The sequence below is a fragment of the Aethalodelphis obliquidens genome, unplaced genomic scaffold (assembly GCF_003676395.1).
Source record: "Aethalodelphis obliquidens isolate GAN/ISIS:26980383/991018 unplaced genomic scaffold, ASM367639v1 scaffold11, whole genome shotgun sequence".
Taxonomy (NCBI): domain Eukaryota; kingdom Metazoa; phylum Chordata; class Mammalia; order Artiodactyla; family Delphinidae; genus Aethalodelphis; species Aethalodelphis obliquidens.
In genome coordinates this window covers 967,511-1,037,888 of record NW_020837955.1, presented here as the reverse complement: position 1 = coordinate 1,037,888, position 70,378 = coordinate 967,511, and the positions used below count along the sequence as shown (strand labels likewise).

The following is a 70,378-nucleotide window of genomic DNA, read 5'->3' as shown; positions in this document are numbered from 1 at the left end:
TGATGGAGAAACCTTCCCAGTCAGCTCTGGTGGACAAATCTGGAATGGTTTTCTGCATTCAAGCTGAGCCTTTATCATGGATCTGATATAAAAACTGCAAGTTAAAAGGGGGAGGGTGAGAGGCACTCCAGGAACGAGGGAAGGAAGAGTCTGGAACATGATCAGGGAATATTTATTAGTTTCTCTGCATATATGAACACCGAATTATGCTAGGTATATGCAAAGATGAGTAAGAAAGGAGTTCCTACTAGGTGGGCGGAGACACTTGGGAGAACAATGGGATGAAGGATGCGATAGACGTGCGGGGAGCCCCACCCGTGGAGATTTAGGGCTGGGGAACCAACGGCTCTGGTCTGCTCAGGACTGTCCCAGTTTTAGCATCCACAGTCTCACGTTGTAGAAAACCCCTCAATCCGCTTCAAACCAGGGCAATTACTTCCCTACTTGGGGCTTGGTGATTTGGGCTGAACTGTGTCCCCCCAAATTCATATGTTGAAGTCCTAACCCCCTATACCTCAGCATGTGGCTGATTTAGAAATAAGGCCTTTAAAGAGGTAAGTTAAAAGGTTACTAGGGTGAGCCCTAATTCAACATGACCAGTGTCCTCATAAGGAACAGAGGCTGGGACAGAGACGTGTACGTACAGAGGAAAGACCTCGTGAAGACCCAGGGAGAAGGTGGTCATCTGCAAGCCAGGGAGAGGGACCTGGAACAAACCTTTCCCTCATGGCCCTCAGAAGGAATCAACCCTGCCCACACCTTGACCTCGGTCTTCCCAGCCTCCAGAACTGTGAGAGAATAAATATCTGTTGTAGCAGCCACCCAGACCATGGTATTTTATTGTGGCAGCCCTGGCAGACAAATACACTGGGTAAGAGGTAGCCTTGAAACAAGATGGGGGTCATTCATTCAAGGGGTCCAGCATGTGAGAAGACACACAAGTGGCAGTGACATTGTGGTTTAGTAAAAACCAAAATAGGTGGTCAGTCCAGAGACACAGCCAGGACTCCAATAGTTAAAGCCACATGTGCCAAACTGAGGAGTCTGGGAATTGTCCTCAAGGACGAGGGGATGCTGGGAGGTGACATGGGGCCTGAGACATCTGATCAGGTTGGAGTTTTAGCCAGTTTCTCTGCTGGGTAGAGTAGGAAGCAAGTGGGCTCGGAGAGACCCAGCGGAGACACCCAGCACAGCTGATGGAGGGGCTCAGAATCCCGCTGTTCACTTTCACCTTCGTCTCTTACTGACACGTGTCTTCAGCACCGTTCCTCCTGGCCTACAGCCCTCAGTTTCCCCAGAAGTAAACCATACCCAAAACGCAGGCCCCCAGGAGAGCTGACGCAATAATTTTCAGGCCAGAACTCTTCCAGGTGGTACCAAATCTCACTCGGGTGTGGAGTCCTGGAGAGCAGGTCCCCCCGCTTTTGCTTCTGTGGCTTCTGCTGAAACATTAGTCAGTGAGCAGGTCTGCGGGCTCAAGTCAGAGCCAGGCGACTGCCAGAGACAAGGCTAATCGCAGTGTGCTGAAGACCAGGCTCGGCCACATGTGCTGAAAGTCCACTCAGAAATGTCTGTCTGGGCCTCAACAAGTCCCTAAAAACCAGTCGACCACACACGGGTGGGTGACTGGACCACTGGGCACTGGAGGGCTAATTTAATGTTTTAAATGTAAAGCTTTTAATGTTTTAATGTTTCAGTATTTCAAATCTGCAAACTTGGCAGATTTACCAAAGTATTTATTAAAGTCTCTAGCGATTTACATCTGATGGATTGGCAGGTCCTAAGAGAGCTGTAGGAGTCTGGGCTGTGAGGCCTCCATATTCTGCTGATACTGCCAGCCCCTCCCTCTCCGAGTCAGGCAGTCCAGGGGGATCCACGTGCTGATTGCCTTTGCCTGTCCTCCATCAGAGAATTCCTTTACGTCCCGGTGCCCTCCAGGATCCCTACAGCAGCACAAGTGAAACATCCCTTAAAACATCAATAAGCTGATAAAATCATCACATCCAGTAAGATTGCCCAAGTCTCAATAAAGAATCAAAAGAAACAAGTTGTTGATAAATCTGTTTATTTATATGGTCACTGAATTAGTCATTTTGCCAATTGATTTGTGACTTAATTGGCTTTCATTGAATTGGAAGCGCAGCTGGGGACAGCCCAGAAAAAGAGACAATGAAATCTGCAACACTCCAGTGGGGAACCGGGCCTTGAGCAAGGAGAGAGAGGGAGGCACCAGGAATGGATGTGGCCTATGGCCACTGAGCCTGCCCGTCCGGAGCCTGTGCTCCGCAACGGGAGAGGCCACAACAGCGAGAGGCCCGCGTATCGCAAAAAAAAAAAAAAGTGAAGAACGGTCTTCCCTTTTTTTTCTCATTTGATCCTCACACAGTCTTGTGAAGCAAGGCAAGTCTTTTAATTCCATTTGCAAAAGACTAAACAAACCTAGAGATGTGGCTTACCAAGATTAAAATTAAGACTTTACAAAACTTAAAGCTCAAACCCAATTTTTTAGAGTCTAAGCTCCATGTTCTTGTCTGTTTCACAGGTGAGCTCTCAGTAAAGGATAGACAGACCCAGAGGATGGACCACTATGTTCTCAGTGCTTTGCACACGGTAGAAATGTATCTTTAATAAATGAATACTGATGATGACAACGAGGATGATAATAATTAAAATAGCTAATATATATTGAGTTTGCAGGAATTATTTAATTTTCAATATGTGATAGTTCGTATTATTAAACCCATTCTGCAACAGCATGATGGAACCAACAGACCTTGTAATGAAGCATGAAGAAGAGAACGCTGGACCAAGCAATGCTTTCCCCCAGGAAAACTGCAGAGAGTAGCTTGATTGTGTAACAGGAAACCGCGTCTGTAATCCAACCCCCGGGTCCTCAGTTTATACTCAGGTTCCTGGGCCACATGGTTCGAATATTTAGAGAAATTCTAAATAGTCCAACTGTGCCTGTTAACTATTCATCCTTAGAGGGGATGCTGTGGGGAAGGGACCACTATCCTCACCAGTTTCCAAGTCCCAGGGCTTTGCCTGTCCCGGTGCCTCGCCCATCACTTCTGCCCCATCCTCCACTCCTCCTGCACTTGTACGATTGTGCAGGACCTCTTTCCTGGAGACAAGTATCTGCTTTCTCATTTCAGCCTGCCCAACACACCACAACCAGGGCAATCTGCTTTAAGAGGATCTCAGGTCACAGTACTCTCTTGCTCAAAACTGCTGCGGGAGCCCCCAGTACCTGGGAGCAGAGGGTCTCAAACAAGAGCCTGCCTCAGAGCTCGCCGGGCCCCCTCCCCAGAGTTTCTCATTGAATAGGTCTGGGGTGGGACTGAGAATTTGTATTTCTTGTAAGTTCCCAGGTGGTGCTCGTGCTGCCCTTGCTGCTGGTCCAGGGATCACATTTTGAGAAGCACAGCTTTAAATACAAGCCAAAGCCTCAACCTGGCATCCCAGCCCGTTTTCATCATCAGGTGGCAGTCCTCGTGTCCTGCATCTACTTCCATGAAATGTCTTAGGCACATTCAGCTGTTAACAGTTAGGGCTGCCACGTGTGTTCCTGCCTCTGCATATCCACTCATCCTGTGTCTCTGACAGAAATGCCTGTGCCTCTCCACCTTCCCCACCATTCCCCCAGCTTCTCTGCACATCTGTATCTTACACAGATCCTTCCCTGCTCTGCTCCAAGCCACCTGCTTCAGGAAGCCTTTCCTTACTTCTCTGAGCAGGACAGGTTCATTCCTTCTTTGCTCTTAGAATAATTTATCAGCTCCTTTCTTCTAGTACTTATCAATTTCAACCTCAATTTCTGGTCCTATACATCTGTGTTTTATGTGTCCTGCTAGAATGTGGGCTCACACAGAGGCAGGGTATAGCTGAGCTCGTTCAGGTCTCCTCTCTGTTGCGTACTAGCTGTGTGAACCACCACTCACCTCAGCCTCTCCAGATCTTAGTTTCCTCATCTGTAAGAGGAGAGGAACAATAACATGTGATGGTTTTTAGCATGTCTGAAAGTGCTTTCATACTCCTTCCCTTAAATATGGCCTGACCTCAGTGATGCTCGCAGCTGATAGAATGCAGTGGGAGTGATGCTACGTGATTCCAAAGTGAGGTCACAAGAAGCTGGCCAGCTTCTGCCTGGTTCTCTTGGGCTGTTCCCTCTCAGCACCCAGTCACTCTCCATGAAGGACCAATGCAGACGTTCCAGCTGACGGTCCCAGTGGAGGTTCCGTGACAGCCTCAGCAGCCAGACCTGTGAGCGAGTGAGCCTCAGGTGACTTCGGCCCTCACTGCCACCTGAGACACGTCCATGGGGTGCTTCCAGCTGAGCTGAGTCCACCCAGAACCACAAGGATGGATAACGAAATGGTTGTTCCTGCCGCACGCCACTAGATCTGAGGGTGATTGGTTCAGCAACAACGATAACTACTCTACATGCCTATTTGAAAAGTTAAATGAGACAGTGAAAGAGTTTGAATACAACCTTATACAGTAAGCACACTGAGAGGAGGCGTCTTGTGGTGCATGCCCTCGGCCATCCCCTCAACCTGACCCACGTTAAAATTTTAGGTTCTGCCTATATGCCCTCTTCCAAGTTGTCTACTCTGTCACACGGATTAGACCCATGGTACACAAGACAGGCTTCTCCCAAAGCTCAGGGCAAGGCAGCAGTTCTCTCGATGGTTGGTCCTACCCAAGACCTAGGACAAATGTGACCTTGACCATCCCCTCTTGTCTCCAGTAAGGAAATGCATTCAGAGGCTGTGTGATGATGCCAGGGCTCTTGGCACAGACACGATCTTCAATCTGTACTTCGTCTGGCTCCTTAGATAATTATTGGGAAACTTTACCCTGTGTCTTATCCTAGTTCCCAAAGGGCCATTGTGGATTTTATAGTGGGCAGGCTGTAAGACATGGACCCACATCCCTCGACACGCTTCCTGTTGAGAGGTGGTCTACACGCCCTCCCCCTGAATCTGGGCTTAACCAACAGAGCATGGAGCAGTGACACTCTGTGCTGGGGCTCAGCCAGGACAGGCCCAGATGCTTCAGCCTTCCAATTAGTTCTCTCGGGATTGTCCCTCTTGAGCCCCTAGGTGGTAGGGTTCTCTAGAGAAACAGAACTAATAGAAACAGAACAAACAAACAGAACTAATCACATGTTTTAAGGAATTATCTCACCTGATTGTGGAGCCTGGCAAATCCAAAATCGGCAGGTAGGTGGATAGGCAGGTTGAAGACCCAGGGAAGGGTTGATGTTACAGTCTTGAGTTCCGGGGAAGTCTGGAGGCAGAATTCCCTCTTTGGGAGAGGTTAGTCTTTTTCTCTGAAGGCCTTCAGCTGATTGGATGAGGCCCACCCACATTACGGAGGATCATCTGCTGTATTCAAAGTCTACTGATTTAAATGTTAATCTCACCTAAGAAAAAACAAAACCAAAACCACAATAAAACAAAACAAAACAAAAAAACGCTTCACAGTGACTTACAGACAGTGTTTAACCAAATATCTAGGTACTATGGCCGTGCCAAGTTGACACATAAAATTAACCATCACAGGCCCTTTCACCTGGAATCCAAGAAAGGCTACATGGAAAGGCAAGGCCTTCGTGCTGTGGTTGGCAAGTCACAGTGGAGCCTAACCTGCCGACTGTCTAGCCCAGGTGCCAGACATTGAGAGAAGGCACCTCCAGAGGACTTCAGTTCAGCCCTCAGCTGTGAGCATCACTCCTGGCCATTCAGTTCTTTCCAGCTGAGGCCCCCAAGTGCATGGAGGGGAGACCAGTCACCCCTTTCTTCCCTGTTCAAACTCATGAGCCACAGACCCCATGAGCACAGTGAAGTGGTGGTGAAGTGTCTTTATGTCACTGTGTTTGGCATGGTTTGGTAGACAGTAATACATAACTGAACTACTCACATCTTTAGGAGAAATATTCCTACATAGTCCTCAAATATTGCTGAGGGAGGATTTTGTTGGCATGGCTGAAAGCCTATAGCTCCCCAAACAGTACTCATTACACCAAATACTAAGACTTCTCACCTCTTCCTGTCTCATCTTTCTTTGTTTTCCTTCCCCAGAAACATAGCCTTCTCTGAACCAGCTCAAGAAATCTCAATTTTAAAGGGTTAACTCCCGAGTTCCCCTCATTTCATCTTCTCGTGTTCCACTGAACCCTCAACAAAAGAAGTCTAGAGGATGGATCCGTTAAAAGCTTTAAAAGGAATCTAGTTATATATAGGCTCTGGAATTTATATTTGATAAATTACTTAGCTGAGGCTACATCGGGGGTTACTCTATTAATAAAAAGAAAAAACCATCATAATTACTGGAGTTAGTGAGTGATTCTTTCCATCTACAGGGGCTCTCTTGTGAATTTCATAGTTTCCCTTGAGCTGGCTGCGAGCCACTTGTGATGAAGGACACTGAGAACATACACAAATAATAAGATTGCTTTGGAGGGAAATGCATTTCTTTAGGGAGGGAAGAGAAAGGAACAGACTATTTGTTTCCCAAACTCCACCACCCAGCCCAGACCGGTGTAAAGAGCCACGCCCACTTTTGTTGAGGGGAGGGAACAAGGGGATGGAAAATCTGGCTCTCCACATCCCGCCTGCAGAAGGACTCTAGGCTCATCCTTTCTCTTTAAACTTTTCTGAGCAAGAATGTTTGGGAAAATGTCATTAGAACCTTGGTGTATCTCTAAGATATGAAAATGGGATTGCAGTGGGCAGCGTGGGGCATCCTTTCCACATGGGGTGTAAATGGGTCACAATCCAGCTGAGAGAGGCAAGGATGACCGTCAAACGGATTAGACGAAGGGAATCCTTGATCCCACCTTTTCCCCTGAGGGAGCGGGGAGCCTCAGAGCCCTGCTTTCTAGTCCAAACTCAGCTCTTGGTGCCATTTCTTAAAAGGCACCTAAAAAACTTGAACAGTACGGAAGAGATCCATGGCAATAGTGAAGGAATTAAAAGAGACATCCCAAAGGAAAGAAGGGGACATAATGCAAGTTAGTCCTCAACAAGACCTGTCGCCCAGGTCTCTCTCATCACCTGCAGACTAGGGGAAGAAGGGTTGAGGTGCCGAAAGGGCATTTGAGACGTTGGTCCACTATAGAAGTTCTGATCAAGACTTCGACCGCGTGTAGATGGGAGGAATTTCAACCGCCTTGGATGAAAGAACCAAGATCCAAAGTTAACCTACCAACCCAGAAATATGTACACAATTTAGCAAGCCCTACTGCAGAGAAAAAGACAGGTGAGAACTTGAAAGCCTTGGACATGCAGCAGTCGTGCATCTTAGGGCTGCCTTGAAGGTTACTGAGATCTTGGGGCGTGTAGGTCAGCTGCAGCCTTCCGAATGCACGCACACTTCTCCTCTGCACTGCTCAGGGACCAGCCCACATTTTGGAGACTGTCGGTCTGAAAAGGCAGAGCCCCAGGGCAGAGGACAGGGCAGCCGTGGGTGCATGGGCAGTTAAGAGTGCCTCCACGGGGTGCCAGCTACATGTGAACCTGGACGTGGCAGCTGCCCAGATCTAGCTTCCCCACCTGACCTGCCACATCTCATTTCTTAGTTAAACTAGTGTAGCTTCAGGGCATAACTTTTCTTGCATTTAACTTTCTGTACTTTCTTCCAAGGTGGGGCTTAGAAGCATCAAGCTAACATAGATTCCTCTGAATTTCCTGTACATTGTTAAGCTGTCCCTGGGACTCTTTGGGGGAAGAATCCCATGACTTTTTTTAGGGGGTGGGGGGGACTCTGGAAGGATAAAAAATTACATGTCCTATACTTTTAAAAATTAATCAATCTGTTCTTACATTCAGATTCATACCAACCACTCATCCCGCCCAAAAAGTGGCTTCTTAATACAGGGTCACCTGGAACTTGACAGAACGCAGGACGTGCTTTCGAATTTCAATAAACTGGGGAAAGAGAGAACTTGGATTTCAGGGACTTGAAGGAAATGACAGGAATCTGCCACAAACTCTTAATTAGTGTATTGCATGTTGAAGCTCACGATTATTTTTAATGACCTCGAGTAATGAATCCAAAGTTTAAAAACACCAAAATTACTTAACTGGCAATAAAGTCAGAGTGCATACTGGAAGAGCAATTATTTATTTCTGCTCTGGAATTCTTTGGAAAGGGTTTGGACATACTGACCTCCCTGGGTGCAAGCTGGTCAGATGGAGTTCCCTGGTGACGATGTCTCTTTAAGGGGTGTTCATAGTGAGCTCTGAGGAATAGCTCCCCTTTTAGTCTGGTTGCTAGGAGGAGGCAGCAGGAGCAGCTGGGAGGTCTCCTGCAGTTTGACCACTAGAGGGTGGATATTCCTTTCTGCCCCAAGGTCCGGGAGGGAGAGACACCATGGTGCTGCCAGGACATACTTCTCCAAGAGGCTACATCAGCACAAGAGGGCTAGGTACTGACTACACAGGAAAGTCACATGGAAGTACCTCCAAAAGGAGATGTCATGTGTTATATGATCTTGGCCCTCCACAATGGGTGGGGTTTGAATATGTTGAGAAATGACCCTTTAGGCAGGGGAAAGAACAAAGGTGAGCATGTGGAGAAGGAGCTCAGAGGAGCCAAACTGGAAGACCTCCAGGGGCATCCTCCTGGAAAGGGGGCGGGGCGCAGACTGGGAAGGTCTGGAACGTCAGAGGGAAGGACTTACTATTATGTTCTCCAGCGTTGGGGAGCGCTAAGTGAGAACCCAAGAGAGCAATGTAGTGATCAGCTGTGGAGTCACCGCAGGCTCCCTGCTTCAACCTGGTGAGCTGTGCCACCTCTAAGCTCAGTTTTCCTCTTATTTATTTATTTATGTATTTATTTATTTATTTTTTAATTGAAATATAGTTGACCTACAAGAATATGTTAGTTTCAGGTGTAATACATGATGATTTGACATTTGCATACATTATGAAATGATCACCAACATAAGGCTAGTTACCATCTATCCCCATACAAAGTTACAATATTTCTTATGCTGTGTATTACATCCCTGTGACTTATTTATTATATAACTGGATGTTTGTACCTCTTAATCCCCTTCACCTATTTTATCCGCTCCCGCATTCCCCTCCCTTCTGGCAAGCACCCCTTTGTTCTCTGTATCTATGAGTCTGTTTTTGTTTTGATTTGTTTGTTTGTTTTGTTTTTTAGAATATAAGTGAAATTCCATGGTATTTGTCTTTCTCTGTCTGATTTATTTCACTTAGCATAATATCCTCTAGGTCCGTCCATATTGCCACAAATTGCAATATTTTATTTCTATGGATGAATAATATTCCAAGGTGTATATATACACATATATATATATATATGTGTGTGTGTGTGTGTATATACACACCACATCTTCTCTATCCATTTGTCTATTGATGGACAGTTAGGTTGCTTCCACATCTTGGCAATTGTAAAGCTACAATGAACACTGGAGTTCATTTCTCTTTTCAGATTAGTGTTTTTGTTTTCTTTGGGTAAATACACAGAAGTGAAATTGTTGGATCATATGGCAGTTCTATTTTCAGGTTTTTGAGGAACCTCCATACGGTTTTCCATAGTGTCTGTACCAATTGACAATCCCACTAATATTGCACGAGGGTTTCAGTTTTCCTCTTGTACAGGGATGGGGGGAGAAATAGGGGTACCTGCATAACGTGGTGACTTTGATGAGCAGGTTGATACCATGTATGTGAGATGCTTAGCACAGGGCCAGGCACACAGTAGGACATATGTGTACGTGTCAAATATTAAACCTTGGCTTGAGAAAGATTTAGCTCGTCAAATGCATTGGAATGGAGGAAAACTGAAGAGGGGGACAAATGAAGATGCTACCGCATAGTGCTGTTTGAAGAAGACGAGTTGGGGCAGCAGAGAGGGGACAGGGAGGGTGGCAGGGGTGGGGCTCACTGGGCTTCACAAGGGAGTGATTTCCATTTAGGTGGATGGTGGTGTCTGTTATCAATTTATTCACTCAGTGAACAGCCATTGATCACCTGCTTCATGCAAAGGACCTAGTAATGTGTGGGGAGGTGGAGGAATACTGCAGAAATACAATTGCTTTCCAAGCAATCCTTCTACTTCTCATTTTTGATGCATTCCTTCTATTTCTGTATATTACTTGATGATCAGAGGCCAGATTTTAGTCAGTTTGAGGGGTCGATGGGGCATCAGGCTGGAGGTGGTAATAGAAAATGTGAGACTGAATTTTGGAAGTGAAATGAGGACAGAGTGGAGATTTGGGAACGATTTACATGGAACAATTGGGCTAGATAAGCTCTGGGTGGGAGACTGCGTAGGAAGCAGGGAGAAGAGGGCTGGAGAGACCCCGCAGGGATGGTGCTAAGCTGCCTTATCTCTCTTCTCCACAAAGAGCACACACTAGAACACGGAATTTCTGGAGAGACCCGTTCCTGGAAAGAGAGTGCTTCTGACTCGGGTGTTTGCAAGCAGGGGCTCCACAGAAGTTCTAACCTATGAAACTTCATATGTTGATCCCTTCAAAGTATCTCTAGCTTTTCAAAGTTCCATTTTGTTTAGTTGGTTTTACTCCAGAGAAATTACGTAATCACTCAGCTCTTCCTTTGCTTCTTCCTCGGTGTCTCACCCTCTCCTTCATTTTCCTCGTTTTATTTTCTTCCGCTTTTCACCCTTTTTCTCATGTATCCCTAGTCCCTCCCTCCCTCCCCTCTCCTCTTCTCCCCTCCCGTCCCTCTCCCATGGAGATTGAGTCAGGAAGGAGGAAAGTGTCCACACTTTCCAGTTTGTTTTCCTGCACTGGAGCTGTGGCTTCAAACCAACAGAGAAACTCTTTGGGAGAAAGAGACCCCCGAGGATTCCGCCCTTATCAAAGGCACATCAGCGTCCGGGCAGTGGACTTCCTGTTTACACAGCTCTCCCCCTCTGGGAAGGCTCAGCTGAGCCTGGCCAGCTGTGGCCTGGGCAAGTCGCCTAGCTCCAAAGCCCAGCATCCCACTCGTTGGTGTCGGGCTCAGGCTTGCTGGAAACCCACAGCATCCACACCTGTCCTCCGCCACACCTGAGTGTGCTCCCCACACCTGAGTGTCTTCGGTTTCTGAATACCCACTTCTCCTGCATCCCCAGTCTCTCTCCATCAGGTGCACTGGGGGCCTGCACTCTTCAGAAGCCAGGCTGGGACACTTCCTACCTCTATTTCCCTGTTGTGTAACTGGTCCACAGGGGGCATGGCTGCCTGGGCTTCTCTGGGCTCTCTGGCCTGGAGCCAGGACCCCCCTGTCTCTAAACTGTAAGGCACTTGGGAAATCATCACCCATCCTCACCTATTTATTAACCCCCTACTATGTTCTCTTCACTGTCCTAGGGGCCTGCTGACACAGGTGGAAATGAACAGGCTCTCTGCCCTTACACGCTTACGTTCACAGACAGACAATGAGGGAGAAAATGTCAAATGATAAATGGGTTGGGGGAAGTTAGGGTGCAGGCAGGACTGAAAAGGAGAGGGTGTCTGCCTGAGGACCAGAAGAGGGCTCCCTGGGGGGGCTTCTTTAAGGTGGGGGTGAAGAGGGGGCAGTGTGGGAAGATGTAGGGGACAGTGCTCTAGGCAAGGGAACCCTAAGTACAAACGTCCTGGTCCTGAGGAGGGAGCAAGTGGGGCTTGGTCAAGGGACAGAGAAATGGTGGGGAGATTGGATCTCAGGAAACAGGTGATGGGGTGTTTTTTGATGAGCACTGGAAGGTAACCAGAGGCAGAGCTTCCTGAGCCTGTGGGTGGGCTCTAGAGAGATGCTTGAATTTTATTATAAAGGCGCAGAAAAAAAGCATTGAAGAATTCTACTCAGGGAGAAGGGTATGAACAAATTTATATTTTAAAGATCAGTCTGGCAGCTGGGAGCTGTTGGATGCCCAGTAGAGGGTCTGGTGCCAGAGAGAACCCCACTGGTGGACACGTGTCCTGCAGCTGGGCCTGGGGTTGCATAGTGTACACCAGGAGCTGAGCCCCGAGCCACGCGGACACTACACCCATGATCTCCGTGATCCTCCCACTAGACCTGGGCCATAGATGTGCAGAGGGAGAGTGGCCAGGGAAGGACAGAAACAAGAGTGTGACACAGTCCATGGAGACCAGCTGTCCTTCGAGTGCCATCCCGAGAGGCTCCCGTGCGAGCCTTTGCTCCCAGCCCATAGGGGTGGGACAAGGAAGTGGCTTCGGTCTTTCAGGCCTGGAGACGTAGAGCTTCAACGTGACCATTCCTACCTTCAGCTCCGATGAACCCCTGATGGACAGGGTCAAACACATAATGCTTTTTCCACTGAGGCCCTCTGACCACGGAGGAGTGGTTGGATGGACAGAGACGACAGGGTGCCTTTATAGGGGAATTGTCCCGTGTCCTGTGGGAGCACTGAGCTTGAATCTCATTCAGGAAAAGACTGTTCCCGAACAGCAAACGTTTAAGATGGCAGCCCCCAAACTACACTGAGCCAGACACAGAGCCCTCGCGTGACCGACAGCAAGATGCTTGTCCCAACTGACCACCAGGCTGGCGGCTGGAGTCCTGGGAAGCTTACTGGAGGGAAGCTTTCTTCCTCAGACGTCAGGTGGTAACACTCTGTGCATGAAGTGACCTTTGAATGACTGTAGATCCTTAGACTGCGGATCTTCTGCCAACTGTGGCAAAGCCCTTGAGAGGAGGGCTTGCCACCCCAAGGCAGAGCAAATTGGGCCTCAGGTATTTAGGGACCCTCAGCTGAGGATGGACAGAATAGGGGCTGAAGACCTTGGAGCAGCCCAGGCCAGACTGGGACCAAAAATGCCTCTTGCCACACATGCCATGTGAAAAACTAGAAGTGTGTATATCATCACCCATCTTACTGTACTCACGATTGCTCAAGGTATGGAATAGCATTTATAATAATTATAGGAGAATTATCTCCGTGTTTTGAGGACTTGCTGGGTGCTCATTTTGCTAAAGATTGAAAATATATTATCTCATTTAATTCTCTCCACAGCTGATATTCTGCCAATGACAAGGTTGGGGTTCAGAGAAGTTAGGTGACTTCTCTGAGGTCCCACAGGCTGGAGCCCAGGTCGGCCTAACTCCAAAGCCTGGCCTTGTAGCCTCTGAGCTTGATGTAGACCTTGAAATGAATGCAGAGTAAAGTTATAACCTTCTCACTCCAGAGGGTGAATTGAGTCGTTCTTGGCAAATCCTTTCGCATCATCATAATTCGCTGAGTTAAAATCTTCCCCTGGGTATTTTATGCACAGATGCAGGAACCTGGGTCAGTTCTGTGTCCCCTTGGGGGTTGAAACCTAGGCCCAGAGTGGGCCAGGTCAGGGAGCAGCTCTCCGCCCCGTGCAGCATACTGACTGCTGCCTTTCCTCGCTTCTCCTCTTTGCTGTTTACTTCTTCTACTGTAAAGGTAACATGGGCTTGTTATAAGAAATGCAAACATCATGGAAAAACATAATCTGAAAATGTGAAAGTAAATGTAGCAATCAGGGTCCCAGCAGAGATGAGACGGCACACTCCAGTTAACATCATTTCAGGAGAGTTTAATAAAGGAATTCCTTACAAAAGTGCAGGCAGGACACAGAGTCACCTCCCCTGGAGAGGGGGGAGGGGAGGGAGAAGTCACCAGATACAAAGTCAGGGAGCAGGCCTGGACAGAGGGACAGAGTTCCCACCTTCCATCAGCAGAAGCGGGCCGGTGGGGTGGGGGAGGTGGGATGACTTGGCTCAAGGTTCCAGGGAATAAACATCCCGTCGTCCTCAGCTCCTGCTGGTGATGCCGGCAGTGGTGTTGGCCAGGTTGGTTCCCAGGGCAGAGGTCAGGCCCAAGAGTGTGGGACTGGGTCTGGAAGGTGACAGAAGATATTCCACACAGTGCCCCAGAATCCCATCCTATAAAGTAACCTCTGTTGGCAGCTATGTCTCTAAATACCATCTTAGGAACTGAGTGCTTGACACACTCACTAAACCTGGACCGTTCCTCCCAACCAAAGCCCCCGCAGCCCACTGCCCTCAAGTTCTGCAGGGCACTGAGTGAGTAGCATGAGGTCTGCCATATAACTCAGAGAATCCCACTAATCAAACGAGAGGGAAAGAAATTAATGCAGAGGAAGAGGGAGCAGCAACACAGAGGCTGAGTCCTCAGTGACAAACTGAGAAGAGGAAGAGGAGGGTTGCCCATGGCTGAAGGCAGCAGATGGGCAGGACACCTGCCCCAACACGGCTGCAGGGCTGGCCCTGCCTCTGCCTCTGGACACCCCTCCCACTTCCACGTGCTACTCTCTCCCCGAAAGCCCTGAAAGCTTCCTGTGCAGCCCGGTGAGGTATAGGCAAAAGCAGGTATAATGAGGCATGGGGGCCCAGAGGCTGTGTGAAGCTATTAGAGTGTTTGATTTAGTTCTCAAACAATCCCTGGGGCTTTGTCTTTTCCCCAAGGCAAAGCATCCCAGGTCCAGAGCACAGGCTCGCTGTCATCCTGTGGTCCTGGACCTGCAACGTCACATCCCCTGGGACCTATTAGAAATGCACCTGTTTAGGGGCCACCCAGGCCTGCCAAGTCAGAAGCTCTGGGGTGCTGCCAAGAAATGTGTCCTAAGAAGCCCTCTGATCACCTCTCAAACGTGAGCACCTGTGGTCTACAGCAGTGATTTCCCACCATGAGTTTCCCTAAGAGCAAAGAAAGTACTGCCACCTGGTTCCCAGCCCCAGACTCTGATTTTGTTGCTCACAGTCTGGGAATTGTGGTCCTAACGTGCAGCTCGGGCTGAGCCCCTGGACTGGGCCTTCCTCCAGGAGGACTCTGTGGCCTCTGGACTTTCTCTTCCTATCTCTTTGCTTTCCCGTATTTCATATTACTAAATCCTCTTCTTGGACTTGCCTTCTCTTTTTTTCATCTACTCACTGAAAACAAGTTAGGGTGATAATCGTCTCTCCAAACATGCACTGCCAAAAAAAAGTGCCTGAACAAGATAGATCCTTGTGAGCAAATCCTCTGGGGGTTTTGCACAGTATGTTAAAAATAATATATTCGATTTTTCCTAATGCTTCAGCCTGTAGTCTTGGGGACTTACAGTGTTCCATATGAAACTTGCCAAATGATTTTTTTTAAATAAAATGAATACTACAGTTTATATTAATGTATTAACATACATTACAAATGTAACCACATGAAAGTTTTTAGAGAAATATTAACTTACCCCATTATTCAAATTATGTCAATTTGACCAATGCAAAACCCTCAGGGCATGTAAGCAACAGCAACAAAAAAGGTACTGCTTTGTAAATAGTTAACAGGAGACAGTTTTGCTGCCTTTCTTCTTGGGATAGTAGATCAGGCTTTGGCTAAAGACAAGGTAAACAAACTTGGACTTGGCTGTGTGACAGGAGAAAACTTCCAGAGACAAGACCGAGGAATGCCAGCTGCCCGCAGAGGCTGTCCTACCAGGGACAGCTGGGGTGCGGTGTGGAAGAGAGTGCCTGGTGGGGCTGGCAACCAGGGGGAGGACAGACCACAGACACAGACACGTGAACAAGGGAGTGAAGATGATGTGGAGATCTGTGCGTTGTGAGGGAAACAGGGTGGAGCAGAAATGCTTATCGCGGAGGCATCTTGGTGGAGGGGAGGGTCCAGATGAAGGATCAATAGAGCCATGGGGTGGAAGGTCTGGGAAGAGGCTTGGGCAAAGGAAAGATGCATTTGAGGACCCTGGTGAGATGGTGTGATTGAGGATGGGGAAGGGAAGTGGGGCTGCAGAGGGGAGCTGTGGGAATTTCTTGGAGGGTTTCAAATAAAGGATGTTAAGATCCACGCAGAGCATTTTAATTTAGTGCCTACAATGAAGTCACACTTTCTTGAGCACACAGGGAACCCCAAAGCAAGGTGAGGCTGATCTTTCTTCTCCAGAATCTAACACGTTGCTACCTTTGAGATACTTTTCATTCTTCCGTGAGGAAAGACACTGAATCCAAAATCCTAAAAGGCTCAAGACCATTCCAAAGGCTCTCCTCACATTGTTTAAAATTAAATGTTTAATATTATTTTGTAAATTATGTTTTCCTTCCATCCATTTCCATTTTTGCTTGGTTTTTCCCTCCAGGCTCTTCTTAAATCACTGCATCTCTTTTCTCACCATGGATGACACCCACCGGCCATGTCCAGCGAATCAGGTAACCTCTTTTGTTTCTCTTTCTGGATGCTGGGAAGTGCAAAGGTCCGAAAACATGTCTTCCCTTGTCCTAAGCATTGGGGGCACACCCAAAGAGTCACATATCAGGCTGGAGTTACTCCCAAAGGTTGGCAGCAGCTCCCTGACTCATTCATTTCAGGTTTGGCTGGGTCCCCGAGACGGGATTTCTCATGTGTCTTTAATTCCAGTCACAATTCCAAGCCCTAACCCGCCAAAGATGCCTTCTTCTGTCTTTTGTTTCACTGTGATAGTGAGTCGTGCGAGCATGTGAGCAAAAACAATGGGGAAGTTGCATTTGGTTGCTGGAAACTTCACAAGTTTGTTCCACTTTGATCTGATTCCTGTAAAACAGCCCACGGTGTGTGTTGGGAGAAGAGATGCAAGTCATTTCCAAGCTGCCTTGGACGTTCTGTACGTGTTTCTAAGCAACCTCTGGGTGGAGACCAGTTTGAGCGGTGAGTGGCTTACGTTGAGGGGACGAGGTGGAAGACTCTGTCTGCCTGTCTTATTTTACTTGGAAACCATTTTTTTTGTTGTTTGTTTGTTTGTTTTTTTTTGCGGTACGCGGGCCTCTCACCGCTGTGGCCTCTCCCCTTGCGGAGCACAGGCTCCAGACGCGCAGGCTCAGCAGCCATGGCTCACGGGCCCAGCCGCTCCGCGGCACGTGGGATGTTCCCGGACCGGGGCACGAACCCGTGTCCCCTGCATCGGCAGGCGGACTCTCAACCACTGCGCCACCAGGGAAGCCCCGCTTGGAAACCATTTTTAATTTTAAAAAATTTTTGCATAAGAGGCCATCTGGCTGCTCTGACAAAGGATCTGTAACACTGGCATGAGGTGGTGCTGGGGTCCCCTGGCAGGACAGCTGGTGAAATGAAATTGCTGAAGCTGGAACAGTTGGGAGTGAAGGATGAAAGTTGGGAATTTGAACTCCCAAGAATACATATGTTCAACACTGTAAAGATCTGTGGTTTGTGAACCCTCAGCAAAATTAAGCAACGGTAAAATCCAGATAAAAGAATTTCAGTTCAAGATAAAGGAGCAAAAATGATTTTCAAACCACATCCTCATTAGCAGACTTATAATCAGATGCGCCATGTGTGTTGAAGTGTCACAGGGATGGGCAACTCTTTCTGGGTCCAGCCCAGAGCACAGTTGTCCCAACGCTTCCAGAGCTGCGGGTCAGGGAGCTGCAGCCGGTGGCAATTACATAACCTCAGTTGTTTGTTTAAATATTTTCTTCAGCGAGTAATTAAAATTTCTTGCAATGAGCGAGTGGTGGACCCAAGAGGGAGCCTTAGGAGCTGGAAATTTCCATGAAATTGGGCAGAGCTGGTGACTCTTGATGATGGGCCCAGGGGAACAGGGCCCAAAGCCCTGGGTGAGTGGGAAATCTTGGAGAAGGGCTGAGCTAGGAGCTGGGGTCCCTGTGGATGGGGTGAGACTACAGACAGAGAGCAGCATGGGGATGAGGAAGGGAAAGGAAGCAACAGGCTGAGCCCAGGGTGGGTGGACTGTGGGCCTGTGTACCCTAAGGCCGAGGACAGAGCCTAACCACATGAATCTGAAAAAATTCCTGAATCCTGGCTTCATGAGAACATCCTGCCCTGGGTACTTCAAACAGCCCAGGCCACCCCAGGAGAAGCCCACTGGGAGACAGCCCTAGGGAAAAAGCTGAAGGGGGGGTGGGGTGGGCTTTAACCCTTTATCCCAGTCTGGTCTCCAGCAAAGGAACACCCTCAACACAGACAGCTGAGGGGATGAACGTCACCAAGAGTCCCTGGCGCTTCATAAAGATATGGGTTTGATTACAAATGGAGGACGTGGGAGGCAGCCCTGAAAAATGAAAGAGTCTCATGCTGGCAGCTTTGAGGGGCAAAGACAGGGAGGGGAACCCCAGCCCAGCACCGCACTCCCTGGAACCCAACATATCAAGCTGCAGAGCCCCCATTGCTAGCCTTCAAGCCCACACCATGCAGAGATGGGGTGGCTCTGGGCCGCGTCTGCCACTGATCCTGCGTGGCCCTGAGCAGCTCACTTCCTTTGTCCCAGCTTGAATGATGAGGTCACAGACCTAGAGCAGCCAGCCCTGTGTGGCACGTAATCAGCATGTGGGGAACGTTTGCGGGCATCATTTTCGTCCTTGTTATTCCTGTTATTCTTTATCAGCCTCTACCTTGGCTCCCTCCATGCCGCCTGCTCAGGGCAAGGTCTAACCCCCACCCCTTCTCCAACCCAAGAATGCATTTCTTCCACCCACACTCCTGAGTCCATGGCTGCGCGTGGCTGGGGGTATGTCAGTCAACAGGGTCACGTCCAGGAGACACTTCTGCATACGTTGCATGTGCAGACCCCCTGAGAGTCGCAATCATGTCACCCCTCTATCCCTGGGCAGCCCCCAGCTAAGTGGATGGTGAAAGAGTGTCCACTGCCTTTTAGGCTCCAAGTGACTCCCTCCTGTCATCATAACCCCTCCCCACCCCAGCACCTCCCTTTCATCCCTTCACGGCTGATGGTTACTTCTGAGACACACAGGAAGGAGGACTAACTGGTGATACAGATGGTGCAATAAAACATGTGGAGACTCAAAGTTCTGTTACTTTTACACACATGGCTTGGGAAAATGCTTAACTTGACTTTTCTGATGTGCAAAGTAGGAACACCATCTCCCTTGCAGTGAGCACCCATTAGTGTGTGTTGTGTGCCGGGCACAAGGAAGATGCAATGAATGCAACGTTGGTACCTTCCCTGCACTCAGGCGCCTGCCCTGCCCACCTCCAGGGCAATCCAGGGTTGTCCCTTCTCCCCTGTCTGTGAGCTCCAGATGAGGAACCACAGACAAGGAGACCAGGGCTCAGGGAGGTACAGAGGCTTCCCTGGGTCCCCAGTGTGGTCTGGGACAGGTGGGCATTGACTGTGGGTCCAGTGACTCTTCAAAAGCTCTGGGGATTGTGATGTCTCCTCTTCCTGGGCCAGCTGCCCTATCTTGTACCTGGCCTCTGGGGAGAATGAGGGGCCCAAGGCTGGGCCAGGGATTCAGATAGCCCAGAAAGCAGCTCTGGTTTGGGTGAGCAGAGGAGATGAGGGCCAGGGGAGGAAGTGGGACAGGGACCTGAGGCTTGTTCAGGCTTTCCTGAAGGGAAGGGAGGAGAAAGAGGGGAACGAGGGCTGGGAGAAGCAGGCATGAGCTTAGCGGAGTCCACAAACTCATTCATCCTTTGATAAGGCGGCCATATAATTTGTCATTCAAACTAGGACATTCTGAGAGAGAAAGGGCACTATTAGTGATTTTGTTGGGACAATAGGCAGACACTGGGACTGTTTGGGCACATCGGGGGCCAGGATCACTCCAGTTTTAAGGACCCTGAAAGGGAGTTTTAACAGCATCACCGATACTCTTTATTGCCCAGGGGACTACTCCCTCTGGCTTCGCTCTTTGGGAACCTTGAGGTTCAGGCCCTACCCTCTCTGGAACCCAGGCTCCAGGCCCTTGCTCCTTGGGCTTCCTGAGTACAGACCAGGCTTGGGGAGGTCAGTTGGGGTCCCCTTTGGAACTGGACTCCCTGGAAAGGCATAATGGTGGGGATCTGGCTCCTGCTCCCCTGCCACTTGAGAACATGGGCCAGAAAAGTACACGGTGGGTTAGATCTGATTTTGCTATTCTAGAGAAGCCTACAGCTCTTTAGGAAAGAAAAGAAAAAGTAAGTAGCCATTTGATGCATACTGTTATTATTACTGCATCCTCATTTTAGAAACATAAGAATTTTTTTAACTCATTAAATCAAGGAAATCTAGTGCTATCCTCTAACTTCTTTCCTTCTACTCAGGGAGGGTGAGACACACTCATCACTGGGTTGTATGTACACAAGACCAGTACACTTTTGACCACTGTCTACAATAAAAATTGCATTTGACGTTATGAAACATACACACACACACATACCCACACGAGTGTGAATTGTTCTTCCCTTTAGTAAGTGTGACATATTCCCATATTTTCCAATTTATTCTCTTCTTTTCTATTCAGTGCTATTTCATTTTTAAAAACTGCTGCTTCTGACAGGCTATACTGACATCACAGCCAGAGTCTGCCTAGCATTTCTTCTACATGGATTCTCATTTGCGGTCTGGAAATACGCTTGGGCCATATAGGGCAGAAGGGATCCGAAACCCGGCAGCCCTTGTGCACCACCTCTGCCTGGGGCCCCTCTTTGCAAACAGCAAGGACGGGTTGTCTGGTGCACTGGAGCCAAAATGCCCTCTCCACGTCCCAGGTCTGAGGCATGAAGGCTCCATGGCCGCCCCAGACCTGTGTCCATCACACGGGAGAGGGCTGGTCTCTCGTGGGATTGTTGGGAGGACAAGAAGACCATGCCTAGCAGCAAGTACTGCTATGGGCCTGGCAGGTAGAGGCGGCACCAGAAATGTCAGCAGGATGGAAAGCACCTGACCAAGGGGTTGTTTTTCCCCGCTGGGAACTCTGTCCTGCCCACATAGGAAACGCGCGGTGAATGCATTAGCCTCTGGTTCCCCTTGGCCTCCTGAGCAGGGGGCAGGCCTTGGCTGGGCAGGTGATCTACCAGGGGAGGAACTGGAAAGAGCTGGTCCCTCACAGGCCTCGTGCCTAGGTGCCAAGGACCTGGCTTGGTGCTGGGGGCTCCCACAGTGGCCGGAAGGACAGTCCCCTCCCCCACAGCTCAGGAATGCTCAGAATGGTTGTTTCCTCACGGCCTAGGAGCCTGTGTGACCTGGGCTGATGTTCCCATGTTCAGGAAAATGCCCGGGAAGAGGCCAGGACAAGGTGAGAGCCTGTGGCCTGGGGCCTTCTCGGCTGACAGGTCACCCCTTCCCCTGAGCAACTTCTCCAGCTGCAGTGCAGTGCTTTGTTGCTGCTTAGGAAAGCTGAGCACAGCCCCTGCTGCCGCCCACCTTCCTGAGCTCTCAGCCCCTGGCCTTACCTCCTCCTGGGTCTGGCTGCCAGCATCCGCCTTCGGGCCAAGCCAGAAGCATCCAGGTACCTGGAGCCCTCCACTTGGGAAGGGCAGTGGGAAAGACATGGGCACCCCTAGAAATGAGGCAGGGAATCCTGATGGTTATGGAGGTTGGAACCCCTCCAGCCTGTCACTTCCCACTCGTGTCCATTTGTGGTCACACAGCCTCAGTTTCCTGTAGCTGACCCCTGTAGATTGTTCTTCTGCTCAGTATTTCGGGAATCGTGCTCCTCTAGGGTTCTTGCTGGGTCCTAAGGTCTGGCCAGCCATCCACTGCCTGTGATGAAGCGCCAGCAGCAGAGATCTCGTCCCTGGGGACCTGTACTGGCTGTGGCCATCCTCCCCCTGAGCCCCCGGCCAACTGGACCCCAGCCCAGAACTCACCGCCCCTGTGGTCTGCACAGGGAGTGTGTGCAGATCCTCACAGGGGGGAGGAACGCTCAGAAGGAGGGGCCTCTGGGGAAAGGGATGATTCTTTAATCTGGACTCACGGGAAATGAACCACTATAGTTCTTCATGTGATGGGGACTTCAGGGGGAAGGGTCAGGCACAGGGGATTCTAGAGAAGGGTCATGTGTGTGACCACTGACATACGGACAGTAGAGTAAGATGAATTGGATGCAAGTAATGACTTACCAGTGTGACCTTGGGTGCATGAATGAACGCACAACCTTGCGAGCATTGCTATCTTTATTTTACAGATAAGCAAAGAAAACATCCAATATGTTAGCATCCTGTTGATTTATCAGGCAGTCATTCAAAAAATATTTCTTTAGTACCTTCTACGTACCAGCCGCAAAGAAGAATAATTAGTGAGTGAAACAGACCAAGCCCCTCTCTTCCTGCGTGATATTAAACCTCTCCTGTGGGGAAGCAGTCCACAAGCAAGTAAACAGGGCAGGTGGTGCTGTGGACAGGAAAAAGCAGGATAAGGTGCCAGGGTACATGCAGGTGAGGAGCTGCTGTACAGGATCGGGGGTCTGCAAAGCCTTTTCTGACAAGGGGATGGCGATCAGAGATGGAAGGAAGGGAGGAGGTAAACCATGTGGTTTCTAAGCAGAGACCACCAAGTGCAAAGGTCCTCTGCCAGGGGCAGTCCTGGCCTGTTCAAGGGAGAGGAGGCCAGCATGGCCAGAGTAGAGAGAGGTGACATCAGAGAGGTGACAGGGGCCCACAGGTGTAAGCCTCTGTGGGCCACTGGAGGGTCTGAGTAGGAGTGACATCACCATGCCCGGCCACCCTTGCTGCTGTTGAGAGGACACTGCAGGACATGACGGTGGGCCAGGTTAGGGGCTAGCATAAGGATTCAAAGAGGAGATGACTATGGCTTGGATCAGATGGTAGCATGGTGATTGGGGTCTGGATATATTTTGAAGGCAACTAATTGGGTTTGGTAATGGTTTAGCTGAGGGCTGTAAGATAATACAGTAAATCAAAGATAACTAAAAGGTTTTGGCCTGAGCAACTGGAAGAAATAGAGCTGTTATTTGCAGAAATCGGGATGAGCAGGTTGGGGGAAAATTGGGAATTAGCAGTTTCATTTTGCATATGGTAAATTTCAGAGGAGGTGCTGAGTTTACAAGGTGAGAGTCCAGGACAGAGATCACTTGTTTCCTTAACCTTCACATGGAGTTCAAGGCCAAGAGAGTGAGTGAGTTCACCTGGTGCTTAACAAGAGCATCTGAGGACTGAGTCCCGGGGTGTTCCTGTCTGGATGACGTCTGAAGGATGAGAAGGAAGCAGCAAAGAGACACGAGAAGGCGTGAAGCCAAAGAAACAGTCAGGAGTGGTCTCCTGTGAGCCAAGCAGAAAACGTGTTTCCAGGAGGGTGTTCCACGATGTCCAATGATGCCAAGAGACTGAAGAAGCTGAGGACTGATAACTGACCATTCGATTTCCCAACAGGGCCCAATGACGCCCTCGACAAAGAGCAGCCCTAGTGGAGTGAGTGGTAAGGTGGGTTCAGGAAGGATAAGAGAGAGGGAGGGAGAGGAGGTGGACATAGGAAATACAGGCAACTTTTCTGAGGACTTTTGTGTGATAAGAAACAGAAATACTGTAGAAGTTGTAGGGGGACCTAGGGGTAGAAGATACAGTATAGAGGCTGTTTTTATTTTTGCTTTGTTTTGCTTTCCAAGGGCGCTATCATAGCATGTTGGCATGATGGAGACAGTGAAAGATTGATGGTGTAGGAGACGGGGGAAGTTAGGAGAAATGTTCTTTTGCAGGTGAGAAGCACTTGGCACCACTCCCAGGTGACAGCAGTGACAGTGGGTACAGGATGGACAGACAGTGGACGAGAGGGGAAGCTCACGGAAATTCCCTTCTTACCTCTTCCTTTCATTCTGACATAGAAGCCAGACCATCAGCTGGGAGTGTGGAGGGAGAGGGGGATGAAGACTTAAAGAGAGAGGAAAGTGTGGAATCAGCACCCAGGAGAAGTAGGAGAAATGGAACCGGGAAGTGTGGTAGCATCCGGGCGGCACTAAGGACCCACTTGTGGTGAGTGTCAGGAATTTAAACAGACCGGATGGCAGGGATGTACTTTTTTCTCTGAGCTCCAGTCAGCTACAGAGGTGCAGGCAGCCGGCCTGTGGACTGAGTTAGATTGAACTGGGGATGGGTCATACAGCAATCCGCAGCTACTTGCTTTCACTAGGAATCCAAGGCTCCTCCCACCCACAAGCACCCCTTGCCACTCTACTCTCCCCCCTCCATCTAGGGCTTCACTCTGCTATGTTTCTGTTTGGTTTCAGGGGCCGAGAGGTAGCTGCAATTCATTTGCTCTAAAATGAGTGTTAACTTCTGGAAACTTAGCAGAACAACCTCCTTGGAATTTGAGATTAGCTCCAGTGCCAGGTAGGAACACCAGGGCTTGGTTGTGGCTTGCCCGAGAAGCTGCTGCTAGGGTCTGTGGATGCCTCACAACTCGAGGACATCAGCTCACATATCAAATGTTTGTTAAACACCCACTATGACAAGCACTCTTCACCGCAGAGCTCCCCCATCCCCAACAGGACATTACAGAGCCTGCAGCCCGGCAGGGGATGCCCTGGGGATGGATGCACTTGAGAATCCATTGTCCCAGTTTGTTCTCATTGGCCACATAGGCTGTGGGTGGACTGCAGCCTCCCCTCCACACATCTGGGGTTGGGCTAGAGCTCTCCCCAGGCTGACGGCTCAGCCATCTCACCACAATTTATGCTGGGCAGGTTGGGTTGGTGCTTTTCAGGGAAGGAAGAGCATCTTGGTCCTAAACAGAATCTGTACTTTTTTATGTGGTGAGGGGCTTAGGGGATGCTTCTGGGTCATTTATCAGACTTAACAAGGTAGCAAGCACAGGCCTGAGGGGTCTTTCCCTGGATTTCAAGTTGAAGCCAGGGTAGAACCCCAGAAAAGACCCCTGGGGAGGCTGGGGAGGAGGGAGGGAGGTCTCCAAAATGATTCCTTGTGCAAGTGCGAGCCCATGTCCATAGCCATTGCTCCCCACCTGCCTCGCCCCCATGCCTGTCTACTTGCCTCCAATGATGGTTATTTGGGTGTAATTAGGAGAAATCCTCATCCTAGCTCTTGACAGGGATTCATCTGGAACACACAGAAGCCGAGGACAGGGGGTGTGGCTGGACCTCCCTGTCTACTTCTCACCTGCCTCTAGGGCCTCCAGCTCTCTCACCCCCCTTCTCTCCCTGAATCTGTTTCATCCAGTTGTACCTCCCTCTACGTCTCTCTCTCTCCAGCTACCCACACTCCCGAGAACGAGGCTCTCAGTTGTAGGCCCAGAGAAACCCGGAGAACCCGACGAAGTGTGAATCACAACTCTGCACTCCTGGGGCAGAAAACTGGACCGGGCAGCCAGGGCCAGGTGTCTAAACCATGCAGTCAGCTGTACCGAGGGCACCCCTTTATCACGTTTCCCAGCTGTCAGGACCCCATCCGCGTGGGGGGCCCAGCCCTTCTCAGCCGCCGTGTGCAGTTTGTGCCTTACGCAAGGGTGCAGCAGGGGAGTGAGGGGCTGAAATCCAGCTCTCTCTGCCGTCACGCTGGGCTTCCCGTGGGAGCCGCGCCCCTGGCAGAATAAGCTCCCATTTCTAACGCACAGCAGGACACCATGTGGGCTCACAAGGGCAGGCCTCATGGGTCAGTGGATACTCCCCTCCCTGGAAATAATCTACTTCTCTCAGGTCTCAGCTTCAGCAGCACTTCTCTTAAGGAGCCCTCGATGGTGCTGTAAGCGTCCCTGACCCCTGGATGCACCTTGACCTACATTACCAAGCTTTACGAAAATGCTCACTTAATTGCAAGACAGTCCCCCAGACTACAGGCTCCCTGAAATCGGGGGCACGCCAGCTTGCTCACCACGGTATCCACACTGCCCACCTAGTACCGGGCCTGGCGTGGCGGGTATTGTCGGCTGGCTAAAGGGGGGCCATCCGCTGTGTAAAGCATGGTAGGACATGGGTCCAGTTATTCATTATTTTTTAATGCAACATCATTCTGAAGAGTCAACATCATTCCGTGGAATTAATCCAGAGGTTAGGTTGTGAGTTCCCGCTGCCAGGATAGTGGTGGGACATGCTGGGACCAGCACCGCACAGGCACCGGGACACCTACAAGACCCAACCAACAGACTTCCCCCATCTGTTGGCTAAGCGGGTGAAGCTCAACTCCTAAGATCACTTTGAGCTCCAGGTGGTATCAGAGCTTTGCTGAAGGTCTAAGCAGAGGCAGGCAGGATCTTATCCCAACACTGTAGACCCCGGGGAGCAGTGGGGTGAGAGAGAAGGATCCCAGTCTAATCCTCACAGCTCTTGGTGATTCTAAGCTCCAGCGTTACATGGGGAGACTGAGAGTCAGGCAAGGGCCTCAAGTCACACAGTGAGCAGAGAGAAGACCAGGGTTCAAGCACTGGCCTGCTAATCCTCACTCCCACGCCTGTCCCAGGATGCCACGCTGCCTCTTGACGTGGTCTCTCTAATCCTTCCTTCTTCCTCCAGTTCATCTGCAATTTGGTAACCACATTGCAGTCACCCTAGAAACACCTGGGATGTACTGAGCACAGGGGTGATGTGGTCACATCTGGGCATGTGGGCAAGAGGGTCTGGAGGACAGAACAATCTGGATTTGGGGGCTTTGTGCTGGCCTCTTCTTTCCAGCATGGTTGACTGGATCAGAGAGGATGTGGTGGAAAGTGGGAAAGGCTGACTGACCTCTGTGAGGACAGAACCCTGTCTGTTGGGCTCAGCCCCTGTCCCCAGTATTCAGGACACTGCTGGCTGAATCAGCAACTGGCTTCCAGCAGAGGCCCCGGTGCAGGACAGAAAATACAAAAGATGCTGGGTGTCTGGCCATGCCTTCGGGGACGGGGCCTCTGTTGCCTTCTACTAAGCCTGAGAAGTACAGAGTGGAAGTTTCCTTCCCCACGGCTGACAGGAAAACACCCAGGCCCTTGCACAAAACTATCCCTTCTGGAGGGAGTAGCGGGCTGGAGTAGCAGGCTGGAGTAGCGGGCTGGCTCGCTTTTAAGAAGGGATTCCCGCAAAACCAGGGACATTCAGAGCAAAGGGAGAGCCTTCCCCCCTGCTAAGTACACAGACTAGGAGACGCAAGTCTGCCCCCAGAATTCTTGCCTATGATGAGTATGATTACAATGGCCTGTTTTTCACTGACTATTGCAGCTAGAACTACATAACCCCTCCGTGTTGGGTTTGAGGAAGAAAAACCAAGTCTGGAGAGTTCCAAATGGTAACACTAATTTCAAACCGTTGGCTGCTACATTTGAGTACATGTCTTTATTAGGAAAATTATAAGTGCATATACATCTTTTCATTGATATGACTTCAAAGTAGAAATTGTTGTTTCTCAAAAGGAGTTGTTACTTGTTAAAAAAAAAAAGCACACTGCATATAGAAAGCTGCCTTCTCCTGGACCATTTTCACATTATGTGGGAGATGCAGTTTAAACAATACAAAATACAGTATTTATCGCATTTAACACTGAACCCATCACCGCTCAGAGACTGAGAGTCCAGCGAGGTTGCAGAGTAACAGTCTATGGGATTTTTCAACTTGACAATGTCAGTGGTCTCCTTAGGGGACTTGAAGGTTTCCAGGGAACATTTCCCAGGGATGGGAAATTTCCCAGGGAATATGTGTAGAGAGATCAGGACCCCACAATTCTCATCCAGCTACAAAAGGATGCACCACCTGGGAAAGGTGATGAACTCCCAGTGAGAGATCCCATAGTGATAACACCAGGGGGCAGTCAGAAAAGGAAGGTCAAATCGGATCAAGTGAAAAGGCTTAGAAGTTCTCTGGACTTCACACAGTGGGGACTGCAACCTTTTGCTACTCAGGCCCTCTGCTCAAAGCTGGCCCTCCTTTCTCTGGAGGACAGGCAGATAAGCAGAGGGTCCTTCGTGTGTCTCGCTGGGGTCTCAGCACCTGGCCGGAGTGGGACAAAGAACGGTGCAAAACAACACAAGGCACAAATTCAGATTCCAACACACAGCACGTCTGTGAGTTCAGTGCCCCCACGTCTTCTCTGCCTGGGTCCTGATGCAAAGGCTGGCAGTGGAGGACCACCCTGGAGGTTACACGGAGCCCAAGGGAAGGTCAGGTAGAGGCAGCACTGGACCAGGAAGAACAGCTAGGTGACCCCTAATCAAAGTGATCCACTTGTATTTTGAAAGCAAAAGGGGATCAGGAGAGCCTTTTCCTTTGCAAATGGACTATTTAAATGCATATTTGCTTTAGCTGGGCAGTCTCCACTCAGGAGCAGATTGCAAGTAGAGGGATTGTCACACAAATCATTTCTCCTGCAGTTTCTCCTCTTATCTATTTTTTCCCCCTATAGGGGAGAAACAAAAATTATTCTTAACTGTAGTCAAGATTTATTTAGGGCCATGTTAATTTTCTTGGAGAAAGAGATTTAATGGTTCTGGTTCATGGGTTCCAGGGGATGGTAATTCCAAAATTTCCATGAGATTTTAAAATGTCTTGAATTACTTGGAAAATGACTCTCCCACTGAAAATTAGATCATTTCATGTATAATTCAGAAGGCCTGTAGTGACAGGTTAACTTCAGAAGAGGGTTTTGAAACCAGCTCTGTATCCCTTATAACTAATAAAGGCCCCTCCATACTCTATTGTTTTCAATATAACAAAGCTGGTTTGAGGATGTGAATTTTTGTTTGGTTGATGGATTTGCGTCTATTTGCATGAAGATCTAATTTAAAGGCATATTTATGGAAATGCCTAACACATGGTACTGATAACCCAAAGGTTATTAAATCTGAGAACACCTACAATTCAAGATTATTTTACAAGAATATCCTTTCTGCATGTTGTTTACATCATCCTGTCAATTGATACATTTCCTTGTTTTGCCCTTCTTTTTTTTCTGCTTTCTTAATTAAAAAAAAAACTTAACCAGAGGGGAAAAGTATTAGTGAGACCAAATGAAAAACAAAACAAGCCAAAAGCCCTCAAGTGCCTCCTTTTCAGAAAGTGAGATTTTTAAACTGTTTAATGCAGCTCTACAAACTGCTCTCAATAAAGGGAAACACCCTAAACGTCAGGATTGTTAAGCTACTTTCCCAACCAGCCCATTCTTTTCTAAGAGGAATGCCCTGCTGGACATCCTGTAAGCACAAGATGACAGCGGCAGCAGAGAAGGTCCAGGGGCCACTGTGCCAAGTTAAGAGATGATGGGATCATCAAATGGTGAAAAAAATGAGGTTAGATTTTAATCGGGAAGGAATCTTCATGTCCAGGATTGATTATTTTAGGGATTGGGCTTTCAAAACCAAAAAAAAGTTGAAAATTCTTTTCTTGTTATTCCCCAAACAGTGCTGACACCGCGAAGACAAAACTCTCTGTAGTTCTGAGGTACCAACAGTTACAGACGCCTTGAGGGTCTGCATCCTCGAAGGTCATACTGCTGCAAACCGAATTCCCTTGGGCTCTGTTGATCCAACATGGGTTTGTGATCATGGGGAAAACAAGGTTCCATCCAAAAGGATCACAGCCCTAATCAAAAATCTGGTCAAAGGCCCCAAGGGGCATCCCCTCACTCTCAGGCTTTGCATTTAAGGAACTGACAGTGCATGCACCGAGGACATTGGCTTTGAACAAAAACACAGGATTGGACAATGGACAATATTCCAAACAAGGCACAGACGTGCACAGTGCTTCCAGGACCAGGTAACACGAGACATTTTGATTTACTTCTTGGTGCCCAGTTTAAAGTAAAGCTTTGCTCTTGAGAGAGTCCTTTTCCTGGGTCATGGAGACAGTCTTGGATACACATGATGATGGATGAGAGAGAGAATGATGAGAAGGACGTGATGGGATGTAGAGGAGAGCTTGGGATGAGGGGTGAATCTCACCCTGCCCTGGCCTCACACTCCTGCCTGCCTCAGCTCAGGGAAGCCCTGCGGTACTCGCCAAAGAGGCAGAACCCTGCTCTCACCCTGAGGAAGGGTGAGGCTCCTGCCTGGCTCCCCAGAACCTCTCCCCCACCCGCCTCCACCCCTGCACAGGGCAGCCTTCACTAAGGTCTGCCCACGCTCACTGGTGCTGACACCTCCTGGTGGCTCTCCACCCTGGACACGGTGATGTGGGCAAGGCTCCCTCCGTCTGGGGTTCCAGCCTGCACAGCTCAGAAACCTCTGGCTAGATAAGGGGTTCCGGGAAGGATATTACAACAAAGCAGGTAAAAGAATGGCCTTAATCTAAGTTCCTATCTGTCGCCAGTGACACTGGATAATCAGACTAAATGAGAAATAAACGCCATATATTTTGCTACATAATCAAATGGTGAAGTAAGGCAAACTGTGCAAGACAAGGCTCTTGGAAATGCATTCAGGCCTGCCTGGGTGCAGGGGGGTGGCTAGCTACAGACCCTTCCTAACTCTGATTTCAGACCTGGGCTCCTACTGTAAGGTTTCCTCAGGCGTCTGACCCAACCTGCGCCTCTCACATCTTGAACCTCCTGTTAACAAGAACAGAGGGAGACACCATTAAGGCGGGTTCCTGCAGTGGTCGGGCCGCACACCTGAGACGCTGAGCCCCGCTCCAGCCGGGGACACACCCCTGATTTCCAAATCTCTGTGGTGCTTCTGCCTTCCGAGACCCTGAGCAGGGGGACTGAAATGAGAGAGACAGCATGGCAGAAGCGAAGGACGGATGGAAGGCGGGAAGCAGAGAGGGCAGGTGGGCACAGCAAGCACAGGGCGGATGGACGAACAAGGGCACGGAGATGGCATGGCACAGTGGTCACAAGGCAGGACGAAGTGCGATGCCTTAGCCCAGCATAGACATTAAGCCCCAGGACCTCTGGGCTGGCGCGGCGGAGCGGCCCCGGAGCTAGGCGCCCAGGCAGCCGGCACTGGGACCGCGCATGCGCACCTGGTGGCAGACGCGCGAGCGCTGCCTAGTCAGTTTCAACCCACAACGGAATGGAGGTCCAGCTCTTCGGCTCTTCCACGGCGACCCTGCCTTCAGCGGGGCTGAGGCCCGCTGGTCAGATACAGTGAGGCCCCAGGGCCAAAGGAGTCATATAAGGACAGACAGGGGCTTGCCTATGTTTTCTAATGTGGGTCCAACCCTCTGAGTCCCCGCAGCCCCGGCTCCCCCAGGAGAGGTGGCCCGTGCTGTCTCCCTGGGCACTGCAGAAAGCAGTCTGTAAGCTATTGCTTACCTCAGGGAAGCAATAGCTTGACCCACAGCTGCTACAGGGCAAACAGCTCTCCCAGAACAGACCTGTCACCCTCTCTGGCACAGAAATGTACTGCTCCTGCGGTGTGAAAAAGGGAGCGTGGAGTCACAGGTCTGACCCTCTGCAGGTGCTTTTGTAAGAGTAGCGCTACCCTGGCCAAGGTCCTGCAGACAAGAACTGCTGCTGGCTTCCACGGAAAGGACTGCAGCCCTGGGTAGCCCAGCAGCCATGCAGAGGCCTTCGGAGGCACCACAGGCAGGATGAGGTAAGTGGGCAACCCACACGCCCGGGAGCAGGCCTGCCATCCCTGTTGCTGGCAAGAGGGCCACAGGCTGGGGGAGTTAGCCAGGTACAAGGGATGGCAGTGGGAAGTAAAAGTCTTTGGCTACAGTGCCCTAGGGGGACACTTCTCCAGTGAGGAAAAGTAATGGCTGTAATTCCTTATGCTGCAATTAAAAGGAGCGCACTAAAGCGTGAGGGGGACACAGCGCTCTGTGACCCAGGTGACAGGCAAGACCTTGGGTTTCTTCTCCTGAAATCCATGTGCCCCATCCTTCAACCATGTCGTCTCTCTGGATCCATGTACTGAAATTATGACCAGGGGTCTGGGGTACAGGGTGAGTGTGTGTCCATGTGTGACAGGGGGATGGGGAGAAGAGTAGATATTCAAGGTTTCCCTTTTCAAAGCACTACTGAAATCAGGGCCTTGCTCTCCCCTGTGATCCCCCTCCTTCCAGTCCAAATTAGAGAGACTTGGCAAGAAAGCTCAGCCCTGAATCTGCCTGTGTATGTGTGTTGAGGTCGGGATGGTGAGTGAGGACCGAGGCAGCTGCGTCCCAGAACCTAATCACTTGGGGGTACGCAGAAGGGGGAAGGGGATAGACTAGGGGTCCCCAGAGCTACAGGCCCTTCACACAACTCCTCTGCATCAGGGACCCGTTTAAAGAATCTACAGAGTGAATTGCCCTGCAAAGAGGCTCCCTGAGAAGCATTTCCACAACTGCTCTCTGGAAATGCAGAGCCGTCAGCCATTCTCCCCACACGGTCTGAAGAAACCCACCCAAGCTTGGCGGTAAAGCCGCTCATACAGCCCCAGGCCCAGGGAGGGAGAGGCCAGAAAAGTCCTACCCCAGGTGGCAGAGTGGTGGAGAGCCAGGCAGCAGGCATTTGGGGAAAGGAGTCAGTTACCGCCTGCAAATGGCATGGCCACAGCCAGCTCTGCCCCGCAAAGGCAGTGATGCCACCGGCAGTGGCAGATGAGAGGGTATCAGGCACATGGCCCTTGCTGGGTGAGATGCCGGCTGCTGGGCCAGCGGGCCGCTCTGTGCACAGGCCAGGTGGCCACACGCTGGCCCCAGACGGGAACGCAGATTGTAAGGGTGTGGAGCTGTGTGAGCTCTGAGCGCTCGTGATCATGGGCCTTGCGAGAGAGGGAGCGGAGGGCAGGGTGGAGGCTCCTCAGCCCAGGGTGATGCTGGAGAGAGACCCTGGGCCATTCTAGATGGAGCACTGGGCCATTCCGGAGTCCCAGGCTGTTCTAGATAGAGTCCTGAGCACACAGGCTCTGTGTCATAGACTCCAGCCCCGGTCTTTGTACAACTACTTTCTTCTTAACTTAGCAGACCAGGAAAGGCCCTAAAAAGCACATAAATACAGGACCTGGGGTGGCCACAGTGGTGGCAAAATGCTGCTCCCCCATGGAAGTCTGAGCAACCGCCCGGGAAGCAGGGGCTCTGCCCTGGAGGAGGGTTGGGGCAGATTTACAAAGCGCCGGGAGACACAAGAGCAGAGTGCACTGTGGTCCTTCTCGAGGTGGCAGATAACTAGTTTTTCCTTTTCTGAGCAGCCTTTCTCTTCTTCTGTCGCTTCTTTTTTCCTATCTTTTCTCTTTTCCCCACTTTTTCTTCTCTGCGCCCCCTTAGATAAAATTAGTAGAACCATTAATAACGTTGAAATAAACAGGAATCTTTCTCAGTCTGCACAATATTTAAAAGTGGCCCGTGTATTTGTTTAACCCTGTCTTTAGTCTCAGGTCTGGAGGCGCCCAGGCAAAGCACTGTCTGTCAGTACTTCATTAAAATAAATTAGACATTTTCCCCAATTCAAAAAAATGTTAGACGGGCTTCCAGAACACAGATACCCGTGAACTGATCCGAAAGGGTGGGAAGGCACGCCCAGGGCCAGGCTGGACTGGTCTTCCGTCTCACCCCAACCTGCTCTCCTAGGGCTTCTTTACATCTCAATGCAGAGCTGAACTCTCTGCTTTATCTTTAAAATCTCTGCATTTCAAATCGAATAAGCTTTGGAGGTTGGAGGCCCAAGGTTCAGATGGCCTTCCAGGAGGAGAGAAAGAAAGCAGCCTGACCCCACCTTCTCCTTTCTGGACGCCTGTGCACACACCCCCTGGGAATGACTGGGATTGTTCTGGAGGGCAAGGGAGAGAGCTGGTTAGCAGAATTTTATTAGAGCAACTTTATTAGAGCAATTGGCTCTTGACTGTCACATTAAAATGATTCAAGCTGAATGGTATTTAATGATTTATGGGGTAAGGCCACCTGTTCCTGAGAAAGCTTGATATTAGCCATGGGCTGGAATGATGGGATTTTTACATGGGAAAATGTGAAAGCTGGATATGATGAGGATTGAGTCTCTGGAGATTACGTGGGGATGTTAGGAGGACCAAGGAGCAGTAAGAAGGGGAGGAGGAATTAGTGAGTCAAATATGATTCTTCAGAAAACTAGCCCCACTGCTTCTACTGGGTTTAAAAAAAAAAAAAAAAAGACATAAAAACTTGAGCTGCAGATCTAATCTGCTCCTGAGCAAGGCCCATGTGCTGTCACTTGCATGTGAACTCGGCAGGAGGGATGCAAGGCACCTGACCAGCAGGCCAGCTTATCCGAATAAATTCCAGAAATGTGTGTGAGCCCCATGTCTGACAACTAACGGACTTCACCTCAGGTAAATAAATTCCCACATACAGTAGGAGGTTTATACCATGAAACAATGCGCATTTTATTGCTAGTGCATATAAGGTCACATTTGATACAATTTTAGTACAAGTGGAAAAATACACTGTGGGTAACATTAAAAAGCTGCAGTCACACTTATATATCATATATATTTCTTTACAAATCGCCAGTAGTTTACGGTAATAGAGAAATGTAACCCACTGACATTCATATGGTTCCACTTCAAATATAGGAATTGTTCGACTATAAATATATTCTGAAATACATTTGTTTACTAAAGTAACGTTTAAAAAATTGTGCACGAAAATATATATAAAAAAATGCCTTGCAAAAAAGTTACAAATACCACCAGGCCCATCTGTGGATCACATTTATGCAGGGGATTCCATCTCGCCAACAGTTCTGATTGGAACCCGAAACCATCTTGTGGCTTCAGGAGGAGGGGTTAGTGGCAAGAGGCTCATTGACTCATCTATTTTTTCACTCCTGATTTCAGAAACCTCAGAGTTTGTAGAGCCTCCGTGGCATACGTAGGTTTCAGAGGCAATTACAGAAACCAAATTCCTCAAAGCAAGCTCTCAGATTGAAAACTGCATTTGATTCTGCAAAGACCGTCTTTCACGGGAAGGAGGAGACATGATCTCATACCCCCAGCAGAGGGCCAGCCCCGTTCTGGAGGAGGCCAGAGAAGGATCTCACAGAGGGCCTGCAGAGGAGGGGCGGGCAAAGGGAGGAGGGGGCCACAGGGTGGGAGCCCTGCGGTCACCCTCCTCCAGCTGGGTGCGTAGAGAAATGAGAAGCAGAAGCGAGATGAAAGCATATTCTGGGAGGCAGGAAGAGGCCGGGAGTGACCCGGAGAGGGTCTCTGAGCACAGTCCCCAGTGATGGCGGTTCTGCATGGAGCCCACCCGTCCAATCACTGAGCTTGAAAGAGGAGGCGAAGGTAGTGGCCGCTGCCCAGCACTGGTCAGCACGTGGGTTGTCATTTCAGGAGAGGCACCCCCTGCTGGAGTCGCCCACAGTCTTCCTCCGAGCCTCAGCGTCTGGAGGAAGGATGCTTATCTGAGCTCCCTGCTTGGCCATCACCTGACTGTGCTCAGACTCCCCCGGGGAGAAAAGGAGAATCTCCAAAACAAACCAAATACAAAGCTTGAAGTAATCATCGATTTAAAAGAGGGTAATGAGAATGATGATGACTGTGATGATTATGAGGGAACGGACTGGTGGGAAATGCTATTGGGATGATACAATGTCTTAGAAAAACCCCAGTTATAAAACAGCCAATGTGAAAGGTACGGGGCACAGATGAACACACGCTGCGATATTGTACCGTAGGCTATAAATGCAGTTGTCTACATGCTGGGCAAACCTCTCGCCCGTGCCCAGGTCAATGCGCTGCCCCCCAGGCACACCTGGTCCTCACCGTTCAGGCCTTCCTCCCCCACACCTTTGCCCTTTCATCTCACATGGGTTTAGCTTTCCTCAAGTGGATCTAGTGGAAAGTCCTTTTTGGTGGTTGTGCTTACTTGTTTAAAGCTTTCTCCAGGTATTCCTGAATCCACTTCAATTTCGGGTCGATGCACACTTGTCTATTGTTGTTCTTCAGCCTTGCCCTGGCAAAACAGAAGAGGCGACAGTGTGCAGCTGCTCGGAGGGGAACGTGGCTGTGACCTGGACATCTGCTCATCCGACACCCAGGTTAGGACCCAACTGGAGCGGGGTGCCCCGCCTGGCAGGCTCAGGCTCGGGAGGAACCCCAGGTGTGCTGGGGAGACAGTGCTAGCCGTGCTGCAAGTTTTACCCCAGAGACACTGGGGAGTGAAGAAAAGTCTTTAAGGAGTCCAGGGAGAATTCACACAGGGAACATCTGAGTTGCCTTTTGAAGGATAAGTACGAGCTGGGCAAGTGAAGTAAAGGGGGGAGGAAAAGCAAGAGCAAATAGCCCAAAGGGGTAACAGTGCAGGGACGATGTGAGGAATTTGGGAGACAGGACATTCAAGAAGCCCGCGGCCAGACGTAAGGGGCAAAGCAGTGGGGCTTCATCTGCAATTTTATGACGGGAACTTGTGGGGTGGCAGAAGCAGATTTTTCTTTTGATGGACCATCTTGATAGTACATGGAAGACAGACTTAAGAGTAAGCCTAGAGGCAGGAGCCCTACAAAGGGGTACTGCATAGTCTGGGGGATGGGGAGAGGTGAGAGTACAGTGCGGGGAGGGGCGGGGGGGGAGGGGGAGGGGAGAGGTAGTCTAGGTAGTTTGCCAGAAAATGGTTTCCAGAGAGATTTTACAAGTTCACTGAATGTTCATGGTCTCATTTGTTCTCTGAAAGTTCGTACTGCACCTTCCTCCCAATTCTCACCTTTACTCAGAGCCTCCCTCTCTGAAGACTCCTGGAAGAGGACCTGGACTTGTCTCTGGATCCCTCTCCATAAAGCCCCTGGGTACCAGGTAATCTCAAGCAGCCCGAGGACACCACCGCCCAGCCGCTCGGGGTCTAGGAGGACCCGTGCGGCCAGCACAGAGGCTCATGGACACCAGGAGTCTTCACACAGCCTGCCTATTGAGTCAACGAGCTGTGCAGAGGGCCTGGCTCAGAGCAAGGCGTATCCAGGTCCAATTCTGGGCATTGCTGTTTATTAATGTGTTTGCCCGGAAAGACATGAGGATTCTATCTGGCTCCTTCAACCTCGAGGCAAGGGAACCCACAGAGTCTGCACTGCAAAGTGGGCCCATCCTCGCTGAATTCATTATCTGATTAAATACTTCTCAAAAGAGAGTATTTTATTACAAGCAAAGAAAATGAAAACAAAAAAATTCGTCTTCTAGTGCCCTAAAGCATATTGTAAATGACAAACACATTCAAGGCAGCAAAGGCTAGAGAAAAAGAAAAGTCAAACCTAAAACCAGTTGGTGTTGGGTGGAGAGTCGTCAGATGGGTGTAGCTTTTGCTCCAACTGCTGTGTTCCCGTCTTGCTTTTAGTGCTGGGACTTTTCAGGAGGTGAGCTCTGCCCAGGAGACCCCGAGCCTCCACTCCTCGACATCTAGACACATGGTCAAGTTCGCTGTGAGCGAGCACGGGGACACATGGGCACCGGAGGGCCAAGCAATGGACGGCCACGTGTGGCTTCTTTCCGGACTTGGTTCAGCCTCCTGCTCTCCAGGAGAGATCTTAGTGTCTCATGTATGTGTGATTTTGGTATGTCTCGTTTCCCACATGAATAAAATCAAATGTTAGCAGCTGCCATCAACACCAGCAAAACTGAAACCTTGTGTGTTGGCTTTTCAGAAAATGCAGTTAAGTGCGCTGGTAATTTTGAGTTTCACCAAACAGTTTAACGATGACTTCAACTGAATTTGAGTCTTGTGAGTTTGTGCTATGTGATAAAGGATTAAATTAGGGCACCAAAGCCCTGAAATTGGCAGAACTGTTACTAGCAAGGGGCTGGCTAATTTACTGTTCTTCAGCAGAAAGAAACTTTGGTGAATCCCATGTTTCTCCAGTCTAAGGGTGCATCTGAATGTGCTCCCATCTCTTGCACTAAAGGGAGGAAGCTTGCAAAGAAGAGGCAAGGACCCTCTGTGAGTGAGCACGGCACCAAGGGTAAGAGAAGCTTTTAAAACTCCTGCCTGGTGGTACTATCAGCTGCCTCTAATTATGCCAGGTTCGAGCCTGGACACTCGGCATGTGTCATTTCTCTAGCTTTAACAAGTCTGTGAATTAGGTGTTACTATGGCCATCAAATGGAACATCCCTGGAGGAGGATGTTCAGACTTACACGATCTGAAGGGCACAATTCGGAGTGTTGAGGATTTTGAGATGCTTGACATTGGCTCTGGCGACGTGGCTCTCAAAGAATCGGCAAGGGCATCTGTAGCTCAGGCTGACCGGTTTCCCTAGAGAGGTAACGAGAACAAAGCAGCTTGTTATTATCCTGCCAGGCCTTGGGGATACAAGTGTGTCTGAGTCTGCAGCCGAGTGATCAGACGGTGGAATGAGGGTAGGATGGGGAACGATGGGAGGAGTCATGGGTGCATCCTGGCAGAGACCTTTTCCTTGGGCAGCGCAGGGAGCTCTGAGTGGGCTGAGGCTCAGCTTCTACAGGGCAAGAGGCCAGAAGGACCTGAGGAGAGCTGGACCTTAGGAGGGTAGGGAAGCTAAAATCGGAAGGCCCCTGCTTGGGTGTCTCAAGATGAAGGACATTAATCACAGGAGAGAACTGTTTCAGTCCAAGGTACTGAGGTTCCTAGTTATTCTTTGCAAAATAAACTCCTCCATGGCCAACTGAGAAAGACTTCCCGATTCAGGGACCAGGGAGGGGGAAGAAGGAGGCTCCAGGCTCACTCTCTCCCAGGAGCCACTGCAGCTCCCCTGGGAATGCTCCCCTCCCCCACCTGCAGTCTTCTCTGTCCTCACATTTACCTTAAGCCCAGGCAACCACGAAAGAATCCCACCGGCTTCCTACCTGGGCGTCCCCAGAGGGCAGGCAAGGGCCCATCTTCTCCCTGCACTTCCAGGGCTGGAGGGAAACGTGGCTTTCATTGCCTGTGCAGGGATGCTCCAGCCTCCTGGGTTGTATTACATCTTTGTTTGCCAATTCACCAATTTGCAAAATACCATAATTGACACTCATTAGTGTAAATTAGCAAAGGGCTCCTGCAGAACCCACAGCTCACCCTGGAAGTCTAGAATTGCAAGCTCCGGGGGGTGGGTGGGTGGGTACTGACTTTTGTGTGTGTGTGTGTGCGCCCGCGCGCGTGTATGTGTGCGCGCGTGTGTGTGCGCGTGTATGTGTGTGCGCGCGTGGATGTGTGCGCGTGTGTGCGTGTGCGCGCGTGTATGTGTGTGCGCGTGTATGTGTGTGTGCGTGTATGTGTGTGCGCGCGTGTGTGTGCGCGTGTATGTGTGCGCGCGTGTATGTGTGTGCGCGTGTGTGTGCGCGCGTGGATGTGTGCGCGCGTGGATGTGTGTGCGCGTGTGTGTGTGTGCGCGTGTATGTGTGCATGTTTTCTGCAGATTTTATCCAAGCCCTACTTAATACCCCAAATTATTTGAATTTGTGGATCCTTTCATCAGGGATTAAATGTAGGTCTGAGAATATTTAGTCCAGAGATTAAAAAAAAAAAAAAAAGTTTGCCTGTTTACAGAGCTCCCAGAGGGCTCCTGGTGGTTCTGAAGCTCCATATGTGGGGCAAGAGAGCTGGGGAGGCCTGTGAGTGAGGGACTTAATTTTTTTTCCTCAAGGCTGAACTCCGTCAAGAGATGGCATGGCCAACAAGTCAGGCAGAAAGCAGACCACCTGGCCCCCCAAGACCAAACTCGACTCCCTGAAAACCAGGAAGAAGAAAGCCTGGCTTCAAGGCTCTCAGTGACTCGTGGCACTGGAGAGCCTGGAGCAGGCTTCAGGTTTACACCTGGGCTAAGTCCAGAAAGTCGCTGCTGGGGCCTGGCTTTTAGCAAGTGTACCGGGTCCCTGCAGAAGTCTGTATGGCCCTGTAACCAGATCACCTGGGAAAGTGGCCTGCAGCTGGGGGCTGGGTGGCCAGGGTAAAGGAAGAGCCAAAGTCTCCCCTCCGAGTGTCCTGCCTCCAGGTTCCCCTGAAATTCTCAGGGGTCCTTCAGAGCTGAGCAGAACCGGCATGTGGGGCCCACTGGTGAGGCAGGACTGGTCCCAACCCCAGAGCAGCAAACTGCAAGGTGCACAGTAGGACAGCTGCTGGGGGCAGCGCTGTGCAAGATGGGGGCTGCTCCTCCCCCGTGTCCCTGAGATGCTGTTCTGAGTCCATTAGCGAAGCAGTGGCGATCAGGCCAGAAATCAGAGCCCATTCTGAGCTCAGAACACAAGCTTTCTCTTTCTCTCTTCTCCCCTCTCCACCTCCTGGGATTATCCATTTCCTTCAAAGGCAATTTTTATTCCTGCTCCCAGGACCCAGTTGCCTGCCTGTCAAGTGGAGAATTTCAACAGGTTTTTTAAAGTGACAGAGCCCCAAGTGTTCTTACCAAGAGAGCTAGGTGCTGTGTCCAGCTGGTGACCTTCCTGCCAGCTTTTTGTCAATATTACTAACTTTTCCAACTGTTTTGCATGTGGTCCGTGTACAGGCAAGAGGCCTGACTGGTCCAGATGTTACCCAGGGCTCGGGGGAACTTGGCTTCTGGTGAACTTGGCTCCGCTCCGGAGCAGTCCTTCCACTCTAATGCAGAGACAAGAGCGCCCAAGCCAGCCCCTCCAGCCAGGCCTAGGAATGGGGCCCACCCTGACTTTAACCCCTAGAAGCCCAGGGCATCCGGGGACCCAGCTGCTTGGCTGAGGTTAGCCAATGGAGGGAGGGCAGGAGCCCGAGTCAGAGCCTGAACAAGGGGACCCAGCATGGGTACACAGGCTCCAGGTGGTCAAAAAGTTCATTCTGGCCTATGCGTGCAAGGAGAGCCCGACTAAGCGGGAGCCCAGGACCCTGACTTGGCCACTTGGCTGCCAAGAGGGCAACTCAGATGGGCAAGCAACCAACCCTTCCCAGAGTCAGGAGGAGTCTGTGGATGAGGCCCCCACTCCTCTGTGCTCCCCCCAGGTCAGCCATGCCCAGGACTCAAGGACCTGGGTCCTTGCATTCTAGTCACTTCTGCAGTTCCCCAGGGGAGGGGGCAGCTAGAAGAAGCACCATTTCCTCCCACAGCTGGATGATGACACGTCTACTCTCACCAAACCACTCAATTGTTAATACCCAAACCAGAGTGTGCCCCATGACCTGGGTTGGGGGTGTCAGTGTCAGTGTAAAGACACAGGCTAGGATACTTTTTCAGCTTACAGAAAAATTCTGAATTCCCTTTGGTGCCAGTCTCTCTGCAGCTCTGACCAGCAACTTGCTACACTTTTAAAGAACACTTCCCAGGTGGTCAGCCACCAGCCAGTGAGAATGCAGCAGAGGTCTTCAGCTGGCACCTAGCAGACTGCTCCAGGGCCTGGGGCCCTGCACAGACCTCAGCTGCACCAAGCACAGTGTCCTTCAACCCTTTGCAGGATTCGTTGGAAACTTCGCAGCCAAGAAAGCTCAGCATGGCCTGACCGTGCTGACATGGTTTTGTTTTGTGCGTTCAGAGGCAACAGTTTATTTTGGTTTGCAGCAGTGGTGTCCTGTAACAGGACAGTGAGATTTCGCTTAAGCCTCAAAAGGAAAAAAGCTCTCTCCCTCTCACAGTGAAACGGTGCACCACCTTTCCCCATGGCCTGAAGCCTTGGCGACTGAACTTTGCTGCAGCGCTCACTCCGAGATAGAGCAGTGCTCGCCTGTCTGGCGACAAAGGCGCCAGCCTGCAGGTGTGTTTTGGGGGCTGGGCAGGCGCATGCATGACCCAGATCGCCCCTGGGCCTCTCCTGGGTGACCCCAGAAAGAGGCAGGGAAGGCACTGTCTGGACGCGCTTCCAGCTTCGCCGCGTCGCTGCGGACCGCGTTGCGGTACAGAAGCGCAGCCAGGCGTTCGCTGCAAACCCGACAGCTGCTCGGAACGATAAGACTGCGAGGGACGCCTCGCAGCTGCACCCGATCGCATTGCCACCACAAGCAAGTCGCGATGCCAGACAGGCTTTGCAAAGCGCTCTCTCCAACAGGAACCGCAGAACGCATCTCCAGCGCGGTGCTCAGCGGGGCCTTGGCGCGGGCCGGGGCAGAGGAGCCGTGGCCCCGCACGGAGCCAGGAGCCCATTCTACTCTGGAAACCGAGCTGGGCCGCGGGAAGGCACTAGCTGGGAGGTGGATGGTCAAGGGCCAGGGACCCGCGGCTCCCGACTCGGCTCCACACCTCCGCGCCCTCCCGCTCCGGCTCCGAAAGCGCCCTGGGCGCGCTCGCATCCAGTTATCCTGCCCGACCTCGCTCTGCAGCCCGCCCGAGGTCTGGCGGCCGCTCCCGCGTCCCGGAACCCGAGCTCAGCAGCGGAGTGCGAGCCTCAGCGCGGGGAGCGCTACGCTGGGGACCTCAAACGCCGCACGCCGAGGGAGCGCGCCCCGCGAGGTGGGCTGCCTCGACCTCCCGGGTGCAAAGCGGCTCGGATTAGGTTCGCTCGGGACGGCGCGGGCCGGGGCAGAGGAGCCGTGGCCCCGCACGGAGTCAAGAGCCTGGCGCCTGCCCACGCCTCCGTCGCCGGGCGCACTCACCGTCGCTGAGGCACAGCGCAGCCAGCACAAGGGCCAGCACAGCGACGATCTTGGCATCCATGGCAAGAGCGGGCGGCGGGTGGACGGAGGCAGGACGTGGAGGGGATGCGACTGCGGAGAGTGAAAGTGCGGCAGCAGGAGGCGCGCGCCCAGCACTTTAGAGGCGAAAGCGGGGCGGGGTGGGGCGGGGCGGGCGCGCGGCAAGGGGCGGGCCTGGAGCCGAATTCTGCCTGCGGCCCGGGGCTCTGACCAGAGTCCCCTCCCACGCGGCCGCTCCCCCTGTCCCCTCCCTCCCACCCCTGCTCCGCGCCCGGGATGCTCCTGGGCCTGCGGTGCGCCCCAGCCTTTGACCTCTCGGTTACGCTGGGCCCTGCTTTGTAGGCCTAACCTGCACCGAGGAAGTCAGCCGCTCAGTGAGGGTCGGGGATGGGACTGGTTACTGTTCCCATTATGCAGATGGAAAGATTGAGTCCCAGAGGCGGGAACAGAATGAGAACCAAAGAAAAACAAACAGGTCGGTCCTAGAGGTGAGGGCCAGCTAGGCCAGCTGCGTCCCGGGTAGCTAAGAGGGTCCTTTTGGGGGAGTGTAGGACCTGGAGGTGACCACCGGCTTCAGCTCGCTGCTCCGCGGCCGGGAAAGCTGGGACTAAGGGAAACAGACTAGTCTTTGCAGTCAGAGCGACTCCGATTCGATTCCAAGCCAGAGCTATAACTTATTAGCCGAGCCTCAGTTTCCTCAACTGTGAAATTGAAGCTCTAAAATAGAGTGCTCTGCCACCGAAAGGAAATAACGGCAGTTCGCCCTGGAGGCTCTTAGTAAACGTGAATTTACTTAGCCCTTTGCACCCCTGCTCTTTCCACTGTGAAATGGAATAAACCCAGTTCCCACCCCGCGGAGGGGAGCTGTGGGATTTGACTTGAGACTCCCCTCCCGACCACCACGAAGTGCTCAGCACTGCGTCTGGCACATAGTCTGTACTCAAGAAATGGAAGCTAGAAATAATTGTTTACACTTCAGTTATTTTCTCCCTCTCCCCAAAGGATGCCCGATGTGATGAAACAACTCCCCTCTCCCCCCACATCCAGGAGGGAGAAAGACTCCACGTCTTTCTGGTGCAGAGAACTACACCCACGGGGTCGTTTCTCGGCGGTGTCCAGCCCTCCTGGTAGGTTGCCGCACCCTAACCTGGACACCCGAGATGGCCCCAGCAGAGCACAGGGTTGCAAGCAGGCGGCGGTCTGGGAGGCGCAGGAGCGAGAAGAGCGCCCTTCTGAGCCTCACCAGTGGTCACAAGCCTTTCCCGTCACCTCCCTCTGCTCTTTCCCTCATAACCTGACAATGGAGTGGATTCTGTCCCCGCGTCCATTCAAGGGGTGTTTGGTGGGAACAAGTCTCTGGAGTCCCGGATCTCTGGCTTTGGGGGAGTGGGCGGAGGCGTCCGGCCTGGGCTCAGTTGCTCCAACTGGGGGCCAAGGGAAGGGACAATCAGCAGGAAGCTGCGAGAGCCCCGGGTTTCCGGCCGTGGGGATGGGTGTCTTTTGCATTTTTCGTTTTTTTTCCCAAACTACTTTCGCGCCCAATTAGGTACTCTGTGAACCTGTATTCATTCATTCATTCATTCATTCATTCACTCCGGGCCGAGCCCGCTTCTGGGTGCTGGGTGTAGAGCAAGGAATCCCACTGACTTGGTCCCTGCCCTTAAAGAACTAACAATCCAAAAAAAAAAAAAAAAGAACTAACAATCCAATGGATAAGACGGTCCTCCGGCATTCCCCGGTCTCCGCATCCTCTAGGGAGACCTGGGGCGGGTAATCTCCCAGTTGGAGCCCTAGCCCGCTGCTGACAAGCTGGCGCGCGGCGGCTGAGCTCGGACGCCCTCTGGTGGCGAAGTCTCTCATTTCCCCCCTTTCCCCCCCCCACCCCGCGCTCCTGCGGTCCGAGTGGATCAAGACTCAGGCCTGCCCCAGATCACTGCACAGACGGGTGAAGCTGCAAGGTTCAGTCATATATCGGGTGGCCGGGACTTAGGGCCACACCACAGAGGCCAGAGCCCGGCGACAGCCGCGCTTGTGGAGCCTTACCTGCAAGTCCGGCCAAAGCCAATGTCAAAGTATCTCGCTTGTTTGCTTTTGGTCACAAATCGGTTGTTGCTCCCACAGCCTGAGGGAGCCACTGGCAGGGACCCGCGTGGGCTGAAGGGAAACCAGGGCTTTCTGTCTGGCCGCGCCCCGCAGCCCCAGGACAGACATTAGTGTGGGACCCATCAGTGCCATCACTTCCTCCATTCATTCATTAAAATTCTTATTGAGCACCTGTTATGTTCCAGACATGGGATAAGTGTTTGAAATACTTCAGTAAAGGAAGCACAAACAGACGAAACAACCCAAACCCCCTTCCTCCTGGAGTGTACATTCTGGGGGATGGGGGAAAAGAAAATGGCACTATACATAAGTAATTAAGCACGTAAACTATGGAAGGTCATTAAGTGCTTCGAGAAAATGGACCGGTTGGCAAGCTACTTAAATTTAAAACTCTGCACAAGTCAACACTCTGGGGACCAGACTGTGCCTTTTTAACCTGGGCTCTGGGCTCTGTCACAGGGGTGCCTCCCAAATTCAGGGTAGCAGGGCCCACTACCCTTTCTCCTCTGTCTCTTGCTTATGGCACTATCTCTGCTTAAAAGGCTCCACCTTTCTTTCTCTGCCAGGAAACTCAGTTCCCTGTCAAGGCCCAAAGCAATGCCACCTTCCCTATGAGATTTTGCAGATTTCTCCCACACTCCGCACTCAGAGCTGCAGCTCCTCAGAGACACCTCAGTCATGAGGCGTTCAAGATGAGAGGGAGGCAGGGGTCTGGCTGTTGGGTTAACAGACAGGTGCATCTCCAGGGCTCGATTTTGTACTATGGTCTCTAGACCCCTAGTGACAGTCCAGGTGCCTGCCCACAGCCCTCTGCCCAGCAATAGGCTGTTCACACCTTCAGAGTTCAGTGACTGGATTTTGGAGAAGGACCTTAATACAGGGTTGAAAGTTTGCACCCAATCATTGTTTCCCAGTGTGAAACCAGTAAGATGACTTCAGGTGGTACTCTGAAAACATTACTTTAAACAACATAGATTTATAAACTTATTTTTTAAAGTAATAAAAAAATAACTAGCACATTAAAACAGACATTTCAGATATTGCTCAAGACTGATTTCATGATTTAAGTTTTAAAAAATAAGTAGATTTAAACTACCAAAGCATGCAATAGTATAGGTGGTTGGGGAGATAGCAAAAAGTCAGACAGGGGTACAAAAAGATCTGAAGTTTGAAAATAAATAAAGAACATTTTTAAATTGCTTGACATTCCCCCTTTTATAAACAAACCATTTGGTCTCAAAGTAGTAAAACGAAATAATACAAAGGAGATATGGCATCTTCACTCTTGCCATCCAGATAAGGCCAGAGAATGCTCACCCAGGAGTGTTCAGGTCCTAGGAAGGGTGTGGGGATCCATGAGATCCCAACCCCCTGCCCTGGATACCCATGACCCTCCCACCCCAATCATGAGTCTTCTTTCATACAGCCTTGAGTGCGGGCCTGGAGGGGCTACACCCCACCCACCCCTGCTCTCCCACCTTTGACATCTCGCATCGGGGTTCACTGGTATATGTCCTACCCTGGGAACCAGGAGGCCCGTGAGAAAGACAAAGCCTCGATGCTATAATCTGTGGAATGGGTATATTATCTCTCAGGGTTGGCCTTTGGATTTACTAAGTGTGAAAGCACTTGGCACAGAGAAGGCCTTCAGGAAGATATTTACACAGGACTTCAGTTTGCTTTCTCTGAATTCGTCACATTTGGTTCTGACAAAGATCACACCAGCAGGATAAGCCCTAATATCTCAGCTCTGAAGACAGGAGCCTGACGTTCAGAGCGGTTCGAGGCCTTGGCCAACATGGCAGAGCTGGCCAAGGACAAAGGCGCAACTCTCTGGACCAGCGTCTCTGGATTCTGGAACACCAGTGTGTGCGGGGATGGAGGTCACTTCCGTGGCAGGTGTCTAGGGAACCTCTTGGAGTCCTGTTCCCAGGGCCTGGGCTTAGCATCTGTCAGGCTGACTATGTTTTCATTGACTGGATCCAAAATTGACCTCAGGAGCCAGTTCCAAGAGCCTCAGTTCATCCTGGAGGGAAGGACCCAGGGAAGCTGAGGCAGGGCTCCTGCATGGGGCTCGCTCTGTGCTGGGTCCTGGCTGGCTCTGGGACACAGCTGCAGGCAGCGCTCACCCTAGGTGAAGGTGCACGTCCAACAAGCCAGATCTTCTGTGTAAGGTGGCTGTACCCAAACACTCTCCCTTGATGGACACTTGGAAAGCAGGGGTGGTATTTTCTGGGACATCCTCGCGCCCTCAGCCTGCACACCAGCTCCCACAGACCAACGCAACTCTGCCTGCACCCCATCGCCAAAATCAGTGGAGGCAGGTCCAGATTTGCTCTGTCAATCCTAATCCTAACCCTCTCTCTTAGTACCTTTGCCTTTGGGCAGCCTGGCCTCAGCATCTGGAGCTCCATCAAAGTTTCTGGAGCTGGAGTATACACCAGCCCCTACCATAAACCCCTGGGTGATAGGAAGTGTGTGCCCTGGGGGATAAATAACATTTACACAGGAGTTACTCCGTGCTGTATACCTTTTGCCTCCTTTATCCCCACATCTACCTGCGAGGCGGGTTCAGTGTTAACCCCATTGCCCGGATTTGGGAACTAAGATCACACGGCTACTCTTTGGCAGAGCGGGGATTTAAACCCGCTTAGCCTGCCTCTGCAGTAGAGCTGTTCCTGGTGAAGGACAGAGGAGTAGATTTGCCACGTAAACTAGAGGACACCCAGTTAAATTTGAATTTCAGATAAATGTGTCTCTTTTTTTTAGCATAAATATGTTCCACATATTGCATGGTACATAGTTACACTAGAAGGAATTATACGTGGTTCATCTGAAATTCAAGTTTAACTAGGTGTGCAGGATTTTTATTTGTTGAGTCTGGTAACCCGACCCCAGGGTCTGACACTCAATGGAGCCCCTCTCTGTGGGCTCCCTGCCTGCAACTTCAGGACCTGTGGGCAGAGGGTGGGAAGGGCATTGGGAAGGTAAGTTGTGAAATCACCCACTTTCTCAGTGAGAGAATTTCTTGAATTTTACTGCGACAGTCTTATTATGCTGGCAAGTGGCACATTAAAGCAGTATGGGAGTGATCGTTTTTTATTCTCCTTTTTGCTATGAACAGTTTAATGACACACTAGCCCCAATCCTGACCTTCCAGAAATAGTCCTGGTCATGCCTGAGGCAAGGAGATCCAGGCTTCTTCTCTCCAGCATCACCAGCCCTCCTCTTCCTCTGGTCTGGGCAGGTGAATGTGAAGTCCAGCTACTGACACCCTTTCTGTCTGTTTAGGAGGCCTGGGCTGTGTACGGGGGAGGAGGAGAAGCCGTCATGCCAGGAATGAGCATCACATGAGCAGTATCCTATCTGGAGGGATTCTCAGATGTTGAAAGAGGTCAAGCACTGTTGTGGGTCATGGAGGAGGGGCTGGGCCTACTGCCTGCACAGCTGGGCCCCTAGTCGGAGAAGTAAGGATCCCAGCCCCACTGGCCCTCCCTGTTCAGAGGAGGGACTTGTACATTTCCTCCACCTTACATCCCTGTGGCCAGAGTCTGAAGTCTTTCTTCACAGATGTGCTGGACAAGACTGCACACGGAGGCTGCCCGGAGAGACTTTCAAAGCCAAGTGCAAAGGCGGGTCCCCCTGGCAGCCTGGCCCAGGGGATGTAAGTGGGAGATGGACTCGGGTGAGGATTGCCAGCACCTCCAAGGTACGCATCCTCCCACCCCACCGCTCAGAAGCAGACTGAAGAGGTTAAACAAGTTGATCATTAAAAGATATTTTTGTTTGGGAATAAATTATCGATAAAACTTTGTAAATTAGCGGTGGTGTTGTTGTTTTTAAGCAATGCAAATCCAGGATGCTGACTGGGAGTTTGAGTCTCACCCATGAAATCTCACTGGCTTCCAGCTTCCAGCAACCTTTCTCTTCTTAGGTTCCCAGAATGAAGTTTTTACGTTTGTAATCAGACTGATGGATCACTGATGCTCCCTTTGTCTCTGTAAAGTACCCAAGTTTTGCCTCACAGCCCTAGGCTTGCCACCAAGAGATGCTATACTTCTTTCATAAGTCTGCAATCCAACTTTCCATCCATTCGTCCACACATCCATTCACCCTTCCACCACCCATCCATACATCTATCCATTCCTCTATACACCCACTCATCCTTTCATCCAACCATCCCCCATCTGTTCATTATCCACCCAACAATACATCCATCCATTTGTCCACTTATCCATCCATCCACCCACCCCTCCATCTGTTTACTCACCCATCCATCCATCCATCCATCCAACCACCCATCTACCTGGCTCTCCCTTTCAACCACTCCACACCAATTCTCTCCAGGTACTGCTCTAGCCCTGAGAAGCCTTTTCCACCAGGAACAGAAAGATGTACCTCCTGATTTCTGGGCCACAGGGGAAGAAGAATCAAGCATAAAGGGCCCAAAACTCAGAGATCACCCGCAAGCCCTCACCTTGAAACAGATCAAAACCTTCGCTCTCTCCTTGCTGAAGGAATGGGCTCCCAGAAAGGCAGGGAAGGTTTCCTGGCTTCCCATCCAGGCAAGGCGCTAAGGAGGGACGACATCTGAGTACCCTTTACCTCTTATTGCCCATCCCATGATTTTCTTCCATAAATAACAAAAAAAAAAAAAAAAGAAAGAAAGAAAAAAACAGCAAAGAAACAAACCTTTATTTCACTGTTTACTCCTTTGCATTTAATGAGCAGTTGTTAACATGAGTAAAGCCATCTGATGATTTTTGCCAAATGGAAAAATCTCCCTACAGGGGCAATAAAACAATATTCAGGGTAGAGAGAGGCAGTCATAAAAGGCATTACCCGGTTGTAAACAGAGACGGGTGGTGGTGATGTATTACCCCTGCCTTGGCAGGTTTCAACAAAGTTCTGAGATTCCAGGAGGGGCTCTGACCCGAGGCAATATTTACTTCTGCGGCTTCTTCCGCAGGTCAGTGTGGGTATAATTCTGTCTACCAGTTGACTGGAGCTGAGATTTTGAGCAGGAAGCTCCAGCCCTGAGCACTCATAACTCAGGAGGGGTCAGGAACCCCTGCCCAAAGTGGGCCAAGAAAAGCACATTGTCCTGTCCTGGCTGGGCGGGGTGAGAGTCGCTGCACACCAGGCCATTATCAACAGAGATGGGTGACTTCAGTTTGTACCTGGTCCAACAGCACCACTGGTTTGTGAAGTTGTAGGCTGTATTTCGTCCCAGTGCCCTCAGGAGGCCCATGCTTTTCTGATATTCCACCATGCAGAGATAGCAGTCTTAGCTGTATAAGAATCTCATGCCTCAGTAGAAAGAGCCCATTAGACCTCACACAGATCTTGAAGTCTGAAGGAAAAGCAAAGCTTAAACTTATGCGGACGGCCGTCCTTCCTTAGGGACCAAGCGCGAAGCCGCCTTTCGAGGCTGCATTTAGCCTGAGGTCCTGTGTGTGAAGAGAACCACGGCCGAATGTCAGACCCTGACGATTCCAGAGCTGGGTCACACTGCCAGCTCAGCTGAGCTTCCCAGCAGCGCTGTAGGGTGAGCGTGCTCGACCCACTCTTCAGATGCTGACACCCAGGCCCAGACAGTGAATGGACTTCCCATCACCTGCTGAGCTGGCAGTGCAGACCAGACTCTGCCCAGAACTCATGCTATGGCCCGTGTGTTCCCAGCTTGCTCCAGTTTGGGTGTGGAGGTGCCTGTCTTTTGGTTGCTTTGGACGTGGAAGGGAAGACTCCCCCCTGACCCAAGGCCCACTTTGCAGGGCACTGGCTGGTATGTAGTAGGGATCTGAAACTTCACAGTTAGGTTCTACCCTAGAGCTGAGAGGAGGCAGCTAATAACCCTACAGATAGCTGACCGCAAAGACCAGAATGAGGCCCCCAGTCCTTCGGTCTGTGTCTGAGGCCTGCTCTGGGGTCTGCAGAGCCTCGGAGGCCCAGGCCAACTGGGAGCCCCAGCGTGGGCCATGGGCCTCCTGTCTCATACCCATTGGCGTCTTCCTGGAGGATTCCAGGCATGGCTCTCTGGGCTCCTGACGAGGGCTCCCCTCATCCCTGCCCTAGCAGATCTGGACTCCTCACAGCTACTTAGAATGGAACATTGTTTATAGGAGCTAGAAGAGGTGGTGGGATCTGCTCTTCCCTTTTGGTGGAGCCAGAAGCTTGGAGGACGGCACGCTTCCATTCTGTGTAAGTGCAGGAAATGCCAGCACTTATTAATTATTTACGTCTTCCCAATTTACAACTCTTCTTGGCTTATGAAGCAGTTCTTGCATGCATTTCTCTCTCCCGCTGAACCAGGGGCTCTCATCCCCATTTTGATGACAAGGAATGAATCCAGGACTCAAAGACTTGAGGGAGGTCGCTCAGGTGGCGGGTAGAGAGGCAGGGTCCTGGGGGGTTTCACGCCCTCAGCTGCAGGACCTCTAAAGGCTGGTGTACACATTGAGAGGGTTGGGAGTGCCATCAGGATAAGCAGCTCGTGCAGGGGTGAAGGTGCAGCTGCTTCAGCAGATTTGACCTTAGCAAGACGCCAGGAAAACTATTCATTGCCTGTAGTCACTGTTGGCCACCTCAATCTAAACACAGAGGCTTCTCAGGCAGGTGTCTGCATGCAAATGGTCCCTGCGTCAGACCTGACAGCAAGAAAAACAGGTTTTGAGCACCCACTGCTCACCGCACCCCCTTGCTGCTTTCAGCCTGGCACCTTAACAGGCTCTTAAATGGGAGCTTATTTTCTGTAAGCACCTGCCCCTGGAATTCGGGCAATCATGGTTTCAGTGAGAACCAGCCTCTCTGCAGGCCTAGGAACTGATAGGAGATGGGAGTGAAGATAAATTGATCTCTTTACCCAGGGCAGCTCCCCATCAGCACTGGGGAAGGGGAAAGGGGAGGTGGAAGGAGACAGGAGGGCAGGACAGGAGAGCTGTACTGAGGTCCGGGGAGGGAGGGCATTTCCCAGGAGCTGCATCTTGGTAGGAGGAAGAGGGTGCTTGTTTGTAAAAGTCAGTCACCCTCCCTGGAGCAAGCCTCCAGTTCCAGGACCCCAGGGAGAGCAGTGAGGGCAGGGCCAGGCTGGGGTTGGCTGCCACCTGTCTGCCCTCCACCCCAAACAAGGGCAGGCCTCTCCTGCCCCGGCCACAGTAGTGAGACCTGCCTTTCCCCTCCTCTCACTTAGCCAGCCCAGGGGTGTCCTTACCCCAGAGTACTTCTGGGGCCAGGAGGTGGCCCAGGCTGTGAACAGCTGGATCGATTCTGAGAACGACCAGGAACCAAGAGGGGAAAAAAAAAAATAAAAACCAACGAACAAAAAACTCGTTTATTCAGGCAGAAATTCTTCATGTGTGCAAAATTTGACCTCCATCTCCCCAGGTTGCCAGATGGTAGATGTGTTTAGTTTGCAGATAAGATAAAGGAAGAAACTGGACTGGATGGAGAGCTACCTGTCAGACCTCACAATGGCCCGCTGCCCACTTCAGGCTCCCCTTAGGGTCTGTGCCCAGTGAGGAGGGGCACCAGTAGGTGGTAGCACCCAGCGTGCCCCTAAAAAGAGCCTTAAGCTCCCTAGCCTGGCCCCCTCCACCTTCCCAGCCCCTCCTGCAGTGTCCACGCTAGGACCCTGGGCACTGCTCAGCCAGCGCTAAGTTCAGCTCAGATCACAGCCGTGCAGGGAAGAGGGGCATTCAGCACTGCAGCCAGCGGGAGTCTCCGCCCACCAGCCAGGCACCTTGGACAGAACCAGAGAGGCTTATGGCTTACATAGCTGCAGATTTGGGACGCTTTGGAGCCCAGCATGAGTGTGAGCCCCACACATTCCGCCTCTGGCAGGTCAGCTCAGGGAGGGTGAGTTAATGGTGAGACAGGCCAGCCAGCAGCCACGAAGGCTCTGTGTTCCTGCCCAGTAAGCCCCCCACCTCCTGGGATCTATTTGGGGCAAGAATCTGGAAAGGCACCTCTACTCCTGTCCTCGGGCACTCAACGGCCTCCCTGGCCCCTCGCCCCACACCCTGTGTATTTGCTTTCCCCGAGGGACCAACAAACCGAGTCATCTCAGCGATGCCACATCTCCAGCCCCAGCAGTCACACCTGAGCACCAGGACTGGCCCTCCTGGGCACCCAGCGCCGCCCTCGGGTGCTCCTTGCTTCCAGTCTGCCCTGCAGTGGCAAGGGCACACTCCTCCCTTGTGGTCCCCTGGGCTCTTCCTCCCTCCCTTTCAGGGGGTAACTGGAGGTCCTGGCAGAGGCTGACCTGTAAGAGTATGGCTTTCAGGCAGAAGCCAGAGTGGACAACCCGAACTGCCCAGAAGCTCTTCTGCTCCCTGGAAGGAGAGTCCTCGGAGCTCACCTGGTGCCTACACGTGGTTACCCACCCCTCTGTCGCAGATGAGGAAACTGAGGGTCGGGGAGTTTGTCACCAATAAATGGAAAAGATGGGATCTGAACTCACACTCAACCACAAATCCCAGCTTCTCCCCTCCTTCATGCGGCACACACCCTCTCAGGGCAGGAGGAAGGGGGTGTCTCATCAGGATGGGCCTGAGGTCTTGAGCTACAAAAAGGAGGGGGGAGGGCAGAGGAGAGGCACATCGTGGGGGAGATTTGAAAGGTTGGATCAAGGAGGGGGTTTCCTAAATGCTTAAGACGGAAAAGATCTAAAAAGTAAAGATGAGGCAGGTGGAGGGAGAGGGTTAGGGGAGCAAAAGAGAGGACAACGACGCTGTCCTCGGGGCATGTTGGGGGCACCTAGGAGCAGGATTTGGTGGAGTATCAGATGCTAAACAGTGAGGGCAGGTTGTGACCAGGTCACAGAGACCTCGAGTGTCTGACCAAGGAGTAGGGTGGTATTACTCACTGTCCCCACCTTTCCCAGCCCATGGGCACAAATGGGCTTCATCTGCAGGAGATGGTCACTCTGCCCCCTTTCACTGGAGACCCCCTTCACAAAGGCATCTGGCTGTGGCCGGCTATTTCATGTCCGGCCCACACAGCTATTTGAGGACACGCTGACGCCGGCCCTCCTGCTGGGACTCACCCTAAAGCCACGGTGCGTGCCATGGGCCGAGTGGGGCCACGCTGCTCCAGCTGCCAAGGCAGAGGCCGTGCTCCTCTCAGTGCTGGCTGGAGCAGCCCCTGTTTGTTCCCTGCACCAGGCTCCAGGCCTCAGAGCTTCCATCTTGGAAGCTGTCCACCTTTGGCCATCTCAGACCCACTCAGGGGGCTTGGCCAGGGGCCAGAATGCCCCCCGCAGCCCTCCTGTCCCGCCACCTACAGCTTCATGTCTCTGCTTTTCTCTCTAGACACTGTCTTGGCCATCTGAGTCCAGCCAGTCCATCCCTGGCAGGACATGCCCAGGATGACCTGAACCCCCATGCTTGGCCTCATTGGACCATGGTGGGGAGTGCAGCAGAGTTCTGGGGGATAAAGGGGGCCCTCTGAAAATGTTTGAGCCCAGGACTACTGGGATTGCAGTTGATGTCTTCATTTACCTGTGTACTTTGTTAATATGCAGCAAATTTATTCTGGAGTACTCCCGAGGCTGATACCTGTGGAAGGGGAGGGAAGGAAGCAGGACCGAGCAGAGGGGGATGCCTTAAAAAGGTGCCAGTTAAGAGCCCAGACTCTGAGGGAAAGGGGCCCTCACGCTCCCACCCTGCTGGGCTGGTGGTGATGCCGCCCTGGGAAGAGCACGACCGTGGGTGAGGCTGCTCTCTCCAGCAGAGGGCAGCTTCAGATGGGGCAGCCGCAGGGTGGCCTTCAGCCGGTGACACTCCCAGCACTTGGAAGAAACAAGTCCTTCGGGCCGGAAAGGGAACCTGGTGACCCATCACAGCGTCTACTACAGGCCGCCCCTTGCCTGGCCAAGCCCTGTCTCTCAGGAAGTGTTTTCTGTTAGAAGGGGACCTGGCCTGCTAAGGCTCTGGCCTTGGACTGTGATAAGGACCCACGCACATGCACGCAGGAGGCTCCTGGGTGTGGGTGGTCTGTTTGGACAAGCCGGCTGGACAAGGCCTCTGAAATCTCAGGGTGCCCAGTGGAGTTTCATGGCACACCTTTCAGAGTAGCGGTTTGGCTTGGTTTAAGATGAAATGTAATTCTAAGAAGCTTTTATAATGGAAACAGCAGGGATATAAAAATTCCACCGGCTTGTTAGAAGAGAACATCTACAAACCTTCTGCAAGGGTTTTTTACAGTCACAGGTGACTAAAACCCAACAGAACAAACCCAGGCCAAGGTTGGGGGGGCACGACGTTGGGATTGACTGTTTCTCCTAAACAGACTGAGGAAGGGAAGGGCTGGCGGACTTGCCTCAGGGAAGATTAGATCTCTGGTTCCCTCCCCCTTTGCATATTTAAAGTATAGAAGGAGCGGTTGCTCCAGAGAAGAGGATGTGGACCCCTCCTGTATTTCACGCCTGGGCTTGGTCCTAAGGCAGGTCGGGGGGCCTCAGTGGGGCCCCTGACCAGGGAGAGGGGAGGAGCAGAGCGAAGGATGCCTGGGAGTGCCCGCTGGAGAGTGGGGCAGCCCGGCCCCAGCGGTTCAGCCAGGGGTGCATAGATCTGGGTCTTGTGGCTGCAGTCCCGATCCTGGTGGAGGATCCTTGCATTCTAATGCCCTTCCGCTCCCTTTCTTCCCCAGCTGCTGGATATTCCCCAGAGTGGGGAGCTGGCAAGAGCAGAAGCGGGGGGCTGGCAGGGTTCAGAATCCAATGTAGGCTCTCACAGCTGGCTTTTTTCTGCCTTATTTCTTAGTGCTGGATTTTTTTCAGAACGTAGTAGGATACTCAGGATGTCTGGTCAGAGACAATAGTACCCTCCCTCTGGGTCATATGGCCTGGCGAGGCCCCTTGAGGGTGAAGAGTGGCATTGCGGGGGGCTCACATGGGTGCTTTGAGGGACTTGGTCCTCATGGGCCCCTTAATCCTGAGCTCACAGTAGACAGTGCCAGACAAGGAGAGCGTGGAGGATACCAGCTGCCAGGTGACCCGAGAGCCAGGTCTGGGCATCACCAGCCTTCAAACAGATGTGCCAGCAAGTGCACAAATTGAACACTTTCTCTTCTGGTTACGACTGTTCGTTAATATGTGTGCAATACCTACAGTGCAGGAAACACAGTGAAAGAAGCGAGGAGGTGAACTTAGCTCTACCGAGCATATACTGTGTTGACATGCTCCTGGGAAATAGACATACGTTAGATTTTTAGTTGACACAGGAACTCTACAAAGCAGGCAATCTTATTGCCATTTGTTAACTTAAGAAAGAAACAGGCATAGGAGACATAAATAACTTGCCCAACCGTAGAGCTGATGAGTGGCCAGGACTAAAATGTGGGCTGTCTGATTGAATCCTGGGAGGACCACACTGCCTGTCTCTATCAGGCAGCACTCCTGCTGTGTTCCAGGGAAAGTCATTTAACAGTGCTGAGCCCCCATGCTCGCAAACAAGGCTGACCAAAGCCTTTGGTTACAAAGAATAAGTAGGTGAAAGTGCTTTGGAAACTGTGAAGGGCGCACTGCGCCTCAAGGTGCCACAATTCTTACCATCTCAGCTGGTCACAACACGGCTCCATCAAGGTTACAAGGGCACCGCTGTTTGCTTGCGTTCTGTTGATTTACAAAAGCCTCTGAGGGTAATGGGAACACTGACGTCTCATTCCATTAACGCAGCACCTGGCCCGTTGTCATCTGCTGGCAGGTGGTTTTGCAGAGGAGGCTCTGAATGCGAAGCTTGGAAGGTGCATTCACTGTCACTGGAATGATCAGCTTCTGCTTCCCTGACCTTGGTACCCTGATGCCCAGTGGATGCAAAGCACAGAGGACCCCTCCTTCCTGGAGGCCACTCCGGGAAGTGCTCTGAGGGATTGATGTGGAGAGAGTTAGGTGACCTGTCCGAAGTCGGTAAGCCTGGGGATCTGACCCCAAGTCTCCTGATGTCCAGTGTGGGCAGATTTGACCAGGAGAGCTGTTAAACTAGAGGGAGTTGCACCCCAAACCACGTGTCTTTTTTAAAATTAACCCTGGTGGGCCCAGCGGTGGAAGGACCTGAGTTCCTTTTTACAAAGACCTCAGGAAGCCCACTTCTCCCCACTGATCTGCAAACACCAAGAGCTCAGAGACCGTGCAGGTGCCAGACTCTTCTCCACCCCAGCTGGGCCTGGGAAGTGCAAATTGATTTACTTCTCTTTTGAGGAAGGCAGAGCGCAGACGGTTCAAGGTAGAGATTTCTGTTTGTTTCTTCCCCCAAGAAAAGCACAACTAAAGGCGCCAACCCATTCCACACCCTCTTTTCAAAGCCTATTAATAAGGAGCCTGGGGCCAAATCATAAACATGGCGAACTCTGTAACCACCGAGGCCAGCAGAGCGAGGGCTGCATTAAGGGGGAATTTCAGCAAAATGCCGCACGGTTCCTAAATTCATACCAGATGAGCTCCAGAAGATTAAAGTTATTACAATAAAGCCCCAGGGAATCAATCATGCTCTGCCATATAACCTTCTCGCTTTACCTCATCATTTACACAAATCACTTTCTCCAGGGCCTTGCGGAGGATGTGGAATCAATGGAGTTAAATGTGGCAAAGGGTAGAGGGACAGCTTCATGGGTTCAGAAGACGCTGGGGCGTTCCAAGCTGGGTTGGACTTCAATCTGGAAAGCCCCAACAGTGGGGAGAACGAGGCCTGGATGGGTGGCTGGACCTGGCATGTGACTTATTTTGTGACTCATCATAGTTGGAGGGGGAGCACAGCAGGGGAGGGGTGTGCTCCCTAACTTCCCAGCCTCCCTGGGCGTGGTCATTGTCCAAACCTTGACAAGAAACAGGCTAAAAGCTGTAAAGAAGCTTGGTAAGTTGTAAAGCATGGCATATTTCTCTTTGTCTTTTGTTGCTACTTTGATGTTTTCACTCTTTACACTTTTATTTATACCATCTAAGAGAAATCTCCTCTGTGCTCAGGAACTGTGAAGCCCCTGGATCTGGGCTTCAGGCTCCTGTCTTGCAGACCACTCTGTTCCTGCTTAGAGGAGAGTTCTCTCTCCCAGAGGCCACTGTGGTCACCCCACGCCCCTGTACCTCTGTCCTGGAGGTAGAGCCCAGCCCTCATTGCTCACCACACCTCTGAGGCCAATGCTCACCGCTACTTTCCAGCAGAGTCCCAGAACAATTCACAGAGGCGTTTCAACCTCTCAGACTCAGACCCGCCTAGAGTCTTTGCCTGGTACCTGCATTTTGCTCCAGACCCGTCCTCTACAAACACCCCTAGCTCAGCCGCACTTGATCAAGCCCCGGAGGCCCTTGGTCCAAGCACTCAATTGCATTCCATTTCCTCCAGCCAGGACCCTGCTTTCAGTCTCAGAAATGTAGTTGGACCCAATGACCAAGAAGGATACTCACAAATTGGCTGCCATTGGCACATTGCCCCATTTCTCATTTATGCATCCTTACTTAAGCTAATGTTTAATTTAGGATTTATGCATCAATATCTGTGAGAGTTTTCTATACTTTTTCTGTGCTATCTCTTTTAGTTTCATGTCAGAGATGTACTACTAGCTTTCCAAAAAATAATTGAGAGGCTTTTTTCCCCCTTAACTTTACAATCTGGATCAGTTTAAATTCAGTGTTTGCAAAAAGCTCAGCTAGAAAAAAGTTTGGATCAGGTGTTTTAAAGGGCGTAGTTCTTTGACAACTGTTTGGATTTGCTGTTTAGGCTTTCCTATCTCTTCTGGAGTCCATTTTGATAATTTGTATTTTCCTAGAAAAGAGGGCATCTTATTCAGGTTTTCAGAGTCACTAACATGTATGTATAATTCTGTTTCTTCTTTTTTAATACCTAAGTTTGTATATTTGTGCTTTCTCTTACTCTATTTTTTCCCATCTTCCTTTCTTCCTTTCTTTTTCTTTTATTAGTTTATTTTTGTTTTCCTTGACTAGGCAAATAAATATTCTATTGTATTCTATTCTATTCTCCTTCCTCCCCCCAAAGAAATACCTTTTGTATCATGATGAATTGTATGCTGCTTTTCTGTGTTAACTTCTTAATTTGCTTATATTCTGTTTAATGTCCTTTTTAGCAAATTTAATTTTTTAAATGTATTGAATGGAATTCTCAATTCACTTGTTTTTGTTTTTTCATATTTATTACTAAAAATATTAATGGCTGTACATTTTTCCATGATTATAAACAGAATCCCACATTTTTTGATAAGGAGTTTTAAGAAAGTTCCATGAGCTATCTTCAGCTTTTCTTGACCAAAGTATTGTTTGGGGAAGAGTTTTTAAAATTCCAGAATTGTTCCTTGTTATTATTGGCAGTGACTAACCTTTATTATGTATTTCTAGTTTGACTCTATTGATTTTATAGAAAGTAGTTTCTGCTATTTTTCATCTTATTTTCTTTTTTAATTTGAGATCTTCTTCATGAAGTAATATAAGAAAACAGACAGTAGAAAAGAATGTAAACTTTCTGTTTGCAATGCATGGAGACCTATTCATATAAATAAACGTGTTTATATAAATATATGTATGTGTTTTATATATATGATCAGTCTAATTAATTGTATTATTTAGATTCTCTGCATTTTAATCATCCTTAATTTCTTGACTTATTGGTTTGAATGAGAGAGCTACATTAAAATCTTCTAATGATTTTGTGATTTGCCAAATTTATACTTTTACTTACTTTGGCTATTGCTTTGTTTATTAGTGCTATGCTATTTAATAAATAAAACTGACTCTAAATCATTGAACAAAAAATCATACAGTATTTTATATTTTTATATTGAATATTTATGTTGAGCACAATATTTTTATATTGAATAGAGTTCAATATTATTATGACACAATGCTCTTTTTTGGCCCTGAATGTAACTGTGTATGATATTAACACCCAGATTTCTATTTAGGTACAATGAACTGGGGTATTTTTGTTATTCTCTTTATTTTCAACCTTCCTAAGTTCCTTTATTTTAATTGCATATTTCTGTAGAATGCCTGAGATTTGTTTTGTTTTGGTCCTGACTGAGATAAGCTTTTCTTCTGTGAGTTGGGTTTATACATTTATATTTACTGCATAAAATAGATGCTGTAAGACACAGCTTTTGTGTTCTATTTTAATGCTTCTTTGGTGTTTTAAAATTTTTTCTATCTTTTGAACTATGGTCTGTTTTCTTCCGTCTCAAAAACCATCTTCAGGAATTTGGAAGGGATAGAGTTGATTTTTAGTTTTATTGTATAACTTAAAATTTAAAATAAATAGATATACTACCGTGTTATAAGACTTGATATGTTAGTACAAAGTCAGATTAGAAAAATGCCTTGTGGCTCAAAAACTTTTCATGATTCGACTTCAGCGTATTTTTTCCTCTATCGAGTCACTTATGATCTATTGTTATAAAGTCAGATGTCTCCTCACCTCACCCCTCCTGTCTGTGAAACCTGGTCACAGAAAATAGAAACCTTATTTGGTAACACGTTTCTCTAGTCCTTTTGCCCAGACAGACCAGCACTGGGTGGGAGAAGCGAATTGGGGTTTACCCTCGAGTCTCAGGGGAGTGCCAGCCGCTGGCCCTCACCCTCCTTGCTGGAGGGCAGTGGGGACACGCCCTCAGCCAGACAGCGTTGTCCTGGGGTGGCTAGTTTTGTGATGTGACGACCTCTGTCCCTGAGCTCATTCCCAACTGTGGTGCGTCTGAGGCTAGTCTACAGAGATTCTGGAATGAGGCGGGACTTCCCTGGTTTTGTGTAGAAGAATATTTTTCATTTTTCCTAGATTAAGTTATTTTGGTTCATTTGAGAAATTACTGAGCAGGAGGCTTGGCTACATTTACTTGAAATGCCATTTTTAATTAATTCTAAGTCTGTCTGTCTTCTCCAGGATGTGACTCTTTGAGGAGGAGGAGTGTCCTTTTCATGTTTGGGCCTCTAGTGCCCCGTCTAGATGCCAGCAGGCAAGCAGGGCTCAGGGCATGTTTGTGGAGCCCGTACCTTGATGGTGTGCAGGCTGGAAGCCTCTAGTCTCCAGCACAGACAACTGATGGTCAGGTTCAGATTCCCGTCACAGTTGCTACCAGCGAGGCCATATGCCCTTTCTATGTTATAAATACCCAATTTGGACAATGTGACCCTTTGTCTTCCATCTTTAGTGTAGCTAATAGTATTGTTTTGAGATAAGAACCTTATTTTAAGTGAAATTAGTCAGACACAGAAAGACAAATACTGCATGATCTCACTTATACGTGGAATCTTTTTAAAAAGTCGAATTCATAGAAGTAGAGGGCAGAATGGTGGTTGCCGGGAGATGGGGAGGTGGGGGGAATGGGGAGATGTTAGTCAAAGAGTACAAAGTACAAAGTTCATCTCTAGATGAATAAATTCTAGAGATGTAATGCACACCATGGTGACTATAGTTAATAATATGGTAATGGATACTTGAAGTTTACTAAGACCATAGATCTCAGATATTCTTACCACACACAAAAAATGGTAACTATATGAGGAAGCCAACTATGTTAATTAGCTTGACTATAGCATTTCACTATGTATAGGTATATCAAAATATCATGTTGTAAACATTAAATGTATACAATTTTTATTTTAGAATAACTAAAAATTTACAAATACCTCACCAGAAAAAAGAAAGCTTTATTTTCAAAAAGGAAAGATTTACTCTTTAAAACAAGCATTAAAAAAAATTTGGAGTGCATTTTCTCATGATCTTGATTTTTATTATGAAAAAATCCAGAAATTCCTTGGGAAAAATTATTAATGGCCTAAGTTCTGAATGGAAAGTTTAACTTTCATTGAAGAAGAACCATTTTCAAGTTCATATAGGCAGTAAATTAGCCTCTGGAGCAATGATGCTGTCCTCAAGAGCCTCAACCATCTGGAGAAGTGGTTTCCATGTGAAAATTTACAGTTGCTTGGTTGCATTTTAGTGCTTTTAGTTTGGTTTCTCATGAGAAATTTGCTTTTGGTGAAGTTATTTAAATTTCGATATGGCTTGTGTGGTGACCACAGTTCCAAATTCTCATTATAGGAGAGTCAGTGCCTCGGCTATATGTAGATGGTCCCTCTTTTTGATAGAATTTAATCTGAAAATGGATGTCTATTTTTTCTAAAATAAATTGCTGTTCTCAATTTGAAAGACTACTTCTAGATTCTATGTCAATAACCCTGACAAATGCTGGTATAGAAATCACTTTTTTTTTCTTTTTTCTCCTCTCCTCTCCTCTCTTCTCCTCACCTCTCATCTTCTCTTCTCTCTTTTTGTAGTCATGAATGATCAATGGATTGGTAAATTTAAAGGATTTAATGTTGCGTCAGTAAGAAGATAATTGTGTACATGCCTATCTCCCAATTTGGTATTTTTCATTGTTTAGAAGCAAAAGTTGGATAAAAAGATAAAAGTCAACAGGCTAACATACAATATTAAGAACAGTGTAGCTCGTTATTGATAAATATGCTGCATTACGTAGGCCTTGTTTTGGTCAACAAAGTTTTTACAAGTATGTCCAGTATTTTTGTTGTAATCCCTTGGTAAACTTGAAGGACTAGATACAGAACTGAAAGGTAAAGGAAATTATTCAGTAAAATCATTTTATGAGTGGACAAGTTGTCTAGTAACAAAAGGAAGTACTGATTTTTGCATAAGCTAAGGAAAAAAGGCAGTTGTGGACACTGGTCCCAAGCAGTACTCTTGATTTTAACCAAGTGATCACAACACCCACCCCACCCACCCACCCCCAACCCTGCCTCCTCCCAGCTCTGATTCCCTTCGCACCTGTTTAGACTCCATTGAAAGAAATCCTTACCTAGTCTATTTCTATTTTACGTTTTCAATTTAAGTATGTCTATATCTATACACTTAAAAAAAATCTTTTAGTTGCTGTGTTAGGGTTTACAAGATACATTTTAAAATAATCTTGGGCTTCCCTGGTGGCGCAGTGGTTGAGAGTCCGCCTGCCGATGCAGGGGACACGGGTTCGTGCCCCGGTCCGGGAAGATCCCACATGCCGCGGAGAGGCTGGGCCCGTGAGCCAAGGCCGCTGAGCCTGCGTGTCCAGAGCCTGTGCTCCGCAATGGGAGAGGCCACAACAATGAGAGGCCCGTGTACTGCAAAAAAAAATAAAAATAAATAAATAAAAAATAATAAAATAATAATCTGAGTTCACCTTCAAATAATATTATACCACTTCACATGTCATATAAGGATCTTTATTCCCAATTTTCCTCCCATCTTTAGTGCTATAGCTGTCATATATTTTACTTTTACATAAGCTATAAATATACTATACGTTTTTACTAGTATTGCTTTAAAGATATTCCATTATCTTTTAGAGCAATTAAAAATAATGAATTTTATCTAACCTTCATTTATTCTATTTCCAGTGTTCTTCATTTCTTTGTGTAGATTCTGTTTTCTAACCTATGTCATATTCCTTCTTCCTGAAGAAATTCCTTCAACATTTCTTGTGGAGGAGGTCTGCTGGAGTGAATTATCTCAGTTTTTGTTTGTCTGAAAAAGTCCTTTTTTTCCCTTCATTTTTGAAAGATATTTTTACTGGCTATGGAATTCTGTGCTAAAAGTTTTTTTTTCCTTAAGCATTTTAAAAAATCACTTCATTGTAATAATTTCTAATGAGAAGTCTATTATAATTTTGTGTTGTTTTGATGTTTATTCTGTTCAGTGTTCTTTGAGCTTCTTGGATCTGTGGTTTGATGTCTGTCATTAATTTGGGAAAATTCTTGTTCTTGTTGCTATTTCCTCAAATATTTCTTCTACTCCATTGTCTTTCTCTTCTCCTGGCATCACAACTATGTGTATCTTAAAATACTTGATATTGTCCCATAGCTTTCTAATGTACTTTTTTTTTTACTCTTTTTTTTCTCTTTGTATTTAAGTTTAGCTGACTTCTATAAACTTATCTTCAAATTCATTGATTAATTACTCAGCTATGTCATACCCATTGGTGTCATACCCATGTTGAAGGCGTTTTTCATCTATGTTACTATGTTTTTCATTTCTAGCATTTCTACTGAATTCTTTCTTAGAATTTCTATCTCCCTTCTGAAATTACCCTCCTGTTTTTGCATGCTGTACTTCTTCCATTAGAACGTTTAATGTATTAGTCATAGTTATTTTAAATTCCTTGTCTGACAGTTCCAACTTCTGATTCTGGTTCTGATGCTTGCTTTGTCTCATGCAGTATATTATTTTGCCTTTTCATATGCCTCCTATTTTTGTTGTTGTTGTTGAAAGTTGGACATCTTATGTAGGATGGTAGATATTGAGGTAAGGATATAATTTTATGCTTGGATATGAACATGGCTTTACTTCTGCTAGGCTTTTTGTTTGGGAGTTTGTGTTAACATAGTTAGGAGTTGAGTTATGTTTGAAGTTTGTTGTTTCTCTGGTTACCCACAGCACACCAGAGACCAGAGATCTCAGATTCCTCTGGTAATACCTTGTGTTCAGGGTGTAGCCTTATTTTCCAAAGGGTTTTCCCCACTGTCTGCACCCTGCTTGGCTTGAGGTCTAGCTGGTTCATGTTCAGTCCCCACTTTGTATCGCTCCCTAGAGAGAGTCTGTTTGTTGTCACTCTCCCAGCTATGCCCACTGTTATGTTTACTTGATGTTTGTTATCATGGTGCTGGGGAAAGGGGAAAAAAGTAATCTCTGCTGTTCTGGTTAAGCCTCAGTCTCAGGCAGGCACAGTGAAGCTGGGTGTCAGGGATCATGACTTTCATGAGTCCTCCTTTACCTCCTTCAGATATAACGCTGGGCCTAGCACATTTTTCTGGGCTTCTCCAGGCATAGAGATTTACTTTAGCTGTTCTCCCAGATGCACTGTGTTTCTACCAGTGCCCTAAGGTGGCAATATTTATTGCTCTTATTCTGAAGATTAAGTCTGTTTTTACCTTTCCCCATCCATCACAGTGAGTTAGACTATTTCAGAATTTTCCAAATCTTCCCTGTAAGTGCCTGGTGGTGGCTTCATGGAGGAAAAGCCTGCCAGAGGCTGCTAATGTCCCTATACCTCCATTCACCACCCCCTCCTCAGGAGTTTGATTTGCTCATGCTAGCCCACAGGTGGCATTTATCAACTTTTCAAAATGTTTTAGTTGAATCCCCTTACCAGTTTATATGACACCCAGTGGTGTCTGCCCCAGTAAGCAAACACTCAAATCCTATTTCTCCCTGAATGCGTCTGTCTCTCCCCAGATTTTGGGTTGTTGGTTGACCTGTGACCTCAGTTCTCTGATGGGTTCAAGAAATATCATTGATTTGCAATTTGTCTAATGTCTTTCTTGTTGCAAGGCTGATGCTTTTCTCGGCTCTCTGCATCTCTTGAGCTGAACCTGGAAGCCCCTTCCTCAGATCTAAGCCCACAGAGAGCAACGCTTTCTCAGATATGTGAGCCAGAACTACTGCTTGCCTCTTTTTCTTGGAGAGAGGGCCCATGTGAACTGGCTGGTGAGGCCCTGCTCTTGATTTGAAAAACACATCTGCGTATGTTTGTATTTGCCAGAAACCTCAAGTCGTTCAGCCAGTCTCCAGAGCACTATAGTTTTCCCATTTTGGAAGAAGCTTTGGAAAATGGGAATGAAGATTAAGTTGTGCTTTAACCAGGGTTTATGTATTCTGACATGAGGGGTGCTGGCTAGAAGAATTGTTATGGATGGAATGGGACCAAGGCAGAAACCAAGCTGGGGCATTAGGATTGTCAAGGTAAGCCCTGGAGGACCTTCTCAGTGCCCTGGCACTGGATGGGCTCCCAGTTCCCTGGAGAAGTTTTTGTAATAGTGGTTTGAGAGAGGAAGTAAAAGCTTCCTCTTGTAAGCCATGTCATAAACTCCCTCCACCAAGTTGTTTGTTGGAAATGGTAGAACAAATATTATTTAAGGAACAGTGCGGAGAGATTAGGACTCTGTCCAGCCAAGGAATTTAATTTCACGTGAGGGGGAAGTGAATACGTCCAGTTGCTAAAGAATGTTAAGTAAGCAAACTCAGCCTGAACTTTTGGCCACATATTCTCCCCAAGTGAATGAAGGAAAGTGCCCTTCCCATAAGACCAGGGGAGAGAAGAAACTGGGGAGTCATAGGAGAGAAATTTGGAAATCATCTTATGCAGCCTTTGTATTAGTTTGGTAAAGCTGCTGTAACAAAGTACCACAGACTTGGTGGTTAAAACAACAGAAATTGATTGTCTCACAGTTCTGGAGGCTAGAAGTGTGAAATTGAGGTGTTGGCAGGGTTTGTTCCTTCTGAGGGCTGTGAAGGAAGGATCTATTCCAAGGCTCTCTCTTTGGCTTGAAGATGGCCATCTTCTCCCTATGTCTTCACACTGTATCCGCTCTATGCCTTTCTCTGTGTCCAAATTTCCCCCTTTTTTAAGGACAACAGTCATATTGGATTAGGGCCTACCCTACTTCAGTATGACCTCATGTTGACTTAACAAATTCCATCTGCAAAGACCCAATTTCCAAATAAGGCAACATACTGAAGTACTGGGGATTAGAACTTCAATGTATGAATTTTCAGAAGGCATAATTCAATCCATAACACTCTTCATTTTAGAGATGGGCTATTGAGACTCAGAAGGGAGATGAAGTGAGAGCAAGGCATTCAACAACAGGTATTTACTGAGGGCCAGCTGTATGGCACTGTCTGGGGTAGCACTATGAATAAATCTAACTCGATTCCTGTTCTGTGGACTTCACATTCTAGTGCGAAGATTGTGGAGACAATCCACACACACACACACAGACACACACACACACACAAAGACAATTCCAGGGAGGGATAAGTATTTTGAAAAATATTAAAGAGGGTGCTGCCCTATATCTAGAGATTACTTGGGTGGGTATGTTTTGGGGAAGAGCCCCTTCATCTAGGAGTGGCCATGGAAACCTTGGTGAGAAGTGAGATTTAAGCTGAGATCTGAATCATGATGTGGAGACAGTCACAAAATGGTGTGGCAGAAAAGTGTTGCAGAGAGTGGGAACATCTCATGCAAAGGCCCTATGGTGGGAACATGATTGGTGTGTCTGAGAAAAAGAAAGAAGGGCAGCCTTGCTGCAGTGGGTGAGAGGAGATGAATTGAGACGAGGTTGGAGAGGTAGCCAGAATGCAGATCACGCAGACCCACAGGGACCAAGGGCAGGAACATGGATGTTACGCTAAGTGCACGGGGAGCCAGTGGAGGGATTGGAACTTGGTGGTTACTTGGCATTATTTACTTTTAAAGAAGATCATTCTGATGGTTGGGAGCATGCACAGACAAAGTGGTCCATAAATTCCCTTCTAGCCCTCAAATCCCACGTTTCATCATATCTGCACTTCTAGGGCAAGATAATGGGCATTTAGCTTCTTCTGCTTCCACATCTCTCAAAATATTACCCATCCATTAGGTAACCTTTAGTCTCAGCCTCCATGGCACTTTCATTGTTGGGTCAACTCTGGTTTCCCAGCTGGAGGTTGGGTCCTTTCTCCATGAATCCCTGAGGACTTGGTAAGTTCCCCTCTCCTGGCACCTTTACATCCTGCCATGTGGTGGAGTTATGTGCATAGCTCATCTTCCCTAGAGGGAGGCCTCTTCAGGGCTGGGCTCTGCAGTGCACAGGACCGCGCTCGGATTTGTTCACATGGTAAGTTCTGGATCCGTGTTTGAGCAGCAGAGGAAAGAAGAAAGGGGGGAAGAAGGAAATAAAATAAGGAGGAATGAAGGAAAAAACTCTGCTAGTTAAATACTGTGGTCATATTACAGGGTTAAGATGGCTCAGTGAGCATCTATGAAGGGTGTGGGTTGGTGGGGTGTGTGGAGGATGGTGTCTTCCCTGCCTAGACAGCACACCTACACTTTCAGAAGAAAGAGCTGGAAGGGTGGTGGTGACGATCATATTCCATCTCGCAATATTATATAAAATAGTTATCACAGGGGGATTTAATAAAAATTGCATTCATTGCTGTGTTCCGCAAAGTCTCCCTGTATCTGGAGAGTGGGTCCAGGACACACAATACTTCGCTTCAGTGTGATCAGTTCCCCCTTGTCCTTTGTTCACTGAAAATCTTCTGGAAACCCATTTTCTCCAGAAGGTCCTCTCAGACTTATTAACTCAATTATTCTCTGTCAACATGTGTACCATGAGGCACTCTGAACAACAACAACAAAAATACATATAACCACCATTTAACGAGAGCTACCATAGGGTGGATACTGTGCTAAGGGGCTTACATGCATCATCTGAATTCTCAGGTAACCTTGAGTATAAGCACTATTATTATCCCCATTTTATAGATGAGTAAATTGAAGCTCAGAGATGCTAAGCAAGTTGCCTGAAATCACAAAGCTACTGAGTAAATGGAAGAACCACGGCTTGCACCGGCCTGACCTGCTCTGACACCCACCTAGAAAAACCATGGCTCTCTAGCTCGGCACTGCTCAGGGCTGCTGACCAGGCTTGTGGGAGCGCACACTGACAAACACCCTGCCAGCTCAGCTTTAAAGGAAAAAATTATTGATCATGGACTCCAAGGGAGGCACTTGAGAGTGCAAAGCGCTACCATATTACAAAACCAGATGGCAGTAGTGTCGGGCCTTCTGCGGAGCTGGGGAGAAAAGATTCTGTCAGGGATCTAATTACCTAAGTGCACAATTAAGTGTTCAACCTGTGCCTCTATACACAGTGGGGACACAAGCTGGGAGGCCACAGGAGTCTTTGAAGCTCCGTGTTTTTGATGTCGCATTTCTCTTTCTACCATTCTGGTCCTGGGTGCTCTACAGCTACACAAATCTGCCTGCCACTTACTTTCATTTACAAAAACATCAGCACCTTCTTAGAATCATATAGCAGGTCACCTAGCCACCTACCAGGATCCAATCCCCTCTGCAGGTTTACTGCATTTAAGTTACTAGTTGGAAAACACTAAGCAAAACATGATTGTTGTTTTTATATATAAAAGTGAATTTGAGCCCATAATTGTGTAGTCAGAAAATTGGAAGCAGTGTGGGGAGCTCTAGGCCACTGTCAGAGTTAGATTTCCTTGGCTGTCTTAGCCAGTGTGTGGGCTGTTGAGTTTTTGTTGCTCAGCCAATGAGATTGCCATTAGCTCCAGTGTCAGGAAGAGCGGGGGCCATCAAGGAACTGAAAACATCTCCATCCTCGTCCTGCCACGTGGTAACAATGCCCACCCTTAGAGCACCTCTTTCAGGAGACACAGATGTGTTTTGTGAGCATCAGTGATCAGTCATCCCAAAGTGGGAGGCCTGTGAACTCCACATTAGCTCTCCATGAATTAATTTATCTGATTGGTTGCCCTAGTAGGACCACTGTTGTCTATAGTAAAGCTACCCTTTAAGAACTTATTATTATGCTTTATGTATACACGTCTTGTCTATGTTGTTAGATTTGGTTTGATAGGAAAGGTAAAGAAAAATAGATATGTGATTATTGACAAGAAGCTGTCCATTGATTCTGGAAAGAAGGAGGGGACAGTCTTTGGGACAGCTGATCATGAAGGAGAGTCAGGAAAAGGAAGACTTCTGCCTTGGCCAATCTGGGTTTAGTTAGAAAAAAGTGTCAGGTGTTTTTGGACTTGATGAGTAGGACCTGAGTCTGAGCTGTCAGGGCCCCACCAGCCACTTCCCAACACACAGGCCAGCCCGGGGTGTCCAGAGGGTGGGGTGGTAGACTGTCCTCAGAGCCCACGCTTTAGGACACGTTTCCATAGCAGAGCCTGACTCTGTCTCTCTGGACAAAGCAATCTCTGTACTTCAGGCCTGGCTTCCTCTCTTTGCATTTCCTTTGTCTAAGTCTCTTCCTGAACACTCTCCCTGGGGCTAAAGTACATAGGTTTTCCCCCTGAAAATATGGTGTCCCATAATTGCCCATCTTTGACAGTAATCTTGACAGCTCCCTGGAATATCCTCTTTGAGAGTTGCCATCTAGGTCGAGGCACTCAAGTTTAAATGGGCCCTTCCCCTCCAGACACAAACCAGCCAACCCAATCCCTTCATCCTATTTGTTGAGAATTCCCTGCATGGAGTAGCAGAAATGCGTGCCTGTCCTTCTCCCATTGGCCATCTTCTAGCTCTTTTGAGAATGCTTCTGCCCCCTGCCATTGCACCTTGCTGGGACACATGACAAATACATGCAAAGAGATTTATACAGTTGAGAAACAATGATTGAATGCTCCTGTGGTTTGTGAGAAGTAAATGTCACTTAGCTTTCAGAGTCTAGCCTTTTTGGGCCTTCCTGCCCTCTCTGATTCTGAAAAGACCGTGTGTGTGTGTGTGTGTGTGTGTGTGTGTGTGTGTGTTGGGGGGAGAGCTCATAGAGGTGGGAGACTCTGGGCTCAGGCCAATGCTTCAGTCAAGTCCATCTGCCTCGTTCACACCACAGCAAATCCCACCTGCGCGTCTCCAAACAGTCACTGAAATTTCACATTCTCCAGTTAAGCCATTCTTGTTTGTGTTTTAAAATCTAAGTCATCATCAAGTTTAAATAAATGGGCACTTTTTCTTCCTAGTGAACAATCCTCCAACCACTCTGGTATCCTCAATACCTACGAGCGGCAGTAAGAGCTAATACAGAATAGTGTATTTTAGCAACAACACACTGAGGGAGGGGACGAGGAGAGGCCCTGCTCAGACACGGCCAGTTTGTAAATGAAATCCAAGGGTACACTCCTGCTTACTGTGGCATTTCCCCACTGGATTTCTTGACGATTTCTGTGGGAGACACCCAGCCTGTTTTCACATTTGACGCATTTATTAAATACGTGAAGGACAGAGTTTACACCGGGGCCTGGAAGTCTTTGTTTTCTTTTGACTTGGAGGTTAACAACCAGACTTTGGAGATGGAGCAGGGGTGCTCAGAAGAGCACATGTTACCTAAGACCAAGCCCACGGTCTCTTTCCCTCTGAGCTGCTGGGGTCTGCCCTCCAGCCACTGCTCCTTTCTCATTCACTCATTCATCCATGCATTCATCCCACAAGCACAGCTCAGGGCTTACTGACTCTAGGCATATATAAATTAATAGGAGTTGATATGTGCCCATAAGGCACTCCCAGTGGAATGGGAGTAGACAGACAACCACAACATACTAAAAAGTGTAAGGATAAAGGTGCTAAGGACACAACCAAGGGGAAGCTCTGGCTCAGGGTGCACAGGGAGGGGGCCAGGGAACTTGTAGGGAAGCTTCCAGAGGGTGAGATGC

The 70,378-nt window shown here is 49.3% G+C and overlaps 1 protein-coding gene and 1 long non-coding RNA gene across 8 annotated transcripts; one reads left to right on the top strand and one right to left on the bottom strand.

Annotated features, from left to right (window-relative positions):
• Positions 1-13,528: 13,528 nt before the first annotated feature.
• Positions 13,529-42,169, bottom strand: CXCL12 (C-X-C motif chemokine ligand 12). 5 transcript variants are annotated; one of them, XM_027111851.1, is made up of 4 exons: positions 42,018-42,169; positions 37,649-37,766; positions 35,397-35,483; positions 13,529-13,851 (listed from the first exon to the last, which is right to left on the bottom strand). In XM_027111851.1, exons 1-4 carry the CDS (start codon positions 42,076-42,078, stop codon positions 13,767-13,769), a joined length of 351 nt encoding a protein of 116 aa, XP_026967652.1. In that variant the 5' UTR covers positions 42,079-42,169; the 3' UTR covers positions 13,529-13,766. The 5 variants fall into 5 exon arrangements, with proteins under 5 accessions (XP_026967652.1, XP_026967654.1, XP_026967651.1 ...); XM_027111853.1 differs by lacking the exon at positions 13,529-13,851 and adding an exon at positions 29,713-30,174; XM_027111850.1 differs by lacking the exon at positions 13,529-13,851 and adding an exon at positions 30,181-32,817.
• LOC113623121 (uncharacterized) lies at positions 13,858-37,640 on the top strand. Of its 3 annotated transcripts, none has more exons than XR_003433788.1 (3): positions 13,858-16,647; positions 35,477-35,568; positions 36,201-37,640. It is a non-coding gene; the product is annotated as an uncharacterized LOC113623121 (long non-coding RNA). The 3 variants fall into 3 exon arrangements; XR_003433787.1 differs by lacking the exons at positions 35,477-35,568; positions 36,201-37,640 and adding an exon at positions 29,031-29,453 and having other exon boundaries at positions 13,863-16,172; positions 16,444-16,647; XR_003433786.1 differs by lacking the exons at positions 35,477-35,568; positions 36,201-37,640 and adding an exon at positions 29,031-29,453 and having other exon boundaries at positions 13,870-16,647.
• Positions 42,170-70,378: the final 28,209 nt, after the last annotated feature.

What these genes read in the sequence shown, in the direction of transcription:
- CXCL12 (XM_027111850.1), bottom strand. Translation starts at nt 42,078, where the DNA reads ATGGATGCCAAGATCGTCGCTGTGCTGGCCCTTGTGCTGGCTGCGCTG. An exon ending in TGCGCTGTGCCTCAGCGACG is followed by an intron (nt 37,767 to 42,017) that starts GTGAGTGCGCCC and finishes TTACCTCTCTAG; the next exon opens with GGAAACCGGTCAGCCTGAGC. An exon ending in AATTGTGCCCTTCAGATCGT is followed by an intron (nt 35,484 to 37,648) that starts GTAAGTCTGAAC and finishes CTGTTTTGCCAG; the next exon opens with GGCAAGGCTGAAGAACAACA.